This window comes from Hyperoodon ampullatus (genome assembly GCF_949752795.1).
Source record: "Hyperoodon ampullatus genome assembly, chromosome: 4".
In the NCBI taxonomy this organism is placed as follows: domain Eukaryota; kingdom Metazoa; phylum Chordata; class Mammalia; order Artiodactyla; family Ziphiidae; genus Hyperoodon; species Hyperoodon ampullatus.
The window spans coordinates 65,567,567-65,639,655 of record NC_136917.1 but is presented as its reverse complement, the minus strand read 5'-3'; the positions used below and the strand labels follow the sequence as shown (position 1 = coordinate 65,639,655).

Sequence of the window (72,089 nt, the reverse complement as noted above, 5' to 3'; positions counted from 1 at the left end):
ATGTTTGTTTATTTGTTTGTTTGTTTTGTCACCCCTTGCTACTGGGGCTAGAATTATTTTTTTGTTTTTTACTGCTGCAGTCTAGCTCCAAAAACAGTGTCTGGCACATGATAATTACTCATTAAATATTTGCTGCATGTTGAATACATGATTAAACGGAGGAGGGGTGATGAAACCATTGTCATTGTTCAAAAGATACCTCTCAATCAACCTTATCTGAGAAACAAGAAACTTAAGATAGCCAGGAAACTATCCATATATCTTAATAGGTCAGATAGCTGAGTACAAGTGCAGGAAATGTGCTGTGAACTAGGCTTCCAGGATGTAATCAGAACCCCAGGGAAGCAACAAGCAGACAGAGGGCCGGGAAGGGAGTCTGGTCATTAGCAGCTTAGCTGAAGAGGTGAGCATTCTTAGCAGAGTAACTGTCCCCTTCTCTCCCGCCCTCAAGAACCCTGGACTCACGCTCTAACTATCCACGTATCACCCATGACACGAGGGGGAATACATCGAACAGGTGACAATGGGTAAAACCCAAAACAGGACAGGGCAAAATGAGCAATTTCAAAGTAAGCGTATGAAATGTCAAATCCACACTTTTTGAGCATGAACCATCAAGGGTTAGGCTAGTAGGACAGCCTCCTAGAGTTTTATCAAGCCCTTGATCAGCTGAGATTTTAAATGGACCCTAATAATGGACAACTGGAAAAATAAATGGAAAGGAAGGCTTCCAAGCAGAAGCTATACAAAGTTTCCAAACAGAGACTATGAGGAAAGACTGAAGAGATTAGACTGACAGAGGCAGAGGGTGGGTAGAGGGAAGCAATGGGATTTAAAGCTCCAAGTGACTGGGACCACATAGAGAAGGGACAGAGGCTCCAACGTGCTGATCCATGAACTCTTCCCTCACTGCTCTCACTAGCAGAGATGAGAAGGGCTGAGGTCAGTCAGAGAAGAATGTGGGAACCAAAGCAACAATGGTTTTATCTTTTTTGGGCAGTATTAAACTTCATAGATAAAAGATTTTTTTATCATTTATTTTTGGCTGTGTTGGGTCTTCATTGCTGCATGAGGGCTTTCTCTAAGTTGTGGCGAGCAGGGGCTACTCTTCTTTGCGGTGTGCAGGCTTCTCATTGCAGTGGCTTCTCTTGTTGTGGAGCACAGGCTCTAGGCAAGCGGGCTTCAGTAGTTGTGGGTCACAGGCTCTTGAGCGCAGGCTCAGTAGTTGTGGCACATGGGCTTAGTTGCTCTGTGGCATGTGGGATCTTCCCGGACCAGGGCTCGAACCCATGTCCCCTGCATTGGCAGGCGGATTCTTAACCACTGTGCCACCAGGGAAGCCCAGTATTAAACTTTTGAATTAATGTCTTTAATAATTATAGATCTATTCATGTTTTCAGTTTTGGTAATTTACATTTTTCTAAGATACTGTCCATTTCATTTAACTTTTCAAAATTATTAGCATACAGTTTTTCATAATTTTTAAATTATTAATATTTATTAATTAAAAAATTTTAATTGTGCTAAAATACTTATAAAATTTACCATCTTAAATATTTTTAAGTGTACAGTTCAGCAGTGTTAAATATATTCACTGCTGCGCAACCAATCTCCAGAACTTTTACATCTTGCAAAACTTAAAACTCTTTACCTACTAACCAACAACTCCCCCTTTTCCCCTCTCCCGGCAGCCCCCGTCAACCACCACTCCACTTTGTTTCTATGAATTTGACTACTCTAAATACCTAATATAAATGGAACAATACAGTCTTTTTATGATTGGCTTACTTCACTTAGCATAATATCCTTAAGGTTCATCCACATTGTAGCATGTACCAGAATTTCCTTCCTCTTCAGGGTGAATGAAATTCCATTGTATGTCTATACCACATTGTGTTTACCCATTCATCTGTAGATGGACACCTGGCTTGCTTCCACTTTTTGACTGTTGTGAATAATACTGTTATAAACACAGGTGTACAAATAAGTCCTGGAGACTCTGCCTCCAATTCTTTTGGATATACACCGGAAGTAGAATTGCTAGATCATATGGTAATTCTATTTTAAATTTTCTAAGGCATCGCCATATTGTTTTCCACAGGATCAGCATCATTTTATAGTCCCACCAACAGTGCACAAGGGTTCCAATTTCTTCACATCCTTGTCAATATTTGTTATTTTCTGATTGTTTTCTGGCTTTGTTTGTTTTTTGATAGTAGCCATCATAACAGGTGTGATGTGGTATCTCACTGTGGTTTTGATTAGCATTTCCCTAATGACTTGTGATGCTGAGTGTACTTTCAGATGCGTGTTGGCCATTTGAGTATCTTTTTTGGAGAAATGTCTATTCAATTCCTCTGCCCATTTCTGAATCACATGAATCACACTGTACATTCATTTTAAACCTCATGGTATATATAGTTATATCCCAATTTTTACTTCTAATATTGTTTATTTGTATTTCTTCTTTCTTTTTTTCTTGACCATCCCAGCCAGAGGATTGATTATCTTGTTAATATTTACAAACATTACCAGCTTCTGGTTTTGATGCTTCTCTAATTTGCACCTTTTTTTTTTCTAATTTCACTAATTTCTGCTTTATCTGAATTGTTTCCTTTCTTCTACTTTCTTGGGGGTTTCCCCTGTTATTTTTCTAACTCTTTGACTGGCACACTGTGGAAACAGAAAACTGCAAGCCCCACAGTTGCTAACTCAATTTGTGTAAAAAAGTTTAAATGAAGTCAGGGGTTGGCAAGCCTCAGTTAACAACTTGAACGAACTTTGAAAGCATAGGAGACTCTTAAAGGTATTCTGAAAAGACAAGCCATGTTACAATTACAACTAGTTTGATCGATAAGGAAAAAGTTACCAAATCTTCAATGTCTATTCTTACACAGTTTAACTTACATGTATACTTATTTTTTATCTTGTCATTATATGTAATCAAGTTTGAGTCATGTTGAAAGGTTTGTTTTAATAATTCCAAAATATGTTTAATTTATAACTTTGAGACTATAAGGGTTTGCTATAGGAAAGGAAGATTTTTAAAATATTTGCTGTAGAAAGGGTATATGTTTAGAAAGGGTATAGTTTACGTCATTAAAGACGTAAACTATATTTGTCAGACATTGTCAGACATTATTCCTGACAATCAAGGCATTATGTGCTAATGAACAAAATTGTTTAAAATAATTGTAAAGATTCTCTTAACATTCAGAACATAGATGAGACACTCATCCTTGTAAAACCAATTTTACAATTAAAAAATAAAGTGATGGCAGTTTTTGAGGCTTAAAATACAATGCAGAATTTTCATTTACCTTAACAAGCTTACCTCATTAATTCCAGCCTTTCTCCCTTTGGAATTTAGGCATCTAAGGCTATAAATATCCCTCCAAGACAATCTAGATGCATCCCTCAAGATTTGATATATAATATTTTCATTATAGTCATTCCATTAAATATTTTCTAATTTCTATGATGATATCATTACCGATTCATTATATATATATTCATTATATATTTTACTTTATTATATATATATAATAAATATATATATATATTTGTTTTTTAAACATGAACTTTTAAAAGTTATTTTTGTTACTTTCTAACTTCACAGAATGGTGATTGGAAAACATGGTCTGTCTGATACCTATTCTTAAAGCTGAAGTTTATCTTATAACCTAGTGTGTAAGGAATTTTTTTGCTTATGTTCTATACATACTTGAAATGAGCATGCAAGATTCTATATGCGCTCATTATACCAAGCTTATTGACTGTATTAGTAAAAGCATCTACTACTTTAATGTGTTTTTATTTGCTTGACCTATCACGGACTGTGTATGTATGTTAAAATATCTCACAATAATTATGGCTTTATCAATTCTTCCCAGCAATTTTATAAATATTTGTTTTAGTATTTGTATACTATATTATAATACACCCAAACAAGTTCAGTATCCCTAATATCATTATTTGCCTTAAAGATCATTTTGTCTGATATTAATTTGCCATACTGGCTTTAATAATTGCCTGGAGTATATTTTACAATTCTTTTACTGTTCAACCTTTCTGTATTCTTGGGTTTTCTGTCTCTTTTGTAAACATAATATAGCTAAAATTTTTTTTACTGAATCTGAGAATGTATCAGTTAAATCGTAGCTTCCTAGCACCTCAGTCTTGCTTACCCTATTCTATTTTTCTTCTTTTTTCATAGCTCTTGTTATATTTTAACATACTATATAACATACTTATCCAGTAGATTGTATTGTCTCTTTCCCTTGGATAGAACGTTAGTTTCTGAGAATGGGAATCCTTGTCTGTTTTACTCACTGATGTCCCAAGTGTTTACAATAGGGCCTGGCATAAAGTATACACTTCATGCGTATTTGTTGAATAGTAAGTGACTATTTCTCTTTTAATTGCTAAGTTTAATGCATTTACATTTCTTGTGATTACTATTATATTCAGATTTATTTCTACAATGTTATTTTTAATGCATATTAAAAATAGTAGAGCATCTAAGGAACAAAAGGTAAATTTCTGAAAAATTTCAGCTTTTTCTTGCTAGCCAACCAGTTCTATCTTGACCAGGAAATTCAAGAATTGATGGAATCCTTCACTGATATGTTCTTTGGTCAACATATTTGCCTTGATGAAGTAAATGGGCTCTCTCATTCACCATAATTGGGGATCTTTTGTCTTATATGTAAAACTGAGTGAACTCACTTTTTAAAATAATAGCTTATTGATATAAAATTTACATACCAGAAAATTAATCTGTTTAACACGTACGACTGAGTAGTTTTCAGAATAGTCACAGAATTGTACATTACCACTAATTGCAGAACATTTTCATCTCCCCATAAAGAAACGCTATACTCATTAGAAGTCACTCCCCAATGTCCTTCCCCCTGCCCAGCCCTAGGCAACCCTAATCTAACACTCATATCTATGTATTTGCCTACTCTAAACATTTCATATAAATGGAATCATACAATATGTGGCTTTTTATGTCTGGTTGACTTCTCCAGGCAATCTTCTAGGATACCTATTCTTTCTTTAGCTGGCCTAATCTGCTATGAAACCACACAATTAAATCAAAGAGAACTCACTACAGGGAATGAAAAGACAGAAAAGGAACACTGAAATAACACAGTGATAGTAACTGCAGAAGCTGCTCCCATCCCTACAGCTAGGGGAACAAGGGAAGAGGTATAAGGAGGACCCTGGTTTAAACCTAGGGACCCTGCAGAGCTATAACACAGATTTCTGAAGAGGATGATGCTGTCTGACTATTTCTAGAGTGCAGAGGGGGGCACCAAAGGTCTGAGACTCAAGCCTTTTAAGAGCACTGACTTCATGAAACTGCTATCTATGAACACAAAATAAGACTGCTTCTAGGAGACTGGGAAACAACTGGGAACACCTACCAATGCTGAAGTTTACAACTATTCATGGATTGACATTCACAGGAACAGCAAGCAAAACAGGAAGAGTACAGGTCATTTCTTCTTCCTACTGCATTTCATTCTACCTTTAGTGCCTTCCAGTTGGCTGAAACTGACAGGAAGCCAATTAATAAAGGAGAAATGTAGTTTGCCAAGTCCTAGCTCCAGAACCAAAGCAGTATATAGAAGGGTAAGGTTGGATACAAGATGTCTCTTAGATAGCTTAATAACCAGTACATGTCATTTAACCCATCCAGTGAGCTTTCAATTTCAAGAACTGCTTTTTACTTTTAGAATATATATTTGGGGACATCCTTGGTGGCACAGTGGTTAAGAATCCTCCTGCCAATGCAGAGGACACAGGTTCAAGCCCTGGTCTGGGAAGATCCCACGTGCTGCGGAGCAACTAAGCCCATGCACCACAACTACTGAGCCTGTGCTCTAGAGCCTGTGAGCCACTACTACTGAAGCCCACGCACCTAGAGCCCGTGCTGCACAACAAGAGAAGCCACCACAATGAGAAGCCCACGCACCGTAATGAAGAGTAGTCGCCACTCGCTGCAACTAGAGAAAGCCCACGCACAGCAACAAAGACCCAACGCAGCCAAAAATAAACAAGTAAATTTATTTTTTAAAAAAAGAATATATATTTGGTTCTTTTCGAATCTGCATGGCCTTCTGATGAATTTTGTTGCTTTCTAACGTTTTCTATTTCATTTTTGTATGTTTAATTATTTTAAATATAGTTATCTTACAAGCCTCTATTATCTCAAAAGTTCTTGGGGGTCTAATTTTAATTTTGTTTTCTATTGTTTCTGCTGACACTTATAGTGAATGGGTTTTGGAATTCAGAATTGTGAACTCATGTTCAGCAGGGCCTGTGTGACCTGGATTTAAAGTGGTGTGTCCCTTCAGAGAAGATTTCCATTTACTAGGAATGGCACAGTAGGCACACTAAAGGATCATATTCATGTCAATTTCTATGTCTGGAGAGTGAGAAAAGGGCAAGGTCCTAGACTGACTGTGGGAATAATGAATTATCTTTACCTTTTCATCAGACAGTTTGGCTTCATCCAAAACAATATATTATTTCAGAGCCTGGACCAGTTGTTCTTCCACAGAAATCAAGTTAGCCATGCACCCTACAAGGGGATAGAAGAAAGGGCCCATCGGAACTGAACAAGTGGCTTCCCAGCTTGCTTCACTGGGACCAAAGCTCCAATGAAAGGCAGGTCCCCTGAGCCAGGAGAGAGTCAGCTCTTTCTGCATCACTGAGTTGAGGAGCTAAAGGAGATCTGATGGTCACAATGTTCTAGCCTTTGGCTTCAAGAAAGAGAGAAAGGCACTCCCAGTGGGATATTCAACACTTTGCCCATACAGTGAACTGTGTCATCAGGAAAGGACGTTTATCTCATCCTTTCACCCTATAGGTAATCTTATCATGTGGGACATGGAAACCCTGGAGCATAAAACCACTTCAATACATAGGAATGAACTCTGAAGTTTCAGGTGAGGAAGAAAAGAGCAGACTGGATTCTCAGGCCATACACTACCCACAATCACTGACATTCCACAAAAAGTACGTGAACATTCCTAAAGGTCCTGAGAATATCTAGACCTCACAAAAAGGATACATACCATAAACACATATTTCCCAGAAAAAACCTTTGGGCTATGTGAGGTCCAGTCCCTTAATGGCCTCCAAAATGAAAAGTATTAATTTCTGGAAACTCCTTTCTCACTGTCCCCTAGTTATAACTAAAAACATGTGGTGAGACTTTTCCACCCTGATAGAGAACAAGTGGGCCACACCTGATGCTGGGAACTAAGAATCATTTGTGGAGAATACTACCTTGCCTGGCCCATACCAAGATGTGAAGATGTCAGCCTATGTGCAGCCCAGAAAACCAAACAAGGCCACTACTAGCATGGAGGTTTGGAGTTTCTTGATTCCAGAGGTCAGCATCTACAAAGCATTTGGTAACATTCATTAGACCACTACAGTTAAAAAAAGAGTGACTAATGTGAGGAGACTAATACAAATGCGTGCACATGTGCAAACACACACAACACAAACCACAGTAATTGACTTACACTGTGAAAGCTAAAAGGAAACTATCTGATTATATGCTCTTCAGGAAACCAAGCACTAGAGGGAAGCAACCAGTTGGGAAGTAACTAAATGTAGGTCAAGGAGTTTTTTAATGCCAGGATGATCAATATAAGCTGGCTGCTGGGAACCATAAGTTAAGCATGCTATGATACTTGAAACTAAACAGTTCAGTCTAGAAATAAAATGATCAAAGCTGAGCACACAATTCATTAAAAAGCCAAGTCCAAACTATTAGCTGGTTAAAAGTCTATGGTCTTCAAAACTGGCAGAGCTCAACAAGAAAAATAAGCTCAAACAGACAAGGTATAATTCTAGACTCACAGATTACTCAGCTGTCTTTATTTAAATTTGGTCCTTAAGGTCAAAAGGAGAGGAGCATGTCCTGGAAAGTTTCAGATCCCATTGGGAGAATAAACAAGAACATAAGTGAGCACATAACAAAAAAGCTGAACATTTAGACTCAGGAAACACAGATCAATTACTCACTTTTCAAAGGACAAATTTCTTCATCAGTAAAATGGTATATCTGGATATCATGATCTTTAAGGCCACCTCTAGTTTCAAAGAGGGTCTATGATATTTATCAAATCCTGGGTATATATTGTGGTAACTCTGGTGTATGATCGTTTATCCATTTACTAGCTGTGATGTCTTGGGCAAGTTTATTTATGTTTAAAGTTCTGATTTTACTCTGTATGTGGTTAGTGTAATGAGGATTAAATAATAGATTTAATGTGACTGGCACACAGCCATCATTCCATTAAAGATAACTACAGCCATCACTGTTTCATAAACATAAAACATAAAAGTGTCTGCTTTTTTTATGTTGCTATGTTTGCCCAAACTCTGCCCTTAGTCTACTTCTCCCTCTCTATCCTTTTAATAATAATAGTAGCTAACATCTATTGAGTGGTTACCACTCTTCTACATATCATCATGTGTAAACTCATTTAACCCTCACAACAATTCTATGAGGGTAGGAACTCTTTTCACCATTTAATATTTGTGGAAATTGAGCATAATGAGATTAAATAACCTGCCCAAGGTCACATAGCTAATAAAGTGTCAAAATGAAGCATTCAAGCTTTAAAGTTCATGTTCCTTTTTAACTTTTCTTTTTGATGTGGACCATTTTTAAAGTCTTTATTGAATTTGTTGCAATATTGCTTCTGTTTTATGTTTTGTTTTTTTTGGCTGCGAGACGTGTGGGATCTTAGCTCCCCGACTGGGGATCAAACCCACACCTGCTGCACTGGAAGGCGAAGTCAACCACTGGACCGCCATGGAAGTCCCTAAAGTTAATGTTCTTAACCACCATGCCATAGCTACCTCAAATAACACACCTAAGCAGACAATTTCCAAATCTAGTATCTAGTGCTTTGGATCAAAATTTTAAAACAAGGCTGAAGCCAGGAGGGTGTCAGAACCAGCCAATGGAATTTCTGTCCCTGTGGGTTGGGTCCTATGGGTTGGGTCCCTATGGTCAAATTTGTAAAGACAATTTACAAAATACCGTTTTTATAAAATCAGTTGAGAAACTGAGTTATTTGCAGTGAGGTGGATGAACCTAGAGTCTCTCATACAGAGTGAAGTAAGTCAGAAAGAGAAAAACAAACACCGTATGCTAACACATATATATGGAGTCTAAAAAAAAAGGTTCTGAAGAACCTAGGAGCAGGACAGGAATAAAGATGCAGATGTAGAGGATGGACTTGAGGACACGGGGAGGGGGACGAAGTGAGAGAGTGGCAGGGATATATATACGCTACCATACGTAAAACAGCTAGTAGGAAGCAGCCACATAGCACAGGGAGATCAGCTCGGGGCTTTGTGACCACCTAGAGGGGTGGGATAGGAAGGGTGGGAGGGAGACACAAGAGGGAGGGGATATGGGGATATACGTATGCATATAGCTGATTCACTTTGTTAAACAGTAGAAACTAACACACCATTGTGAAGCAATTATACTCCAATAAAGATGTTAAAAAAATCAGTCAATAGTAAAAAAATAAATAAATAAATCAGTTGATAGTGATATAGCAAGGATCCAGCTAAGCAGCACTAAAAGGAGAATCCTACAACACACTGATGGCACAGCTCAAATACCAATGCCGTACATCCTTCCTATGGCAGAAGACTTCTTCTATAACTGCTTAGCCTTGTTCCCATTCTCTGATGGATAGCTAACATTTATTGAATCATTACCACGGTTTGCAATTGAGTCTAGGAAAAGATAATTACCTCACCAAGGTAACAAAGCATTCAGAATATAGGGCACAGGTCTAATGTTTTTAAAGTCTGCTATTTACTGAGTACTTTGTACCTGGTATCAGAATATATGCTTTATAAATATTATTTCATTCACTCCCCATCTCAGTAATTGGCACACCATTCAACCAAAAAGCCATGGAATCATCTTTGACTTCCTTTTTGCTTTCATAACAAACACGAGATCCATTACCATACCCTGTCATCTCTACCTTCAAAATGTATATCAAATGCAATCATTTCTCATTACTCTCATCCAAGCTACTATAACCTCTTTCCTGAATGAATGCAGTAGTCTCTTAGCAGGGCTTTCTTCTATCTTGCCACCTCTACAGCCTGTTCTTCACAGAGCAACCAGAAGTGACTGATCCTCTATGGTCTCACTCACAGTAAAATCCTGACATCCTTGCCCCAGCCTGCAAGGTCCTCCATGCTCTGGTATCTGCCTACTTCATCTGCTAAGCCTCCCCACCCTTGCTTGTCCACTCCAGCCACAGTGGCCTCACCTTTACTGTTCCTCAAAAGCACCAATCATTCTCCATCTCCAGGTAATTTATATTTATTATTCCTTCTGACTTAAATGCTCTTCTTTATTGCATTCAGGACTCTACTGAGAGAGGACTCTCCCTTATCTCCATAAATATCAGACTCCATTCCTCTCTATCCCCTTAGGCTGTTTTATTTTTCTTCATAAAAGAAGATAATCAGAAATAACTGTTGCTCCTGTCTTGTAAAAATCTAAGTGAGAACATGCTCAGAGCTTTTAACGAGAACAAGAGAAACTGAGCAACTTCTCAAAACAGAAAAAAAGGTCAGTAGAGAGGAAAAAGACAAAAGTCTAGTTAAGAGAGCTGAATACTACACTCACATGCAGCATCTCTAAGAAAGAATTAGGCCTCAGAAATGATGGTCCTATGGTACACCAAAAGGAGTACCAGGATTCTCAGCCTCCACAGATTCCTGAACCCCAATGTGGCACACAGGCAGAAAACTATCATCTTTTAAGGAAACACTGTGGATGTCAACAAACATCCATATACTATCAGCAATGACCAGGACAAAGTCAAAGTTGGAAGGCTTCCTTCTATTTTCTGTGGACCTTGTTAGGCTGCTACACTTTGATGGGAACTTTGCAAAGAACAGAACTCCCATAGTGACTGACAGTAAATTTCTCACCAGCACAGCAGGAAAGAGGCTGTACATCATATTTAATTTGAATTAATGAAAATTTTCAGCACATGCTATTTCTTGCTTACCAGGCTTTAGATTCAGACTTACTACACATAATTTGGATCAAGCTTCTTCTCTTGTTCAAATATTTAAATATTTTGGATAAAATACAAATTCCTGATCATAGTCTTCAAGACTCTATATAAGCTTGCTCTTTTTTAGCACTCTAACCTCATCTGCCCCCACAGTCTCCTGGCTCCCTATGTATCAGCCTTCTTTTTCTGTTATTCAGAACGTCAAGCTCTCTTACAACTCAGAATCTGTTCCCTTTACCTACAATGCTATTTCCCCTCCTTTCTTGACACTCTGATTCCTTCCAATCTTTAGGTCTCAGTTTATGTATCACCTTCACAAAGAGGTCTTCCCTGAACATCCTATCTGAAATCCTCCTGCCTGAAGATTCTCCATCACTTTTCATTTCTCTTAGCAAAAGACAGAGTTTTCCAGTTTGAGTAAATAAAACAAGATCTAAATACATGCTACATACAAAAACACACTTTAAATTAAAATAATCTAAGAAAATTTGAAAGTAAAGGGAGGTAAAAGATATACCATGCAAACAGCAACCATACTGATAGAACAACTACACAAAAAATCAGTAGGAATACAGAAGACTTGAATAATATTATTGGAGTGGCAGAATATGGCACCCTAATATGGCACCCTTATGTTACTTTGGCATAAGAATTATTTTGAGCTAAAGACACTAGAAAAACAGCAAGTGCAAGTAGGGCACCCTGACCTCCTCTTTTCTCCTGGAAAGCAGGAGATAAAACTTATGTGAAAAATGTCCTTTGAATACCAGGATGAAAGCAACATTCTAATCCCCAGAGATTGGGAGTAGAGGCCAAGAGAAATCTGTACAAACAGACCTTGTTAAAATAACTCAACTTCTTTTAGTATCCCCATGTATTTTAGTCAGTTTTCCACATTTGCTACTCTTTGTTCAACCTAGTATATAAGCACTTTGGCCTATCCATTTTGGGGATTTTCATTTTCCTATGGGGACTCCCATGTACATTTTAAATTCTACATGTTTTTCTCCTGTTAATCTGTCATATCAATTTAGTTCTCAGGCCCAGACCTAGGCCCTAAGAGAGTAGATATGAAGTTTTGCTTCCCCTGCAATATCAACCAACTTGACCTGACATCTACAGAATACTCCACCAAATAACATCAGAATACACATACCTTTTAAGTTCACACAAAACATTCTCCAGGATAGATCATATGCTAGGTCATAAAATAAGTTTCAATGAATTTTTAAAGATTTAAATCATACATTCTCCAATCACATGGAATAAAATTAAAAATAAAAAACTGCAAGAAATCCTAGACATCCTTAAATATTTGGAAATTGAACAACATACTTCTCAATAACCCATAGGTCAAAGAAGAATTTGCAGTGGAAATTAGAAAACATTTTGAACTGAGTAAAAACAAAACTACAATATGTAAAAATCTATGGGCTGCAGCTTAAAGCAATATTTAGAAGGAAACGTATGGCTTTAAATGCCTATATCAGAAAACAAAGGTCTCAAATCAATAACCTAAGTTTCCACCTTAAGAAACTTGTTTTGATTAAACTAATCAAAGCAAGTAGAGGAATGAAATAACAAGGATAAGAACAGAAATTAATGAAATAAAAAACATAAAAACAATAGAGAAAATAAAGGAAGCCAAATACTGTTTATTTGAAAAGATTAACAAAATTAACAAACTTTTAATTCGAATGACAAGGAAAAAAGAGAAAACTTAAAAATAAATAAATAAAGGAATAAAGTAATGAAACAGAGAACAGCAGTATCAACCCTACAGAAACTTAAAAAATTATAAGGGAATATTATAAACATCTTTATGCCAACAAACCAAACAACTTAGATGAAAGAGAAAAATTCCCAGAAAGGTACAATTACCAAAACAAACTCAAGAAGGTACAGAAAATCTAAATAGATCTATAACAACTAAAGATATTGAATTAGTAATTTAAAATATTACGACAGAGAAATATCCCGGCCCAGATGGTGAATGCTGGTGAATTCTATCAAACACTTAACTAAAAAATAATACTAATCCTTCACAAGCCCTCTCAGAAAACAGAGAGCACTTCCCAGCTAAATATATAATGTCAATACTGCCCAGATACCAAAGCCAGACAAAGACATCATATGAAAAGAAAACTACAGAAGCCTCATGGAAATCCTAAACTATTAGCAAACCAAATCCAACAACATGTAGAAAGGATTTAAACACCACGATTAAGTGAGATTTATCTTACTTAATATAAGAATATAATATATAAGAATATAAGGTTGGTTTAACATTCAATTAATGTATGATACTATCTAGGATAAAGGACAAAAAACACGATCACCTCAACAGATGCAGAAAGAGCATTTGACATAATTCAACACTCATTCATGACTTAAAAAAAAAAACCCTCAACAAAACATAAATAGAAAAGAACTTCCTTAACCTGATAAAGACATGTGTGAAACTCTCATAGCTAACATCATATTTAATGGTGAACGAGCAAATGCTTTCCTGCTAAGAACAGGGACAAAGTAAGGTTGTCTACTCTTGCCACTTCTGCTCGACACTGTACTAGAAGTTCTAGACAGAGCAATAAGATAATTTTTTAAAATTAGAAAAGACATGAAACCATCATTTACAGACTACAGGTAGAAAATCCAAGGAATTCACAAGAAAACTACTAGAACAAATGGAAAAATACAGCAAGATGACAGGGTATAAAATCAACATATCAAAATCAATTACATTTATATATCTTAACAATGAACATAAAAAAATGGAACTAAGAAAATTCCATTAACAATAGCATCAAGAATATACTATATAGAATCAAATTTAACAAAAGTATAAGACTTATAAAAAAAAAAGACTTATACATTGCAAACTACAAAACACTGCTGAGAGAAATTTTTAAAACTTTAAATATATGAAAAAAATTCCACGTTTGTGGACTGGAAGACTTAACATTAAGTTGGCAATACTCCCCAAATTGATTCAAAGATTCAATACAATCCCTACTGAAATCTCAGCTGGCATTTTTGCAGAAATTGCCAAGCTGATTCTAAAATTCATATGGAAATGCAAGGCACCCAGTGTCAACCCAAACAAACCTAGGAGGCAATAATCAAGCAAAAAGCAGCTATTTGGGATCAAAGAATTGCAATATGGGGCACACAGATTTGGGGAGCAACCCAGTGCTCCACTAGGGAGTAAAAGTCAGGGGCTTTTTTTTTTTTTTTTTTTTTTTTTGCGGTATGTGGGCCTCTCACTGTTGTGGCCTGTCCCGCCGCGGAGCACAGGCTCCGGACGCGCAGGCTCAGTGGCCATGGCTCACGGGCTCAGCCGCTCCGCGGCATGTGGGATCCTCCCGGACTGGGGCACGAACCCGTGTCCCCTGCATCGGCAGGCGGACTCTCAACCAGCGCGCCACCAGGGAAGCCCAGTCAGGGGTTTTTAAAGGCATTACAAACAAATGTAACTGGAGTTGGAGGCAGAAGTTAGTCTTGGCTAAATATGATTGAGTACTAAGGCTATCACTAGAAGCAAGTAAAAGTTCGTTACTGTGACAAGCTGCAGGTGTTCTTGCAGAGTCCTTGGAATATTGTGGTTTGGCCCAGTTCAAAAGTTCGGTTCCACCTGGTTTACCTCCTTAATGACCTCCTTTCTCCATTAAAAAATTCCTTGACATAGTGACTCCAGTTTATTTCACATTTCACACCAGAATAACCAAAAATTTCAAAAATTTTGAGAAATCTTGAAAAAGAATGAAGTTGAAAGGCTTATATTACCTGAAGGACAAGGGATATCTCCCCTAAAGGACATTTATGCTTAGCCCCCTGAAATAAATGGGAAGACCACTTATTTCCCTATTAGTAACTTGAGGTCAGGTTCATGACTGCATCCTTACCTGCCCCCAGCCCCAAGAAATACTTCAGGAAGAACATCTAACCAGGGGGTAAGTGGCTGTCTCTTTGAGGTATGCTATAATTTCATCTAGAACTCTATAGTCCTTATAACTCTCCCCCTTAAGCTGACCAATTAGGAAAACTAAATCATCTGTTTAGTTCTTTTGTTCATAAATTCTCTCAATTGTTCTACCTAAACAATAGAATACTTGCTGTAACAACAAAGTTATGGAATTGATATGTTATCCAACTTTCATAGCTAAGGAAATTAATGCACAGCATCATTAAGTTAACTTGCCTTAGGTCACGGAGTTAAGGGGTGGAGTCAGGTATCTTACTGTCTAACCAGGATATGAAGAGCTTAAAAAGTGAATATCATGTTCTAAGTATTAGTTAGTACTGATATAGCATCCAACAAACTCTATAAAGTAGATAAGACAAGATCTTTCTACTGTTTGGAAGAACCCAATGCTCTAAACATTTAAGTGGCATGTCCATGTATTGACAATTGCTGACGATTTACTGGTGGCTATCTCCAAACTTGGAACACAATACAAGAGAACAGAGAAGGTTTAACTAATTTTTACACTGACCATGATTTATAGATATATTTTTCTTTTTAGATTATATTAAAGTGATTATAAACTGTAGAACTGAGGAACTAAACTCACTTAAACTGAAAGCAGTTTCTCATTGTCATTTTACTGTTGCTGAATGATTTTAGGAAGAAGCATTGGTATTTCTCTCCCAAAAAAACAAAAAGGTCACCATTGAGAGAGAAAAAGCAAGCCACTAAAGCCAAAGAATATTTCTGCAACGCAGACTACCAATAAAAATCTTGTATCCAGAATATATAAAGTATTCCTAAAAATGAGTAAGAAAAACAACTCAATGTTAAGTGGGCTAGAGACTCAAAAAGAACTCATAAAAGGAGATATCCATATGGCCAATAAAAATATGGAAGGTGTTCAGTACCATTCATAATCAGAGAAATGCAAAATAAAACTACACGATACAACTACACACCACCAGAAGGTCTGAAATTTAAGAGTCTTACAAATACAAAATATTGGTAAGGATTGCAGCGCAATCACATGGCTGGTGAAGTGAAAATACAACTGTTTTGAGAAAGTGGCATAATCTAACAAATTTCAATGACCCAGTAATTCCATTTCCATGAAATAAACAGTAATTTCATTCCCATGAACTGAATAGAAATATGTGTAAAAGGAACAGGTACAAGAATATTCACCAGAGCCAAAGCAATCCTCAGAAAGAAAAATGGAGCTGGAGGAATCAGGCTCCCTGACTTCGGACTATACTACAAAGCTACAGTCATCAAAACAGTGTGGTACTGGCACAGAGACAGAAATAGAGGTCAATGGAACAGGATAGAAAGCCCAGAAATAAACCCACACACATACAGTCACCTAATTCATGACAAAGGAGGCAAGACTATACAATGGAGAAAGGACAGTCTCTTCAATAAGTGGTACTGGGAAAACCGGACAGCTACATGTAAAAGAATGAAATTAGAACGTTCTCTAACACCATACACAAAAATAAACTCAAAATGGATCAAGGACCTAAATGTAAGGCCGGATGCTATAAAACTCTTAGAGGAAAACATAGGAAGAATACTCTCTGACCTAAATCGCAGCAATATCTTTTTTGATCCACCTCCTAGAGTAATGAAAACAAAAACAAAAATAAACAAATGGGACCTAATTAAACTTAAAAACTTTTACACAGCAAAGGAAACCATAAACAAAAGGAAAGACAACCCACAGAATGGGAGAAAATATTTGCAAATGAAGTGATTGACAAGGGATTAACCTCCAAAATATACAGACAGCTCATGCAGCTCAATATCAAAAAAACAAACAACCCAATCAAAAAATGGACAGAAGACCTAAAGAGACATTTCTCCAAAGAAGACATACAGGTGGCCAAAAAGCACATGAGAAGATGCTCAATATCACTAATTATTAGAGAAATGCAAATTAAAACTACAATGAGGTATCACCTCACACTGGTTAGAATGGCCATCATCAAAAAGTCTATAAACAGCTACCAAATGTAAAACGGATGGCTAGTGGGAACCTGCTGCATAGCACAAGGAGATCAACTTGATGCTTTGTGATGACTTAGAGGGATGGAATAGGGAGGGTGGGAGGGAGGCTCAACAGGGAGGGGATATGGGGATATATGTATACATATAACTGATTTCACTTTGTTGTACACCAGAAACTAACACAACATTATAAAGCATTTATACTCCAATAAAGATGTGGGGGAAAAAACCTACAATCAATAAATGCTGGACAGGGTGTGGAGAAAAGGGAACCCTCCTGCACTGTTGGTGGGAATATAAATTGGTACAGCCACTATGGAGAACAGCATGGAGGTTCCTTAAAAAACTAAAAATAGAGGGACTTCCCTGTGGTCCAGTGGTTAAGACTCCACGCTTCCACTGCAGGGGGCACTGGTCCAATCCCTGGTCAGGGAACTAGGATGCTGCATGCCGTGCAGTGCAGCCATAAATAAATAAATAAATAATAAATAAATAAATAAAGTGTTACCATATGATCCAGCAATCCCACTCCTGGGCATATACCCAGGGAAAAAAACATAATTCAAAAAGATACATGCAGGACTTCCCAGGTGTCCCAGTGGATAAGACTCCACCCTCCCAGTGCAGGGGGCCCAGGTTCAATCCCTGGTCAGGGAACTAGATCCCACATACATGCTGCAACTAACAGTTCGCATGCCACAACTAAGGAGCCCACGTGCCACAACTAAGGAGCCCACCTGCCGCGACTAAGACCTGGTGCAACCAAATAAATAAATAAATAAATAAATTTAAAACAAGAAAAAATACATGCACCCCAATGTTCACTGCAGCACTATGTACAACAGCCAAGACATGGAAGCAACCTAAATGTCCACTGACAGAGAAATGGATAAAGAAGATGTGGCATATATATATGTAGAGAGAGACAGAGAGAGAATGGAATATTGCTCACCCATAAAAATAAACAATAAAATAATGCTATTTGCAACAACATGGACAGACCTAGAGACTATCATACTAAGTGAAGTCAGACAATGACAAATAACATATGATATCACTTATATGTGGAATCTGAAAATGATACAAATGAACTTCTTTACAAAACAGAAACAGACTCACAGACATCGAAAACAAACTTATGGTTACCAAAGGGGAAAGGTGGGGGGGAGGGATAAATTAGGATTTGGGGATTAACATATATGCACTACTATATATAAAAGAGATAATCAACAAGGACATACTGTTTAGCAAAGGAAACTCTACTCAATATTCTGTAATAACCTATATGGGAAATGAATCTGAAAAAGAATGGGTATATGTATATGTATAACAGAATCACTTTGCTGTACACCTGAAACTAACACAACACTGTAAATCAACTATACTCCAATATAAAGTAAACATTAAATTAAAAATAAAAAAGAACTTCCTTTAAAAAAAATAGAATATTCATACCAGAGTTCATTGTATCCCTAAAGTGGAAGAAACTCAAATGTCCATCAATAGTAGCACAGATAAAGAAACTACGGTATACCACAGTTTCTATCCAATTGAATACCACAGAGTACTTAAAAGTAATGAACTACACAAACTATACAAGATACACAAAAATAACATGGATATATCTTAAAAACGTAACACTGAATAAAATAAACTAGACCTAATAGAACAGTGTATGAGTTCATGAACATAAACTTTTAAAAAGGTAAAATTATATTGCTAAATTATAAAATTGAATTATCTCACAAGACCACTACATTTAAATATTTAGTTGTATATACAAAGAAGAGAAAAATCTTGGATTTCCCTGGTGGTGCAGTGGTTAAGAATCCGCCTGCCAATGCAGGGGACACGGGTTGGAGCCCTGGTCCGGGAAGATCCCACATGCCGTGGAGCAACTAAGCCTGTGTGCCACAACTACTGAGCCTGTGCTCTAGAGCCCACGAGCCACAACTACTGAGCCCACGTGCCACAACTACTGAAGCCCGCGCTCCTAGAGCCCATGCTCTGCAACAAGAGAAGCCAACGCAATGAGAAGCCCACACACCACAATGAAAAGTAGCCCCCGCTCGCCACAACTGGAGGAAACCCATGCACAGAAACAAAGACCCAACACAGCCATAAATAAATAAATAAATAAATAAAAATCTTCAAGACATATTACTAACAAAAGTAAACTGTAGAACAATATGTTTAATATGATTCTATTTATGTAGAACATAATTTATTTGCATGATATATACCTGAGGCATTGTTCAATAAAACTTACTGCAATAATGGAAATGTTCCATAATCTACTGTTCAATTCGGTAGCCACATGTGGCTGTTGAACACTTAAAATGTAGCTAATACAACTGAGGAACTGAATTTTTAATTTAATTTGAATTACTTTCAATTTAAACAGCCTCATGTGGCTAGTGTCTACAGTTTGGACAGTGTAGTTATAGATAAATATATAATGATTACCTCTAGAACAGTGTCTCTCAACCTCGGCACCACTGACATTTGGGACCTGATAATTCTTTATTGTTGGGGTTACACACTGCAGATATTTAGAAGCATCCCTAGCTTTTATCCTCTAGATGCTGATAGTATCCTCTCAGTAATGATAATCAAAATTATCTTCAGGCCTTGCCAAATGTTCCCTGTGGGGCAAATAGTGTCCAGTTGAAAGAGAACCCTTTTGCACTGTTAGTGGGAACGTAAATTGGTACAGCCACTATGGAGAACAGTATGGAGGTTCCTTAAAAAACTAAAAACAGAACTACCATATGACCCAGCAATCCCACTACTGGGTAAATACCCTGAGAAAACCATAATTAAAAAGGACACATGTACCCCAATGTTCATTGAGGCACTATTTACAATAGCCAGGACATGGAAACAACCTAAATGTCCAACAGATGAATGGATAAAAAAGATGTGGTATATATATATATATATATATATATATGTATATATATATATATATATATATATATATATATATACAATGGAATATTACTCAACCATAAAAAGGAATGAAATTGGGTCATTTGTAGAGATGTGGATGGACCTAGAGTCTACCATACAGAGTGAAGTAAGCCAGAAAGAGAAAAACAAATATTGTATATTAATGCATATACGTGGAATCTAGAAAAATGGTACAGATGAACCTATTTGCAGGACAGGAATAGAGACGTAGATGTAGAGAACGGATATGTGGACACAGGGGGGAAGGGGAGGGTAGGATGAATTGGGAGATTAGATTGGACATAAATACACTCCCTGTGTAAAATAGAAAGCTAGTGAGAACCTGCTTTATAGCACAGGGAGCTCAGCTCACTGCTCTGTGCCGACCAAGATGGGTGGGATGGGGGTGGAGGTGGGAGGGAGGTCCAAGAGGGAGGGGATATAGGTTTACATGTAGCTGATTCACTTCATTGTACAGCAGAAACTAACACAACGTTGTAAGGCAATTATACTCCAATAAAATAAAAAAATAAAATAACTGTAAAAAAAAAAAAGAAAAAGAAAAACAAGTTACTGTGGACAACACTGTAAGAACCCTGGGAGAGACCTCAGAGTGATCAATAGAATAAACCAATAAATAATAAAAAAACAAACAAACAAAAAACCCACTGCATTAGAGATAGGAGGAAAATGGGGGGAGGAAACATTGTAACATTTTGCTCTATTTCTGTTTTTGCCTAAATTGTTTAGCAGTAATACGTACATACATGTTCTTTATGTAATTAATAATCTAAAAACTAAGGCTATTTTCCCATGGGTAAAAATGGGAAGTACATACCTAAACTCCAAGGTTACTGTAAATACTAAAAACAAAATGGAAACAAATCATCAATTTCCTGGTGCAGTTAAAAAAAAAATGAAAGTTAGAAAGTTCACATGATTAGTTATGAAGAGCAGTGGAGAAAGAAGATGGAATCTGGGATCTCACAGGAGTTTGTAGCTAGAGAAGTGATCAGTTATTTTTGCCATTCACAGAGACAGGCAAAACAGAAATAGGAACCGCTTAAGGGAAGTATAATGAATCTGCTTTGGGATATATTAACATGGAAGAACTTGTGGGCCCTTTAAGCAGAGCTATAGCTGCTACCTGGAAAGCAATAAAAGCTAGAATTAAAGATTCAAGAGTTGTCAATACATAGGCAGTATTTGGAAATCATGAGCCTTCAGGGGAAAGCAAAAGGGCCATAAAGAAACTCTGGGCCATAACTAAGGATTGACAAGGAAGGGCCAGGGGAGAGTTGAGTAGTTGTAGTCAAAGAGATAGAAGAAATAGCAGAAGACAACTGGTTTGGCTTCCCATGGAAGCCAAGAGAACGTTTTTGTTTTTGTTTTAAAGTGGCTAATGTTTCCTTAGATCTCATCTCTATTTTTAAAAAAACATATTCAGTAGACTATTGGCACAAGAACGAAAGAGATGAAATAGATTTAATTCAGGAGAGAGTGGGGTCAGTCTCAAAGTAGCACTCACTGACCATCAAGGGAATAACTCTGGAACTGAGAAACCACTTATCACTGGCCCTATGAATCATCAAAGGAAGGTTCTGCTAAAACAACAACAACAAAGCTGAACTCTCATGCACCTCTATCATTCTCGCCTCCTTACTCAGGGCTTTTCCCAAGCACCAGGCCTCAGACCTGTACTCAGAGGAGAGGGGCAGGCTACACTCTCACTAGCAAAAGCACTTTCTGAAAGGTCTGCAGCAGACTCTGATCTCTGACCAGGCTAAGGTAGATCCCATTTGGACTGTGATACACAAAATCTACGTAATTAATCAGAAATGCTCTTCTTTGGGCTCCTGGCTTTTCATTCTTGATTCTACTTCTAAAGACCAAGTTTCTATAAATGAGTCTGATGGATTAATTTGAGTTATTGGTCAATGGAGAATGGAATACAATGTATTCTCATGGAAAAGCTCTAAATCCGATGTATATCTATGAAAACACACTTTCTCATTTTATCATCACTTGAGGAAACCCTAACTCAAAATCTGAGTTCTTGAACTGTAGCAGGTCTGAGAAGTTCTGAAACCACAGGCAAAAATTTGTGTGCACCTTTTTAGGGAGAAAGTCCTCAATTTCATAATATTCCCAAGAGGGTCTGTCACCCCAAAAGTTAATAGTCACTATAACTGTATTTTTTTTCCACCTTAGGCCCTATTTATGATGATTCACTGCATAATTTGTGACATCCATTCCAGACTTATGTGCGAGGTCCAAGTAGATATGTCCACTAGGAAGCTGGACATAAGGGTCTAGAACAGAATTCAAGAGAAAGATTTGAGCGCAGTTTAATAAATCATAAGCACATAAACGACTGTTACAGCACTGAGAGTAAATAAGATCCCTCCTCCTACAGAATAGTATTGCGAAAAGTAAACATGGACTGGGGAACATACACAGGAGAAATGTGGCCCAATGAAGAGAAGCGAGCAAGGGAGGCTGGGAAAGAAAGAAAAATCAAGAATCATGAAGCTATTTTTCCTTCACTGAAAAAAAGTCAAAAGTGTCTACTGAATTTGGCCACTAGGAGGACCCTGAACACTTCAACAGACAATTTCAGGGAATTAGTTGTGGTAGATTTACTATGCCAAAAAATAAAGAATGGGAGGTGAAAAGACAGTATAGTATATAGTTTTAAGTAGCTTGCCAATGAATCAAGAAGACAGACAAGAGGACAGCTGTGATCCCATTAGAGGTTTTGGTTATGACATCAGCGAGGCCCAGTGGCTGCAAATTCATGAAGCAAGGGAAAGAAAGAGGCTGACTTTTCAGAGAAGAGAGTATTGTCAGGGACAAGAGACCACCTGGGGGTTTGCTGATCCCCTATATTATAAAAGCACTTTCAGAAACACACCGAAAAGTTACTTTAAAACACGAAGCTTCGGGTTTGCCAAATACCCGTGGCCTTTTCCTTCCACTTATTCTCTAAACCCCCAAACACTTCACACACAAAAAAATTTCCCCGAGTTTAGAGGAATAAAAAAATCTTCACAAAAGTTTAAAAAACCTCTTCAAAGTGGCCTCAACCTCGTAAATGATGTCCCAGACAGCGCTGGGCACTCCCCAGCCCTCCCTCAGGGCGCGTACTCCACGCCACCTGCGCTGTGAGCGCCCCCTCACAGGGACACAGCCCCACAGGCCCACTCAGGACCAACCTGGCCCTGAGAGCCTGCTCCGACAGGACTGGCCTGAACAGACGGGCGGGCCAGAAGCCGTAAACCAGAGTGGCTACACAGACTGCCTTACCCTCGAGGCCCTCAGGACCAGCTCGCACCGCCTCACCTCTGGGATCACGCGCCACACGCCCAAAGCCTTTCGGGAAAACCCGGGCCCCGCCCTTCCCGCAGACTGCCACAACAAGCCCCACCCCTTCCCAAGGCTGCTCACAGGCCCCGCCCCATCCGGGTACTAAGCCCCATCCGGGTACTTATTTCCCTCCGAACGGCCGGGCTTTATCGACTCTTGGGGGAGGGCTGCAGGTAGTCCAGCGCCGTTTTGGGCGCTGGCGATAGAGAAGTGGGAAGACAAAGCTCCTTCCCTTAGGGGGTTTCTATTCGAGTTGGGTTAAAACCTAATAACACAAATAAGTTTGTCATTTAACCGTGGCGGTGTGTGCTATGAAGAAAGCAGAGCGGGGTAGGGAAATGACACAGATCTTCACGGAAGTCTTGAAAGGCCTGTCTGATGAGGCGCCTGAGAAGGTGGGACTTGGTCAGTCGGAAGGGAATGAGGACAGAAACTCTCTGACTACCTGCGGGAAGAACATTCCAGGCAGAGGGACCAGCAAGCACAAAGGCCTGAGGAGGCCAGTGTGCTGGAGCGCAGGCATAGGGGAGGGAGGGTGGTGGGAACAGAAGGTGCTCTCCGCCTTCGCCAGCCGCTCGCCCTCCGTCAGGGTGAGGGCGCGGGGGTCTCCCTACCTGGAAGGATTGGATGTGCCTACAGGCCGCTCAGCGTGACTCGAAGCCAGGCGACTGCCCCTACGAGCCCTAGTCACCTCTGCATAACCAGCGGTCAGGGTGACGAGGCGGCCTTGGTGGACCCAGAAACAGGCAGGCAGCTTTCTCGCCCATGTAAAATAATGTTTAGGGTGGGAAGATAATATACAGGATGCCCAATTAAATTTGAAGTTCAGAGACGCAACGAATAATTTTTTAATACCTCTCATGCAAAATTATTCGTTTATCTGAAATTAAAGTTTAACTGGGTGCCCTGTATTTTTGTTTGTTAAATCTGGCAATCCTCATGTTGGAGTTCAGATGCTAGGTTTGGAAACTTAAGCACGGTGCTATGCCAAGCCATATTAGAGCCTGAGACAGAAGAAATCGCGTGTCCCTCATATACATGTTTTTGTGTAGTTTTGTTAGTGTTCCCAACGTAGTAAATTAGTTGAAAATATTGCAAACTTGAAAAGATTGGTATATTAAAATTCACATTATTTTTAAGTATTTTATTTATACCAAAAATAAAAATTACTATGTTCTATTTTTGTGGTTTTAGTGGAGGCAAACTCGTCAGTAAAAATTTCAAAATTTACCTTTCTTGACCGAGTGCAATCTTAAGTCATCTTAAATTAGCTTCAGTTTACTGAAACCTTTTTTTTAGATATATATTTTTTAAATGTTTTTTTTTTTCAATTTATTTATTTTATTTATTTTTTTGGCTGCATTGGGTCGTTGAAGCTGTGTGCGGGCCTTCTCCAGTTGCGGAGAGCAGGGGGCCACTCTTGCCTGCGGTGCGTGGGCCTCCCACCGCGGTGGTCTCTCTTTTTGCGGAGCACAGACTCCAGAGCGCAGGCTCAGCAGCTGTGGCACACAGGCTCAGTCGCTCCGCGGCATGTGGTATCTCTCCCGGAACAGGGCTCGAACCCATGTCCCCTGCACTGGCAGGCGAACTCCCAACCACTGCGCCGCCAGGGAAGCCCTGAAACTTCTTTTGTAGGATGCCACTGACTGGTATTTAGAATAAAATTCCCTAGACCACTTCCAAGTTTGTATAAAATTGCACTAAGAAAAATTTGTGAATCAGTTTTAGAGTATCCAAACACAATGCTGATTTGATATTACAAATCATTAAAACTACTTCAGGTGAAATGTCCATAGTATTTAAATTATCAGACTATTTAACAGGCTGCTTTTTGTAAATCAGATGTATTCATAGAAAGTAACTTTTCTCCAGGTAAAAATTCAGAATATCTGAAGACACTTCACTTGGTAAGTCCACATCTAGGATATCTATAATCTCTTTAATTTCTATTTGATAAACACTTTTTTTATAATAATTGATAGACTCATTCAATAATTTTTACATTCCCAATTTCTTTTCGTTTTCAAATTCAGGAAGTATATTCATACCTATTGCTAAAGTTTAACATTAATCAAACATACTTTGAGTTCCTTGCTCTCATTTGTTATAAGCAAAGGGATAGGACTTCTATTAAGCATGAAGCTTTGTGTATAGTCGTGATTTTTTAAAACTTTTTCTTAGTTCAAAATATCATCCCAAACATATAAGTTGCATAAAAATTTGTAATCTATTTGCACAATGAGGCTTTATGTTTCAGCATGTTGTATTTTGTCGTTTGATGTTGTATCTTTTAACATTTGACAAATATCTTTAATTTGTGTGAAGTGCCTTGATTGCATTTGATCTTGATGCCCCTCAGGATTAGCATTTGTGTTTTAATGTAGTTTTTAGAACAGGCATAATATTCTAACTGCTTAATGAATTTTATATATGTATCTATCAGTATATCTATATCTTCTGTACAGTACTGAAAAGGTTATATTTGAAGTCACTGAAAGCAGTCTTTTTGCACATTAAATTATGAGCTGAGCAAGGCACAAATTTGGCATAATCATTTTTGGGGGAAATAATGGCTTGTATACCCTATATACACACCTGCAATATTTGTTTCATTAACATAACTCTGGCCTCAAAGATACTTTATTAAAAGTTTCATTTCATAAGATAGCTCATATCCCTTAATCTCTTTATCTCTTCAGTAAAATCAAAATTTCTTCTGTTATATTCTTTCTTATTAATATTTATTTATTTATTTATTTGGCTGCGTCGGGTCTTAATTGTGGCACGCAGGATCATCGTTGTGGCATGCGGCATCTTTCGTTGTGGTACACGGGCTTCTCTCTAGTTGTGGCGCACGGGCTCCAGAGCACGTGCGGGCTTAGTAGTTGCAGCGCACGGGCTCTCTAGTTGTGGTGCATAGACTCTGGAGTGTGCGGGCTTGGTTGCCCTGGCTCATGTGGGATCTTAGTTCCCTGATCAGGGATGGAACCTGCATCCCCTGCATTGGAAGTCAGATTCCTAACCACTGGACCACCAGGGAAGTCCCTGTTATGATACTCTTAATGCAGACATACTGGAAAATCTGACACATTTGTTCATGATGGGCTACATCTGATATACAAAAAGTAAGGGAAAGTATTTTGCCTCTTTTATTCCCAATAATGTTGCAAATCTAATATGATTTCCTAGCAGCATTATGTACCTCCCCGAAATTCATACGTTCAAGTCCTGACACCCTAGTACCTTGAAATGCAACTGTATATGGAATAGGGCCTTAAAGAGGTAATTAAGGTAAAATGAGGTCATATGGGTGGGCCCTAATCCAATATAACTGGTGTCCTTATAAGAGGAGATTTGGACACAGACACATCGAGGGGTGACCATGTGAAGACACAGTGAGAAAGTGACTATCTGCAAGCCAAGGAGAAAGGCCTCAGAAGAAACCAAACTTCCTGACACCTTCATCTTGGACTTCTAGCCTCCAGAACTGTGAGAAAATAAATGTTTTAAACCACCCAGTCTGTGATATTTTGTTTTGACAGCCCCAGCAAACTAACACATATTGTAAATTTGTTTTGAATTTTATTAGACAAATAAGGCACAAATTCCTTTTTACGATAGCTACATCAACATCATAATGACTATAAGTTCAATTAAACTAAGATACATACATAGTTTTTGGTTTTCCAACTTTTAAACTCAACTTATCCTGGATATTAAAAGTGTCCAAAGTATAACTGACAGAAGTTGGGAGGTCAAAAGGCATGTGAAAGCTAATTTTATATGTTAACTTGGCTAGACTATGGTGACCAGTTGTTTGGTCAAACGCTAGTCTAGATCTTCAGCTCACATACTAAAATGTCAGAGATGTTACCTTAGGCTTACAGAACAAAAAAGACGTTTGTGTTACCAGGCAAAGAAAAAAGGACTATAGCTATCAAAAAGTGACAAAGGGAGGGGAAACATGTAATGTAGGATAGTGAATAAAGCTAGATGATCATCTCTCAAATTTCTAAAGTGGAAAAATCAAGAGACAGCACTTTGTAAATATATGCTTTAGAGGCAGAACAATTAAAGACAATTGAAAAAGTTCCTCTAAGAAGGGGGACTAGAGGAGGAGAGAGTAGGGTGGGAAAGCATTATTCATGGTAAGCTCTTCTGTTCCTTATTTTTTAAGCCATGTGCATGTATTTTAAACTGGGATAGCAGAGGAAAAAAATTTCTATTTATACTTCAAGACCCAGATCTAATGTGGTGCCAACTCCCTCCTTAAATGAGACCTCACTCTCCTGTGCTACTCAAGCACTAGGTTCTCTGTTATCAAACCTCTCAAACTTTACACATCTATTTATGAATCTCTTCCATTACCCCAAATTATTTAAAGGTAAAGGCAGTATTTATCTTTGCTGCCACATCAAATCTTTAATAACTGTTGAATGAATAAAAATGTAAATTACTTTTTTTAGGTCAAAAGCTTTGGGAAGCTGCCAGATCAGGGTCTGATTTCCAAGCCTTTCACTAACCAGCAATGAGACCTCATGTGACCTCAGATACATTATCTAACCTTTCTGACCTTCAGCTTCTTCTGTATCTGTTCTAAAGAGTTGTGAGTTTGAAATAACAGACTGCAACATTCCTAGCGCACTACCAAACGCACACTGAAATGTTCAACTCTTTGGTGCCATAGTGAACATGTTAATACTTAGCTAAGTAGGTTAATAAAGATTACTGAAAACCATGCCATATCTCTAAGGTTATCTTCTGTTTGTTTCCAGGACCATACAGGGGTTGACAGGAAGGCAACAACACATAACAGATTCCATGCTTAATGCAGGAAATGTTTAAGATGAATGTCGAACATCTTATTATACCAGATAACGAAGATATCAAAGGCAAATGATATCTGTATTTCATTTCACATGAAAATTAATTTCAAAAACTCAAATGAATAAGAGAATTCTACTCCTAGCTAAGATGGAATAGCTTGTGGTAGATCAACTTTCATGTCAAAAACAACCGTGAAAGTTGGATAAATCTCTTAAAAATCTGAAGACATCAGCAGACTGCTGAAGCAAAAAGGGCTTGAGCATCAAGATCCTGGGGAAGAATGAATCTCAGGTGGGTGAGCCAAAAGTCCGGCCTCTTTTATCCTTTGATCATTTACTGATTCTAGGCATAGCATAAGAGACTGAGGATCCAGATAAAGGACCCAAGCAATGGGCAACTGCTAAGAGACAGAGAAACCAGCAGAGGTCTTGGTGGTCTCAAAGGGCACTGAAAGACAGAAATAAGACTAATTTTTTTAGCATATTGAATACGAGGGAGGGGTGTGGAACTTAGTAAACCACTCAGACTGTTTACCCATTAGGACATTTTCTGAAATCTGAAGCCATGCACAATGGAAGATTAAAAAGCTAAGCAGAAAACATCTGGGGAAAAAATGGATTTGGGGAGCAGTGTCTAGATACTGAGGATATAAGGATTAGAAGTGTAGAACTGCCAGTGAGATCCAGGGAACACTCTAGGCTGTCAACTAAAAAATCCCTGGTGGACTATATCCCGTAAGGGGGTATTGAGGCCCAGGGTAGGCCACCCCAAAATGTACCTCAATGGCATATTGATTATTTTGAATCAAAGTTACTTAAGAAATAGACATCACAAGGGGGACACTCTGACCCTCCTTTCTATCTCCCTGAAAGCAGGAAATAAATCTCTCATGTGAAAGGTGCCCTCCTTGCATCTGGAGGTAGAAGGACACCCTTATCACCAGAGTTAGGGAATTCAGACTGAGGAGCCTGCATAAATCTTGTTACTTATTTAATTTACCACCCTAAGTCCAAATTCTGTTTAGATTTTTTATTAATTGAGCACCCAAAACCTAAGTTTCTTTGTCCTGCCAATGCTTCACAACTTTATTGTTTGTCTAAAAGGTATAAAAACTGCCTGCTTTGGCCACTTCTTAGATCCCATTTCTATGAGACCTCTGTATGCATAATTTAAAATGTTTTTTTCTCCTGTTAATCTGTCTTGTATCAATTTTATTATTATACCAGCCACAAGAACTCAAGAGGAGCAGAAGGGGAAAATTTCCCCTCCCTGACGGGATAACAAGGGTAAACCAGAGGTAGTGTCTGAAGAAAACTGCAACCCAGCCTTAATTAAGTCAGCCCAGGCCCTGACTGGATTAAGGTGATCAATCCTCACTCTGCCTAGTAGGAGAGTGATGTAAGAGGTTATCACCATCCAGAGCCTCTATAATTTGTCATACACAGTGTCCAGCATTCAATCAAAAATTATCAGGCATACCAATAGAATGGACCAAATGACCAGAAACCACAGAAAAAAAAAGACAATAGAAAGCGATACATAGAAAATATAAATCATGGAGTTATCAGACAAGAACTTTAAAATAACTGATTCATTAGTTAAAAACATGGAGAAAACAAAAGGTAAATTCCCCAGAGAATTAGAGTCTATCAAAAAACCTGAAAAGACATTCTAGAACTGAAAAATACATGAATTAGAAGACAGATTAATAGAAAATATCTAGTCTGAAGCACAAGGGGGAAAAAGAATGGAAGATACAGAAAAGGAGACATGATGAAACACAATGAAAATCCAGATACTGGGACCCCAGAAAGAGGAGATACAAAATGAGACAGAAACAATATTTGAATAATGTCTGAGAAACTTTCAAAACTGATCAAAGACATCAACCCACAAATTCCAGAAGCTCTGTAAATGCCAGGCCAGAAAATAAAAAGAGAAACTCACACTAGGTACATCATAGTAGAACTAGTGAACACCAAAACAAAGAAAAAATTTAAAAATCAGATAGTAGGGAGGGGGTGGGGGGGAAATTACTTTCAAAAGAGCAACAAAATGACAAGATTGCTGAATTTTCAACAGAAATAGTATAAAGACAGAAAAGAATGGAATTACATCTTTAAAGTGGTTAAAAAAGAAAAAACCTCCTAGATACATTTAATAGAAATGAATTAGTATATAAGAAGACAGTTGTGGAGGGGTGGGATGGGGAGGGTGGGAGGGAGGGAGATGCATGAGGGAAGGGGTGTGGGAACAGATGTATATGTATGACTGATTCACTTTGTTATAAAGCAGAAACTAATAAATAATAATAATTAAAAAAAGAAGACAGTTGTAAAAATTACCCAAAAACATAGCATAGATATTAAAAATATGAAAGACAGCTTAAGAGATAAGAATAGTACAATATACTCTAATTTACATTTAACCAGAGTTCCAGAGGAATGCAGAAAACATTGAAAGAGAAAAGGATTGAATAATTATCCCAAACTGATTAAATATACTACTGCACAGATTCAAGAAGCCCAAAGAATCTCAAACAGGACCAAAAACAAACCCACCTAGCTTGCCAGTAATTTTTGTTGTTTCTCAGCTCTAAACTCATTTTTCTATACTCTGCTGTTATACTGGAGTTGCAACTCTCTATATTTCTCAGATTCCCTTACTAGCTGGATTCCTGTTAGGTTCTGATGGTGGAAGGCACTAGAGGGAGACTGCATGGCAGAAGATAGGTAGCAGTTGCCCTAGAGCCAGTGATTTTTTGCATGAGAGAGAGTTTTATACATTAAGCCACTGATATTTAGGGATTATTTTATTACTCTAGCATTAGCCTAGCCTAGCCTAATAAAATATGTAAAAAGAATCTTTTTAAGTAGACCCTTGCACCTCATATACAAAAATAAAACCTAGGTGTATTAAAGATATAAATATAAAAGATATGACTATAATGATTTTAGAAAAGAATATAAGAAATATCTTCATAATCTTGGGATACAGAAGAATTTCTTAAACGACATAAAAACCATAAATCAAAAAGGAAAAGCTTGATAAATTTGACATAGAAATTAAGAACTTTTGTTCATCAAAAGACAGAACTAGGAGTGAAAAGACAAACTAGAAAAAAGATATTTGCAAAACATGTAACCAACAAAGAGCTTGTGTCCCTAATATATTAAAAATTCCTGTAAATTAGTAAGAAAAAGACTTTAATAGACAAAGATGAAACCTAAAGACTAATAAACATACAAAAAGGTGTTCAATGTCAATAATCATGTTAAAGTAGATAACACTATACACATAACAAGCTAGCTAAAATGCAAAAGTATGATAATGCCAGATATTGGAGAAGGCTGGGATAACAAGAACTCTTATTTACTCCTGGTGACAATGTGCATAACCACTCTGGAATACATTATATGGTAAAGTTGAAGACACACCTACTGAGACTCAGCATTTTCACTTCTAGAAATATATTCTACAGAAATGTGTTTATTTGCACCAGAAATCACGTATAAAAATGCAATGGCAGGGCTTCCCTGGTGGCGCAGTGGTTGAGAGTCTGCCTGCCGATGCAGGGGACATGGGTTTGTGCCCTGGTCCGGGAAGATCCCACATGCCGCGGAGCGGCTGGGCCCGTGAGCCATGCCCGCTGAGCCTGCGTGTCCGGAGCCTGTGCTCCGCAACGGGAGAGGCCGCAACAGTGAGAGGCCCGCGTACCACAAAAAAAAAAAAAAAAAAAAAAAAAAAAAAAAAGCAATGGCAGCCTTATTCATAATATAAAAGGCTGAAACCAACTCAAATGTCTATCAACAGTATATCAGCTATAATATGGTGCTGTCCTACCAAATATACTAACAGAACTGAACTACATGAGTTAACATAAACTACAGCTGCACAGTAACATGAATGAATCCTAGAAACAACTGTCAAATAAACGAAGCCAAACACCCCCCAAAATATACTCTGATTCCATTACAAAAAGTTCAAAATAAGGGAAAACAAAATTTTTATTTATTTTTTATTACTATTTATTTAGTAATAAAATTTTTATATTTAAATAAATTTTCAAAATAAAATTTTTATTTATTATTTTTTATTACTATTTATTTAGGGATATGGACACATATAGTAAAACTACAAAGAAAAGCAAAAGCATGACTACCACAAATCAATAGACAATGGTTACCACTGAGGTACTGGGGGAAGGTCAGAAATGTGATCATGGAGGAACTCACAGCAGGTCCTGAGGTGTAAATTTGAAAATAATCTCTTCTCTAACCCAGGTGATGGTGACATGGGTGCTCGTGCTCACCTTCATATTCTTTAAACTGTACATCTATGTATCAAAAACAATTGTGTGTATATCTCAAAATTTTAAAGTTAGAAATTTCAAATTATAACAGCATCACAATCATGTGTATACATGATCTCTATGTTCTCTGAGATGCAAGAAGGGACTGTCTCCCTTACTTTGCAGAAAGGACACTGAAGCTTAGAGAAAAAATAAGTGTTGAAACCTGGTCTAGAACCTAACATCAGGTTTGCCACTCAAGTATTCATTACCTAGATTCTGCCTGTACAGAGAAGATGCATAGGAAATGGTGAACTTGGTAAAAGCTCCCCGTCTTAAAAAAAATACTCCAAATAAGGCTCTTTAAGGCTTCTGGCAGGGACATTTTATTTTTTGGTTAAAGCCACATTAATAGAAATTCCATAAAAACAAGCATGTAAACAAGGTATCAGAACTTTGGTTCACTGAAACATCTCACACCTAAAGCTCTGAGGTACAAAAGCACCTTGCTAGGTGCTAGACCACCTGACTCTGCTCCAACCCTACCCTTGTGCCCAGAGATAACTGACTGGTGAGGCTGGGACCCAGGTCACCCAAGTCACCCAGGACCTTCCCCAGGACCTTCTCTGCTCCAGACAAACATTCACTCCTCCAAAGACCCGCCTGACAAAGGCTGGAAAGTAGAGGGGGGTCTGTCACGTTGAACTTGAAGACAACATGGGCTGTGGGGACAGGGAGGTGAAGGGCAGAAAAGGATGTCAGTCAACTTCTGTTGATCCACATGGCCTCAAGAACTCCTGTCCTCGTTCATGGAACCACTTATTGGAGACTGTGAACAGATAGAAAGTATGTTACAATCCTGTTGGTTCAGCAGCCAAAATTAATGATTCCTTCTTGATGACTCCTACACTGGGCCTGGGAATCAGACATGAGTAAGACTTGGTTTCGGGCATCAAGTTGCTTATGAGCTGGTGAGGAAGAGAGATAACTGTACAAAACTCTGTCAGTGACACACGATACATGTGTGTAGGTTGCCATGGAAACAGAGCCAAAGGGCATCTAACCATGTGGGGGAAGAGGAAACCCCAGGGCTGGGACATAGAGCTGAATGGGAGTTATCCAGGGAAGAAGATGGACAGAACAGGTGGTTCCTATACCAACGGGGTCTAGGAAGTGGGAACAGGATGAGAAAGACATCAAGGCATGATCCACACTGGTATGTGTCAGGGACCCCAACAAGCTTGATATTACTGTGGTGGGTGGGAACTCAGAGGTAAGAGACGAGGAAGCCTGTCAGGATTGTGGAGGGCCTGGATGTCAACCTCAGGAGCTCTGGGCCGGCAGATCAATTTTGTGTTCTGTGGGTAGCAGAGAAGAAGAGCTGATGCTAGCACTATCGCCTAAAGTTGTGTCTTAAATGCTCACAAACCACAATTTCACTTCTCAATATAGACTCTTTCGTAATGAATGAAAAAACAAATTGCTTTTAATGTACTAATGAAGTCATAGTACTTTTAAAATACAATTTATAATAGCTAATTTTTGTAAGTAATACACGTACTGATTTGGAAAAATCAAATTGTTCTACAAGGCTTATAATGATAAATAGCAATCTCCTACCTACTCCTTCCCACCACCAATCCCCACTTCCTCTAACATTCAGCTCTTGTTTCTTCTGATATTTATCCTCATTTTTCTAAAACATAATGTTATTTCTTGACTTCCAACTTTAGATCTTATATGTTGACAGTCTACCATGGAAGATGGAGATTTGGAATTTTTTACACCACTCTTAAAATACATAGATCCTCCTCCCATCCCCCAATATAGTTAAATCACAAGTTCTAGTTAACTTAATATTCAGTATTTACATTATTATGTCATGTAAATATTACTCACACTCGAACTACCGAATAGATGATACAGCTCACCCTTGAACAACACGTTTGAACTGAGCAAGTCCACTTATATGTGGATTTTTTCATTAGTAAATACTACAGTACAACATGATCCGCAGTTGGCTGAACTTGCAAATGCAGAACCTCGGATATGGAGGAACTGTGCATATGGAGGGCCAACTATAAATGAGACACAGATTTTCAGCTGTGCAGAGGGTCAGCACCCCTAACCCCTGCTTTGTTTTTGGGTTTTTTTAACATCTTTATTCGAGTATAACTGCTTTACAATGGTGTGTTAGTTTCTGCTTTATAACAAACTGAATCAGCTATACATATATCCCCATATCTCTCCCCTCTTGCATCTCCCTCCCTCCCACCTTCCCTATCCCACACCCTAGGTGGTCACAAAGCACCGAGCTGTTCTCCCTGTGCAATGTGGCTGCTTCCTACCAGCTATCAGTTTTACATTTGGTAGTGTATATATGTCCATGCCACACTCTCACTTTGTCCCAGCTTACCATTCCCCCTCCCCGTGGTCTCAAGTCCATTCACCAGTAGGTCTGCGTCATTGCCATCCTGCTCCTAGGTTCCTCATGACCTTATTTTTTATTTTATTTTTTTAGATTCCATATATATGTGTTAGCATACAGTGCTTGTTTTTCTCTTTCTGATTTACTTCACTCTGCATGACAGACTCTAGGTCCATCCACCTCACTACAAATAACTCAATTTCGTTTCTTTTTGTGGCAGAGTAATATTCCATTGTATATATGTGCCACATCTTCTTTATCCATTCATCTGTCAATGAACACTTAGGTTGCTTCCATGTCCTGGCTATTGTAAATAAAGCTGCAATGAACATTGTGATACATGACTCTTTTTGAATTATGGTTTTCTCAGGGTATATGCCCAGTAGTGGGATTGCTGGGTCGTATGGTAGTTCTATTTTTAGTTTTTTAAGGAACCTCCACACTGTTCTCCATAGTGGCTGTATCAATTTACATTCCCACCAACAGTGCAAGAGGTTTCCCTTTTCTCCAGCATTTATTCTTTGTAGATTTTTTGATGATGGCCATGCTGACTGGTATGACCTGATATCTCACTGTAGTTTTGATTTCGATTTCTCTAATGATTAATGATGTTGAGCATTCTTTCATGTGTTTGTTGGCAATCTGTATATCTTCTTTGGAGAAATGTCTATTTAGGTCTTCTGCCCATTTTTGGATTGGGTTGTTCATTTTTTTTAATATTGAGCTGCATGCGCTGCTTGTAAATTTTGGAGATTAATCCTTTGTCAGTTGCTTCATTTGCAAATATTTTCTCCCATGCTGCAGGTTGTGTTTTCATCTTGTTTATGGGTTCCTTTGCTGTGCAAAAGCTTTTAAGTTTCATTAGGTCTCATTTATTTTTGTTTTTATTTTCATTTCTCTAGGAGGTGGGTTGAAAAGGATCTTGCTGTGATTTATGTAAAAGAGTGTTCTATGTTGTGCATTTTGGAAGGGCATTTCTAAGAATTTGTCCATTTCTTCCAGGTTGTCCATTTTATTGGCATAGAGTTGCTTGTAGTAATCTCTCATGATCCTTTGTATTTCTGCAGTATCAGTTGTTACTTCTTCTTTTTCATTTCTAATTCTATTGATTTGAGTCTTCTCCCTTTTTCTCTTGATGAGTCTGGCTAATGGTTTATCAATTTCATTTATATTCTCAAAGAACCAGCTTTTAGTTTTATTGATCTTTGCTACTGTTTCCTTCATTTCTTTTTCATTTATTTCTGATCTGATCTTTATGATTTCTTTCCTTATGCTAACTTCGGGGGGTTTTTGTTCTTCTTTCTCTAATTGCTTTAGGTGTAAGGTTAGGTTGTTTGAGATGTTTCTTGTTTCTTAAGGTAGGATTGTATTACTATAAACTTCCCTCTTAGAACTGCTTTTGCTGCATCCCACAGGTTTTGGGTCGTCATGTTTTCATTGTCATTTGTTTCTAGGTATTTTTTGATTTCCCCTTTGATTTCTTCAGTGATCTCTTGGTTAAGTAGTGTACTGTTCAGCCTCCATGTGTTTGTAATTTTGACAGATTTTTTCCTGTAAATGATATCTAGTCTCAGAGCGTGGTGGTTGGAAAAGATACTTGATACGATTTCAATTTTCTTATATTTACCAAGGCTTGATTTGTGACCCAAGATATGATCTATACTGGAGAATGTTCCATGAGCACTTGAGAAGAAAGTGTATTCTGTTGGTTTTGGATGGAATGTCCTATAAATATCAATTAAGTCCAACTTGTTTAATGTATCATTTAAAGCTTGTGTTTCCTTATTTATTTTCATTTTGGATGATCTGTCCATTGGTGAAAGTGGGGTGTTAAAGTCCCCTACTATGATTGTGTTACTGTCGATTTCCCCTTTTATGGCTGTTAGTATTTGTCTTATGTATTGAGATGCTCCTATGTTGGGTGCATAAATATTTACAATTGTTGTATCTTCTTCTTGGATTGATCCCTTGATCATTATGTAGTGTCCTTCTTTGTCTCCTTGGTTTTTTTTGTTTGTTTGTTTTTGGTGGTACGCAGGCCTCTCACTGCTGTGGCCTCTCCCGTTGCGGAGCACAGGCTCCGGACGCGCAAGCTCAGCAGCCATGGCTCACGGGCCTAGCCGCTCCGCGGCATGTGGGATCCTCCCGGACCGGGGCACAAACCCGTGTCCCCTGCATCAGCAGGCAGACTCTCAACCACTGGGCCACCAGGGAAGCCCTGTCTCCTTGTTTTAAAGTCTATTTTTCCTGATATGAGAATTGCTACCCCAGCTTTCTTTTGATTTCCATTTGCATGGAATATCTTTTTCCATCCCCTCATTTTCAGTCTGTATGTGTCCCTAGGTCTGAAGTGCGTCTCTTGTAGACAGCACATATATGGGTCTTGTTTTTGTATCTATTCAGCCAGTCTATGTCTTTTGGTTGGGGCATTTAACCCATTTACATTTAAGGTAATTATCAATATGTATGTTCCTATTACCATTTTCTTAATTGTTTTGGGTTTGTTATTGTAGGTCTTTTCCTCCTCTTGTGTTTCCTGCCTAGAGAAGTTCCTTTAGCATTTGTTGTAAAGCTGCTTTGGTGGTGCTGAATGCTCTTAGCTTTTGCTTGTCTGTAAAGGTTTTAATTTCTCCATCAAATCTGATGAGATCCTTGCTGGGTAGAGTAATCTTGGTTGTAGGTTTTTCCCTTTCATCACTTTAAATATGTCCTGCCACTCCCTTCTGGCTTGCAGAGTTTCTGCTGAAAGATCAGCTGTTAACCTTATGGGTTTTCCCTTGTATGTTATTTGTTGTTTTTCCCTTGCTGCTTTTTTTTTTTTTTTTTTTGCGGTACGCGGGCCTCTCACTGTCGCGGCCTCTCCGGTTGCGGCGCACAGGCTCCGGACGCTCAGGCTCCAGACGCGCAGGCTCAGCGGCCATGGCTCACGGGCCCAGCCGCTCCGTGGCACGTGGGATCTTCCCAGGCCGGGGCACGAACCCGTGTCCCCTGCATCGGCAGGCAGACTCTCAACCACTGCGCCACCAGGGAAGCCCTCCCTTGCTGCTTTTAATGTTTTCTTTGTATTTAATTTTTGACAGTTTGATTAATATGTGACTTGGCGTGTTTCTCCTTGGACTTACCCTGTATGGGACTCTGTGCTTCCTGGACTTGATTAACCATTTCCTTTCCCATATTCGGGAAGTTTTCAACTATAATCTCTTCAAATATTTTCTCAATCCCTTTCTTCTTCTCTTCTTCTTCTGGGACCCCTATAATTCGAATGTCAGTGCACTTAATGTTGTCCCAGAGGTCTCAGAGGTCTCTGAGACGGTCCTCAATTGTTTTCATTCTTTTTTTAAATTCTGCTCTGCAGTAGTTATTTCCACTATTTTATCTTCCAGGTCACTTATCCATTCTTCTGCCTCAGTTATTCTGCTATTGCTTCCTTCTAGAGAGTTTTTAATTACATTTATTGTGTCATTCATCATTTGTTTACTCTTTAGTTCTTCTAGGTCCTTGTTAAACGTTTCTTGTATTTTCTCCATTCTACTTCCAAGATTTTGGGTCATCTTTACTCTCATTATTCTGAATTCTTTTTGAGGTAGACTGCCAATTTCCTCTTCATTTGTTTGGTCTGGTGGGGTTTTACCTTGCTTCTTCATCTGCTGTGTGTTTCTCTGTCTTCTCATTTTGCTTAACTTACTGTGTTTAGGGTCTCCTTTTTGCAGGCTGCAGGTTCGTAGTTCCCACTGTTTTTGGTGTCTGCCCTCAGTGGCTAAGGTTGGTTCAGTGGGTTGTGTAGGCTTCCTGGTGGAGGAGACTAGTGCTTCTGTGCTGGTGGATGAGGCTGGATCTTGTCTTTCTGGTGGGCAGGTCTGCGTCTGGTGGTGTGTTTTGCGTTTTGTCTGTGACCTTATTATGATTTTAAGCAGTGTCTCTGCTAATGGGTGGGGTGGTGTTCCTGTCTTGCTGGTTGTTTGGCATAGGGTGTCTAGCACTGTAGCTTGCTGGTCGTTGAGTGGAGCTGGGTCTTGGCGTTGAGATGGAGATTTCTAGGAGATTTTCACCGTTTGATATTACGTGGAACTGGGAGGTCTCTGGTCGACCAATGTCCTGAACTCGGCTCTCCCACCTCAGAGGCACAGGCCTGATGCCCAGCTGGAGCACGAAGGCCCTGTCATCCACACGGCTCAGAATAAAGGGGAGAAAAAAAGAAAGAAAGGAAATAATAATAATAATAAAATAGAATAAAATTATTAAACTAAAAAATAATTATTAAAAAATTTTTTAAATTTAAAAATAAAAAAGAGAGCAACCAAACCAAAAAACAAATCCACCAATAACAAGCGCTAAAAGCTATACTAAAAAAAAAAAACCCGACAGACAGAACCCTAGGACAAGTGGTAAAAGCAAAGCTATACAGACAAAATCACACACAAAAGCATACACATACACACTCAGAAAAAGAGAAAAAGGAAAAAAATATATATATATCGTTGCTCCCAAAGTCCACCGCCTCAATTTGGGATGATTTGTTGTCTATTCAGGTATTCCACAGATGCAGGGTACATCAAGTTGATTGTGGAGATTTAATCCACTGCTCCTGAGGCTGCTGGGAGAGATTTCCCTTTCTCTTCATCGTTCGCACAGCTCCTGGGGTTCAGCTTTGGATTGGGCGCTGCCTTTGCGTGTAGGTCACCTGAGGGCATCTGTTCCCCACTCAGACAGGATGGGATTAAAATATCAGCTGATTAGGGTGCTCCGGCTCACCCAGGCTGGGGGGAGGGAGGGGTACGGAATGCGGGGCAAGCCTGAGGTGGCAGAGGCCAGCATGACGTTGCACCAGCGTGAGGCATGCCATGTGTTCTCCCAGGGATGTTGTCCCTGGATCACGGGACCCTGGCAGTGGTGGGCTGCACAGGCTCTCGGGAGGGGAGGTGTGGATAGTGACCTGTGCTTGCACACAGGCTTCTTGGTGGCTGCAGCAGTGGGCTTAGTGTCTCATGCCCGTCTCTGGGGTCTGCACTGATAGCTGCGGCTCATGCCCATCTCTGGAGCTCCTTTAAGCAGCGCTCTTAATCCCCTTTCCTCGTGCACCGCGAAACAAAGAGGCAAGAAAAAGTCTCTTGCCTCTTCGGCACCTCCAGACCTTTTCCCGGACTCCCTCCTGGCTAGCTGCAGTGCACTAACCCCCTTCAGGCTGTGTTCACACAGCCAACCCCAGTCCTCTCCCTGGGGTCTGACCCCCGAAGCCCGAGCCTCAGCTCCCAGCCCCCACCCCCCGGCGGGTGAGCAGACATGCCTCTCGGGCTGGTGAGTGCTGGCCGGCATCAATCCTCCGTGCGGGAATCTCTCTGCTTTGCCCTCCGCACCCCTGTTGCTGCACTCTCCTCCGTGGCTCCGAAGCTTCTCCCCTCCACCACCCATGAAGGGGCTTCCTACTGTGTGGAAACCTTTCCTCCTTCACAGTTCCCTCCCACTGGTGCAGGTCCCATCTCTTTTCTTTTGTCTCTGTTTTTTCTTTTTTCTTTTGACCTACCCAGGTACGTGGGGAGTTTCTTGCCTTTTGGGAGGTCTGAGTTCTTCTGCCAGTGTTCAGTAGGTGTTCTATAGGGGTTGTTCCACATGTAGATGTATTTCTGATGTATTTGTGGGGAGGAAGGTGATCTTCACATCTTACTCTTCCGCCATCTTTTTTTTTTTTTTTTTTTTGCGGTACGCAGGCCTCTCACTGTTGTGGCCTCTCCCGTTGCGGAGCACAGGCTCCGGACTCGCAAGCTCAGCGGCCATGGCTCACGGGCCAGCCACTCCGCGGCATGTGGGATCTTCCCAGACCAGGGCACGAACCCGTATCCCCTGCATGGGCAGGCGGACTCTCAACCACTGCGCCACCAGGGAAGCCCCCGCCATCTTTTTTTTTAATTTATTTTATTTATTTTATTTTTGGCTGCGTTGGGTCTTCGTTGCTGTGTGCGGGCTTTTCTCTAGTTGCGGCGAGCAGGGGCTACTCTTCATTGCAGCGTGTGGGTTTCTCATTGCGGTGGCTTCTCTTGTTACAGAACACAGGCTCTAAGCGCACGGGCTTAAGTAGTTGTGGCTCACGGGCTCTAGAGCGCAAGCTCAGTAGTCGTGGCGCACGGGCTTAGGTGCTCCGCGACACGTGGGATCTTCCCGGACCAGGGCCCGAACCCGTGTTCCCTGCATTGGCAGGCGGATTCTTAACTACTGCGCCACCATGGAAGTTCTCTTCTGCCATCTTGAGGCTCCTCCCCTGCTTTGTTCAAGGGTCAACTGTACTTATATTTGCTTTCTTGTACAGCTTTTTCTTTTCTCATTTTCTTTTTCATTTGCTTAATTTTCTCTGAACCTATCACTCTTTATCCCCATAACTCTCCAAGAGGGCTATAAACTTATCTCTTTGTGATCACTTCCTGTCACATCCTGCTTCAAGCCTCTCCATGACTCACCACAGCTGCTTCCAGAACAAAGCTCAACTTCAGCCTCCACAGTTTGGTCCCAGCCTTGAGCCTCATCTCTTGGCCCCTGTGCCATGGGCCTCCCCTTGCACGAGACAAAGGCAGCCAGCCCCCACACCTATGATGCTGGTTTTAGCCTGTGCCTTGTTCCACGTGGGTTTTGCTTGCCTGGGACACCCTTTCCTCTCTGTTTCCAGTTCTCCCCCACTGCAACCTCAGAACCCTTGCCAGAGTCCACTTTTCTGGGGAGCCATCCTGGACCTACGATGCTTATGTAGCTATTCTTCCTTGGGGCTTCTTTAGCTCTCTAGGCATCTCTGAGAGTGTTCCCCACCAGCTGTCTTGGCACATAACTAGCTGAGTGGACAGCAACATGGCTGGGTGGGACTACCAGTTAGCAAGAAAAAACAAAAACAAAAAACAAAATCTCAAAAAGGGAGACAGTCTTGGCTTTGTGAAAATTTAGCAGCAACTGTCTCCCAGCTCAGAGTCTCAGGCTAACCACTAGAGCCCAGAGGCCAACACCACACCTTAAGTCACTCACCCCACTTGCAGCCCACAAGCACGGGGCAGGCAGCATGTCTCGTTCGGTAGTCACCTTCCCCGCTCCGCAGGAGGTTGTACCAGAATACAGCCGTGCCCTGGAAAGAGAAGGCCTGTCATACAACACCCTTAGATATTGGGCTCAAGGATCTGACCCCAAGTACCAAAGAGCCCTCCCTGAGTAGAAACACCCTCACTTTCCCATGTCCAGGGGCACAGGGCTTTGGGACTCCAGTATAGAGAAGCTCCCCAGAAAGCACAGTAGCGTGCTTCACGGTAGTGTGGATGTTTGGAATCCCACCTGGCCCTGAAGGGACTTCCCTCTCCATCCCATCTCCCCAGATGGAAGCTGAGACCACAGGTCAGGGTTCAGGCAGGAAGGGGCTAAGGCCCCTCAAAGTGATAGTCAAGCAGGCCAGAGAATGGGACTAGGAGACATGGATGAAGTCTGAGTCCTGCACTTCAACTTTTGACTCAAAAGAACCAGAACTTACCTTCTTAGGCCAAAGTGCAGCCCCCAGATCAGGAAAGACAGTGGCACCACCAGCTTCCACATCGCTCATCTGGGAATACAAGGCATAGAGCTTGGCCCTTCTACTCAATGCTCTCAGAGCAACTGAGCCACCAAGGACATGACAAAGTATGCAGATCGCCCTCCTCTGAGCATGAGCAACTCCACCACCAGCCCTTTGGCCAAGAAAGGCTCTTCCCACACCCTGCCCCTCCCTAAACCCTGCTTAATCTGTGTGGTTCATCAGGACAGTCTCCATGCCATGGAGAGATGTAGGCCTGCAGGATACCCATATCCTGGCTGTCCTCAAGTGGGAAAAATCTGAGTCTGTACTGGTAAAATGCCTGACTGACCCCCACCCCCTTTATCCTCATCCAGGCTGGCCTGCCTAAGCCACTGTGCCCTGTGAGCTGCCCTGACCAGGAGCCCCCTGCAGCTTCTAACACCATCTGTGGTCCCAACTATGGATTCTGTTTCTCTGGCTTGAGTAACGTGCAGCTCTAGTCAGAACTTCACCTTCCCAGAACAGCTACCTTCCCCAGGGCCAGCTAGGGCACTGTGTCTCCAGAGGGCCTGCTTTCTCCCACAGTAAAACCTCAAACTAAATGGAACACAATATCCACAGTAGCAAGGCTGCACTCATGCCCACAGAGCGTGCCTCAGCTCATGCCCAAAGTGCCACTTCTTTCTCATCTGTCTCTTACTTCAAGTTTTTTGCCTGTAATGTAATCAAATGTGGAGCTAAAATATTTCCACAGGACACATACCAGACAGACTGAAAGGCACCCAACAGACATATGGTAAATGAATAAGATGAAAACCCCTGATGGCTTCCCACCAGAGTGGGGATCAAATCCAGGCTCTTTTCTAGAACCTGAAGGTCCTGGCAGTCTCACCAGCCTCTCCCTCTAGCCACCCCAGATTAATGCACTATCTCTGAGACCCACAAGCCTTTATCTCTTTTTCCAACATCCCAATCTCCTTCCCTCTTCCAGGTCTCCACACATTCTCTTCTCTACCAGAAATCATGTTCCACCAACTAATTTCCACTCAATCTTCAAGTCTCAACCGACATGTTACTTCCCAAGGTAGGCCTTCTCTGAACCCCAACTCTGCACTACTTCTTCAAAGCACTTATCACTATGGTAACTAAACAATTACCTCTCCTATGTTTAAAAGTAAGTCTTTCATATTAGGACCGTAAGCCCAAGAGAGACCACAAATGTCCTGCTCACCAGGATGTTCACGGCAGTCCCCAGCACATAATAACCACATGATAAAAACTTAAACGAGACACCAAAGGGAAAAGTGGACACAGGCTTCTGTCTCTAAGTTACTTGACAGCTTCTATGCCTCTCTAGACCTGGCTCTCTCAGCAGAGGGGAGAGGAAACTTGTTCCTTGTGTGAGAGGTAAACCCAACAGCCTGTGGCTGGAGTACAGGCAGCAGGTGGCAGGCAGGCAGGCAGGCCACTGAGCTCTGGGGAAACGAAGGCAGCTTCATCTAAGAGCACTTCCAAGCTACCTCCTCACTCTGCTGCCAAGCAGGGAACCCTCCAGGACACCCATCCCAGAAGTCCAGACTAGCTCTGGGCCATCAAATAGGAGCCAGGGATGTAAAAGTCACAGGGGTTGGGGGAAGCACACAAATGGGAACAAAGGGCAACTCTCTACTCCAGCCAAGAAGGGCGCTGAGGGCCAGAAGGGCCCAGTCATCAAGCAACAGCTTGTGGTATCAGCTCTGACAGGAGTGGATATAAGAGAGCACTCTGGACCCAGGCTCCCCTTAAGGCCCATACGCTGCACGCGTCATACTCACGTAGTTTAAGAATGTGGCCACACGATTCCCCGTCCCTAAACGCTTGAAAGCATCTTGCTCATCCTTCTATAAAATTAAGTGAGAGTAAACAGTGGGCCTGTACCCAATACTTACATAGTTAAGAAACGTCGCTAACCTATTTCCCTCCGTTTTGAGGCCGCTGTCAAAAGGTCGCTGCAATAGACAACAACTTTCACCCGAGTTTGCAACTGACTTCACCCGCCACCCACAGGACTGGGGCCAAAAAGGTCAAGGGAAAGTACTAAGTATGTGTTCCATATATTGGCCTGGACCAGGGGCCAAGGCTGCAAAGGAAACCCTGGCTAGGCATGGGGGAGAGGGGGCAGGAACAGCTTTCACAGAGACCTAGTGAGGTCCTCTGCTTTAGAGTCAGGGCAAAGAATGGCAGGCTTGGGCCAGGGGGACCACTCCTGACCTCAAAGGGGAAACAGCCAGGCTGCACTTGGCTCTGTACTTGGGCTTCTCCAGCAACAAAGAGGGGGCCCTGGTGAGGCAGGGGGGCCTGATGTGAAGGCCACAGTGCTCCTAAAAAAAAGCTCCAGCCTTCTCAAACCAGCTACAGCAGAGCCCTTGAAAGCACCTGTGATTTGGGCCTTACCCTAGAGAAGTCAAAGTGTGGCTCGTACTGTCCTCCCATTCCATAATTAGCAACCTGGTGGGAAATAACAGCATTGGACTTTGTTAGCAGCATGAACCACCCTGAAGCAGCCCATCTCCCTAGGTAACAACCAGATCCCCAAGAGCAACCTCTCTAAGGAAGGTAACTATCCCCTGCCAGTATGGGCAGAACAAATGCTGCAAACAGGTCTACAGCTGTGTCCAAGAGGAAGGGTGCAGCATAAATGTGGTTTCCCAAAAAGGAAAAGATGGGCAAGCTGCAGATGGCCACTGTGGAGAAGCTCCAGCCCTTCAGGGACACTTGGACAGCAGCAGAGGGAGCCCTCCTTGAGGCAGGCCCTGGCCTGGGCCCTGATTATTTGGAAGATAATGAGATGGTAATCCAGAAGAATGCCAACAACAAACTCAGGATTGGGGTGTTTTTTTTAATGCTAGTTTGGAAGCTACTCAGTGCCTGGCAGTGCTCCTGCGACCTCTGTCGCCATGCCCCAGAAGCTCTTCTTGGTCAGGCTGAATAGGACAAACAAATCCCACACCATCTCACAGTGGTACACTGCACAGAATAATTCTGCATCCAAGTGAAGTAGCAGGGAATGGGCGGCTGGCTGCAGGGGGACCAAAACTGCTGCTCTACCTCAGTGCCGCCAGTGGGAGCCTGGACCTGGAATAGGGCCTGAGCCACCTCAGGTGCCACTAATTGGATTAGAAATCATAAATGCCTTTATGAACAGTTTATCAGCACAACAGAAGTCCTAAATCACAATGGTTATTTTAGCTTCAGTAGCTAGATGAGAGATGAAGTTCAAGACAAAATACAGAATCTGACATGAAAGCTGATGTACCAAATGGTACCACCAATGTCCATCTGGGAACACTTGGCTACTATATCTTAATGAAACCATACACACCTTTGGAGTTCAACTATTAGTCCTCAGAAAATTGATTTTGTATATCCGTCTTGGTGATTCTAACAGTTGAAAGATGCTGCAAAACTGGCAATAATGGCGACCCGTGGACACGAGGGAGAGAGAGGAAGGGTGAGCTTTACAAGAAAGAAAATCCTCCTCTTGGAGTAGAAAACAGTATTTAGTGAATGTGATGAAATGTGGATTTTCGGCAGCATGATTTTTCAGTGTCCAAAAAAATAAAAATGTTGATATGAAGCATCAGAATCAGTGAGAAAATATGCTGTCATATACTGCTTTAGCCTTCAAGATTCCCACACCAGGGGCTTCCCTGGTGGTGCAGTGGTTAAGAATCCGCCTGCCGATGCAGGGGCCACAGGTTTGAGCCCTGGTCGGGGAAGATCCCACATGCCATGGAGCAACTAAGCCCGTGAGCCACAACTACTGAGCCCGCGCGCCTAGAGCCCATGCTCCGCAACAAGAGAAGCCACCACAATGCGAAACCCACGCACCGCAACGAAGAGTAGCCCCTGCTCGCAGCAACTAGAGAAAAAGCCCGTGCCCAGCAACGAAGACCCAATGAGACCAAAAATACATAAATAAATTAATTTTTTTTAATTAAAAAAAAAAGATTCCCACACCAAAAATAGCTAGAAATCCTATCAACAGTGCAAGGAGGCCTAGTGCAAGGAGGTCAGCAGGTGACCCTAAGCCTGGAGGTTCATCTAAGGAGGGAAGTTCTAGAGCAGTTGATGAAGTGACATTACAAATGCTTTTTCTTTGGATCCACTATAGTCGATAACTTGAAGAAAATTTTAAACATGACTGTGATCAATTTGCCAGTGCACTCAGGAAAACTCAGTTGCTGCTTGTTGCTGGAGCAGCAGGGTATGACTGCATTTTCCAACACTCCCACTTGTTGGATGAAGTGCTTAAACTTTCACTACTTGGAGATAATGAAAGAAGCTGTATTGTTAACAGCTGGCTCATCTTTTAACAGTTTTGGGAATCACATTTGATCATGGTGCTAAAGCTATTGTACCTATACTATTTTAATACTGTCCCCAAATAGTACAAGTGTCACAGGAACTTCCGGATGTGCAGCCATCAGAATCACCATCTGGGAAAACTCCAGGCCACAGACCCATACCTTTAATAACAATTAAAACTGATTCCTGGGAGGAGGTATTCATTTGTTACAAAAGTAGAAGAATCAGTCCTTTGAAAAATGTGGGTATCTATGATACTGAGGTCAGAATGAAGGGGGAAAATGGTTAGAAATCACTTATTTGGTGAGGCTGAGACATCTAGTCGGAGGTGTCTTCTATCTTCAAGAATTCTGGCAATGTAGCATCTCTTCCACTCTTAGGCCCTCATCCAATTCAAAAGAAAGTCTCTTTTGCCCTTTCTTCCAAATAATCTATAGCAAACACATCAACTACAGATGAAAGAGTGTCAATAGATAGCATAAAAACCAGTTCCTTTCCAGAAGCCTGTAGGAACCCTGGTGAGAAGGCTGTTGCTGGTGCCTAGGCATGTATCACACTGCGTGGAATGTAGAATGAGCAGAGAGACAGGTACTGAAACCCAGGTTCCTATCCTCAGACCATGTAGGATCAAAGCTTTCAACAATGCTGGCTGGCAAAGAAAATGCCAAGACAGTTCCTAGAGAATGAAAGCAAACAAAAATGGTGTCTCAACCTCCTGGCAGCTGTGGTCTTCTTCCAGAAGAGCCCTAGCCATAAAAGCCCCTCCACTGGGGCTTCCCTGGTGGCGCAGTGGTTGAGAGTCCGCCTGCCGATGCAGGGGACACGGGTTCATGCCCCGGTCTGGTAGGATCCCACATGCCGCAGAGCGGCTGGGCCCGTGAGCCATGGCCGCTGAGCCTGCACGTCCGGAGCCTGTGCTCCGCGATGGGAGAGGCCACGACAGTGAGAGGCCCATGTGTCAAAAAAAAATAAAAATAAATAAAAATAAAATAAGATAAAAGCCCCTCCACTGGAGTTGTGGCATTCAGATCCCATTCATCAATTGAGTTACAACATGACAAGATGTCAGTTAAGATGAAGCCAGGGTTGTGGCAGAGAAGCCAGTCCAAGCACGAAGCTGCTGTCTTCTGGGGTTGCATGTGAGATAGGGTTCAGAGGGTGCAGCCAGGAGAGCAACAGGCACAGGTCCTGTACACTTTTTTCAGCCTCTTGGTCCAGGGTGCGGAATCAGCAACCAAGAAGAACATCATCCTCAGTAAGGGCCACAACAGTCCTAACACTGGCTCTGATATGCAGTGGTAGATGTCTTAACAACAACAACAAAGCTGCTCCAGGAAGATATGAATCACAATACGCCAACAGGGATGCACCCAGGGCATGGAGAGCCCCCATCGCTCTTGAAATGGTGGTGTTCTCACACATAAGAGGAAAGTGGGAGATGTGGCAGAAGTCCTCTCTTGATGTGCTTGTCTGCAGAACTTACCTAAAAATTAGGCTTACAAACTCAACACTAAGTTGAGTTGAAATGAAAAAATTATATTAAAATTTCACAGGACTGTAAGATAATCAGCATGTTTTTAAAAACTCTGGTGGACTTCACATAAATTCGTAAGGATGACCTTCAATATTAGTTTTGGTTGCTGACATAGCTATGGGGGGGGGGGTGGAAATGAGTGCTGATTTGCTTGGATGTGTCCAGGCAAAAGTTCGAGAATCTTTTCCAAGTGATCTCAGTTCAATATTCTACTGAAGAGCCATGGGTGATCAGGTAAAGTGTGATATCCTTAAATACACGGAAACTCTGGCCAAACAGACAGATCCAGGGGACTCAAGAAAAATGCCAGTGAAACTTCTAGCAGTGTCTCAGATCGTCATTTAACAGCAGAACCCAGAAGTTGGGATGTTCAGAAGGGAGTGTGGCCAGTACTGATTTGAACTCAACAGAACAGACAACACATTAGTAGGAGCTTTACCCAAAATTTTCAGCATGGTGCTACCATGTTTCTTCACAATCACCTCTGAAATAAAAAGCAGGAAGCCAGGGTCCCACGGGGGTACTTAGAAAGGAGCATTCCACCTTCACCGGCCAACCAGTCCAGGCCTCTCAATGCTACCAATGTATTACAGAACACTTTACCTCCAAGTGCATTTGACTATGACTCAGAATCATGACCTATGAAGATATTTATAGCTCTTAGAGGTGTCCCTGAAACAACTCAGGATTTCAGCTTCTGTAGTCAAGAAGACATAAATAGGCCTGCCATGCCCACCAATGACCCCTAGCTCCTAGTATGATACTTGGGCCCACAAAAGACATTCAGTTGACATTTGTTGAATGCTAATTGTTGAATGCCAGTGGGCATACTTAATTCTGGCTTCCCAACACGAGGTCACTCCATACTCATAGCATCCTGCGGCCCTACAGTTTATTGCGCAAGCCTCCCTATGTCTGGCCCTGAGCACCCTGGAAGACCATCTAGCTAGAAATACTCCCTTCCCAACTCCAGGGTCCCAGGAACAAGCCGTACCTGCAACAATTCTGCAGTCTTTACTGTTAGGCCTGTGATGTGCTGCATCCGAAGATTCACCCGAGCCACAACAGGGTCATCCTCCTCCTCCAGCCAGGAGCTAAGCCAAAACAAGAGGGAGAGAAAGGAAGGTGGGGAAGGCAGATTTAGATGAGGTCCTGCACTCTCTCCCCAGCGTCAGGGCCAGCACTAACAGGCAGCACAGGGTGAGTGCTCCATGTAGGGGAGGTGCCAGCAGGGAGGACAAGCCAAGCCACCCTCCCTTCAGTAGGAACTGGGAGGCCCAGGAGTTGGGGCTTGAGCAGCCACCCCGCCACCACCATCACCTTTGCTAACCTTTTGGAAACTCTGTAGCTGGCTACAGTGAGAACACCTGTCTTGGGATCACGAACAGTGGCTCGTGCAAGCTGGAAGGCAGGAAGAAAGGACAGACTTATTCTTTGCCTTGAATATTTTCTTGGAGAGGCTGGGACCTGATCTGCCAATCAGGCCACTGCGGGAAGGAGCTCTGCAGTCAGTGGCTCTAGCCAAGGCCCCATGATCCTGCAAGCCAGGCCAGGGCAGTGGTCTGGGGCCTCCAAATTCCTGCTCTATCAGACCCTGGCCACTACCCTGCTTGGCTGCTGCCTGCCCCTGCTCCCTCCCAGGTCCGTGCTGTCTGCAGAATTATGCCTATGGAGTCTGCTTTGTCCATCTGCCCATCTGCCTGGACAGCCCCTTTCTCACCAGGCCCACCCACCACACCTTCCTGCACCTGGCTGCTCCTACCACATTCAGACTGTGCTGCCATCCCTGAGCCTCAATCTTGCATGCTCCTCTCAACGTGGTCAACTACACTGTCCTTCTGAACCTCAGCGGCCTTCTCTGCCCAGAAACCTACCCAAACACTCTCCTACTGCACCAGCCCACGCTGGCCTCCCACTGCTGCCAAGGAACCAAAAAAGAAGGCACAGTTTTCACTACCTTGGGAGGCCTGCAAGGTCAGATGATAGAATAGGAAAGGAATCTACAAGGTGCAATAAGTAAACTGCTGCCTGGAAGCCACCTCCACATACTCGCTCATACATACACACACACACACACACTCACACACCCTCACCTACCTCATATCCCCCCAGTCTCCACAGACTGGTGCAGTGATACTCCCAGGAAGGACCTGCTGCCTGGAGCCAGCCCCCAGTGCTTCGGCTGTGGACTGTCCTAATGAGTGCTTACTATGTGCCTGGCACTGCTGGGTGACCAAGACATGACCCCTGCCCTCATACAACTCAGTCAAGTGGGGAAGGCAGAAAACTAGCTAGGTAATCACAGCACAGCATGGTAGGTGCTGGGAGAGGGGAAGCTCAACGTCTGTAGGAGCTCAGTCTACAGGGTCCAGAATGGTTTCCTACACGGGGGACCACCTAGCTGAGATTTGAAGGGTAAGTAGGAGTTCGCCAGGTGGGAGAACATTACAGGAACAGGGAAAGAACAGTGATGCAGAGGCCCAGAGGTGAAAATGGATGTGGCACTATGACTGTGGGTTAGAACTCAGAGCAAAGAGATGAGAATAGGCTGAGGAAGCAAGTGGGGGTTGGGCTGGATGCAACCTATGACCAATGAGAAGCAGGGAAGGCTTTTTGCAGGGAAGGGACACCACAATCTGAATGTAAGAAGGATCACTGTGGAGACATCATGGAGGGTTGGCTAAGGAGGCGTCAAAGCAGGAAGAAGGAGGCCAGTGAGGATGTAAGGGAGAGGTCAGGGCAAGAGGTGGCAGAAGAGATGGAGGGGGTTGATGGACAAGAAGACTGGCCAGGAGGTGAGATCAACCAACCTGGACACGAGCTGCTGCAGCGCATTCTGGTAAGATGGCACTGCACCCAGAGCAGAGAGCTTCCCTGAGATCGTATCTATGGTTCTTTCCTGATGACAACTGCAGCTGCAGCTAGACCCCATCCAAACATGTGAGCTGCAGCACTGGCCGGACACCCACAGGGAGGCTCTGGGCAGCTGGGGCTCTGCTCCCAGGGATAGACAGGGCTATTTTGAAAGCAGACCAGAGACCCACAGGCAGCTGCCAGGCATTCCCCACAGGACAAGTTAAGCTCATGGGCCCTACTTCAAAGCCAGCATAGCATCTGTCCCTCACAGGCTCCGGAAAGGAGAGGTCAGCTTGTAATAGCCAACATGTTTGGCTCTTCACATGGCTTCTGTTCAAAGACAAGTTTTCCCAACACGCTCCTCCCTGCCCACACTGCCCAGCCACACCCATGTGCACACATGCACCCAACATCAACACACACACACACAGAGAGGTTTTAGTGCTTTGGTCAGAGAGACAAGGGAGAACTCTCTCAGGAGGTCATGGCACAACAGTGCCTCTCTCACCTGACAGCCAAGAAAGCAGTTTTCGTTCCTGGAGGAATCTGGAGCTGGTCCAGGGAATGGAAGCAGGGGGGCAGGGGGGGGTCTCTGGTCCCCATTCTCCACACACACTGGCTAGACCCTCCCTCAGTGACATCAATGACACTAAGAACTGACTCTGAGCCGGAGATGTCCTAGTATCTCAAGCCAAGGTTGTTCCAAGATACAGTCCAGGGCCTAGGATAGGACCCTATTTTAGATCTCTCCAGGAGTGCTGGGCCTCCTGGCCTCTGCAGTTCTATTAGGAGCAGAGCAATAGAGGATCCTCCCTTCTAATCACCAGTGATCGAAGAAGGATGGGGATATGGCAGAAAGTAGTTCTCTTTGAAAGATGTCAAAAAGGAGAAAATCTTTTATGAACTAGAAATAGAAGAATAATTTTGTAACATGATGAATATATACAAAACCAACAGCCAACTGCATACTTAGCAATGAAATACCAAAAGAATTTCCATGAAATTCAGGAACAAGACAAAGATTCCTATTGTAAAAATGCTCTAGAAGCTCTGGGCAGTTCAAGAAGACAACAAAAACAAAAGAACTATAACTATTAGGATAGAGAAAACAAAATTTTTCTTATTTGCAGATGCTAATACTATCTGGACAACCCAAGATAATTAGCTAAAAACCAAATGAAGAATAAGTGAGTTCAACAAGTAGCTGTGGTCTGCACCACGTCTGTTTCCTTGCAGGTAAAATGAAGATGATGACAGAGCCTGCTAAGTAGACATAGCAGTTAACATACGTTAAGGACTTAGAACAGGGCCTGCCGGGACTTCCCTGGTGGTGCAGTGGTTAAGAATCCGCCTGCCAATGCAGGGGACACGGGTTTGAGCCCTGGTCCAGGAAGATCCCACATGCCGTGAAGCAACTAAGCCTGTGCACCACAACTACTGAGCCTGTGCTCTAGAGCCCGTGAGCCACAACTACTGAGCCTGCGTGCCACAACTACTGAGCCCACTTGCCTAGAGCCCGTGCTCCACAGCAAGAGAAGCCACTGCAATGAGAAGACCGTGCACCGCAAAAGAGTAGACCCCGCTCACCACAACCAGAGAAAGCCCACACACAGCAACGAAGACCCAACACAGCAAAAATAAAATAAATAAATTTACCAAAAAACAAAAAACAACCCAGGGCCTGCCACACTTCACAACTCAGTAAACATTAGCTATTACTATGAAATATATTTTTACAATCAATAGTTTAGTATATAATAGTAAACTAATTTAATAATGTAACCAGTAAAAACATAATGATGAAAGAAACAGTTTTTTGTGAAGTTACAATAACAAAAAAAAAAACACTGCCTAGGAATAAATTTAACAAGAAAAGTGCAGGGCTTAGGTGAAGAAAAATTTTAAAGATATGAATAAATAGAGAGACCCAGAGTGCTCTTGGATGAGAAGACTCAATACTGTAGAGATGTTCGTGCTCCTCCAAGTCAATCACTTCTTTGCAATCCTGATCAGGAGACCCACAGGACCCAGCCTGGCAGTGCCCCAAGGCATAACTTCCTAAAAACTAGCCAACACACCAGCCCCCAACACGGTGAGGTGACACCTCTCACTGTGGGCTTGCCCTGCTTCCAGTGTGCCCTTCTATCACAGCCCTTGTCTGTCCATACTGGTTCCTCAATTTTCTTTCCCCACTGGACTATGAACCCTCAAGGTCAAATTGAGTCTGTAGTACCTTAGTACCCGACAGTGGACTCATGCAAGACATAAGCAAAGGCCAGCCGGGTAAGCAACTAAACTGCCCCATGGTACCAGGAGTGAGTGGCCCAAGAAGGAACTGCAGAGACACCTACTTTGGGTTTTGCAATTTCCTTGATCCTCTCGATTTCCTCGTCAGACATGACATCGTAGTACCTGACGATGTGTGGACTGTCCCACTCATCCTCCTCTTTGAAAGGGGCGATGAGCAGCTGTGGCGTCCCGTTGCCATGGTGGTACCTACAGAAAAGCCTCTTCTGCCTTCGGGGTGTCTGGGGAGCACAGAGCAACAAGCCCTGAACTGAGTGAGTCCTAACCCTCAGTCCCAGGCTAGCTGGCTGCAGACACTGGCCTCACACCCCATGTCCAGCAGCCGCTCCCTCCCGCCTCACCAGAGAAGAAAACAAAAGCCCCTCAGTTTGACTGGCATGAAATGATACCCCACAAATCATGCAATGTTTCTTCCCTCCCAAGAATACCTTATGTTGACAAGTCCTGTAGCAGGGTGTAATCCCTGGCCCCTCTCACAGAGATGTGAGTAGGTCAGGAGGGCTAGGGCCAGGGAGAAGTCTTTCCAGACAGAGGAGCCAGTGGGAGCCAAGCAGACATGGGCATGGAGAAGACTGAGAGACTGTCTCACACCTGAGCCTCCTTGAGGAAGCACTGGGGTCCAAGGGCTCTCAAAGGCCAGTGGTACCCCATACCAAGCTCTAGCAACTGCCTTGTCTTTGCTAGAGATCATGACTTCTGTGGGGGCCCAAGGCACATCCACACTCATGGCTTTCTTCAGAATAGTGAGTCAAGCAGAAGCTGCCCTGTTGGGGTGGGGAGGGGAGCTCAGTTATAACTCAGAGGATTGAAACTCTGCCTGGGACCTCAGGGAAGACAAGTCTCCTGTCCTATACCTCAGAGCACACCCACATGTCAGCCTCAGCAGATGATACCAAGAACTGAGAAAACTACCTACAGACAGAGGAACATCTTCCTCAGATCTGCCTGTCCAGAGCCAAAGTCTAGGCCCACAGCCTGGGCCCTGACCCATCCATGTGTCTCACCAGTTTGACACCCTCCCCACGACAGAGGCTCTCATAGATATCCCTCTCGGGCAGGTAGTCCACAGGCCTCTCATATATGCCTTCCTGGGGTGCTAGCTCAGCTTCTGTGTGATTTAATAACATCTTTTCTCTTTCTTCCTCCAACAACCGTTCAAAGTAGCGCAGATTCCCTCCAGCTCGTTCATGGCTCGGGTCTAGAAAAAGCAAAGAAGAAGAAGCAAAAAGAAACCACAAACATCTGTTAGGTCATTTAGAGAAGTTATTCTGTAAGTGGTTTTCTCTCCCAGCAGCTCACTCGCACGCAGCATTCTGCCTTCCACAGCACCTAAGCAGGGTTTGCTGGTCGTAGAGGAAAGGCCAACAGAGGTTCTCCCTACTCTGGTCAGAGATGAGAAAGGAGCAACAAGAGGGGGGCGCGGGGGACGCTTAGCCACCGATGCGGCTCTCCTCCGGAACTCCCTGGAAGTCCCAAGGACACAGGTCCAGAGAAGCAGGCCAGAGTTCTGCCTCCTCCTCCCCACTTGGCTGTGTGGTAGTTACAGCCGTCCCCTAGAGTACATCCACTACTGGTGACCACATCACATGCTGGCCACAGCTAGAAGGCAGGCTGAAACACTGGTGGCAAGAAGGGCCACATGACACTCCCACAGCTTTGTCCTGTGGGCCTCAAAACAAGAAGGAGCAAGCTCGGCAGGATTACTGTGCTACCCCTCAGATGAGGAAACTGTGGCCCAAAGATGTTAGAGATTAAGGTTAGGTTATTCAGAAAAGGAATCCAGGTGTCCTGACTCCCTGTACAAGGCTCTTACTCACACGACAGAGTCCAAAAAAGCTCTCTTCCCACATCCATCTTACAGACATTCACACTAGCTGGTCTCAGACCCAAAGCCCATGAAAAGGAGCAGCGAAAGGAAGTCTTTGCTGGTCTGTGAAATCTCAGACTATGATAGCCCATATATTAGTAAGAGGTGGAACAAATGGGTTCTTAAGACACAGCGCTTTTGATCCCCTTCAGTCTAACCCCACAGGACAACTGAAATCACCAAAGCCATGGCAAGTCCACCAGTTAGACCTCAGGCCTCTAACACGTCAGGTCACTGTCACTGCAGCAACCCTGAAATACAGCTTGCCTCTCGAGCTATTCCTGACGTAGTATAGGCTCCACCCTATATAGCAGCAGATGCACTACAGCACTGGATTCCTATTTAGAAATGGACTAGGAATCCATGTGTAGGGCCACGGGTGCCATAGGCCTGAGTGTATCCTTCAGTGACTGGGCAAGGGCTAAGGCCAGAACTACAGTGGGCGAAGAGCTAGCTGGCAGCTGGACTGGGCCTGAAAGCAGCAAAGCATTAGTCAGTGGCTAGGCGGCAGGTCAGACTGGCTCAGTTCCTGGAGAGCAGTCAGGTAGTGGCCAGCAGGGTGACCAGTTCCCCTGCTACCTCCCCCTCTGCATCTGACCTTCCCCTAGAACCTCCTTACCAAGGGAGAGCAGTCGACGGGTGAGCTCCAGGGCACGGTGCAGGTCACCCAACTGGAAGACGGCATAGCTCAGATAGTCCAGCACCTGGGCCTTGGATGTGGTGGCCTCCTCCCCTGCATCGAGCTGCTTCAGCACCTGTTCCATCCAGAGCACTGTGTGGTAATAGTCTCCTTCATTGTAGGCCGAGCGGCCCATCCCAAAGCAGTCGTCCACACTCAGCACAGCCTGGTACTTGGTTCCTGCAGCAGGTGAGGCAAATAGTCAGGCTCAAAGAGCCTCTGGGTTAGGGAGAAAGACTCCCCCATTGAGGGAGCCTGGGTCCCTGGGTGGGAGGCATCATCCCAGCAGAGCCCCACCAGGATTTCAGACCACACACCTCCAAGGGCCATTAGTACGGAAAGCACAGCCAGGCTGGCCCTGCCTCGGGCTGGGGTGCACAGCCTATCTCCTAACCTCAGACTCCCCAAGTGGGAAGGGTCCTTTGTTACGGAAGAGCCGAGGAAGCCCAAGGAATAGTGTTCAGGAGAGTATAAAGGTCCTCTGAGCCACACGGCAGATGTCTATGAGGCAGCTGGCCATTTGAGACTGGAAGTCAGAAAAATAAGTTAAATATATAAAAAAAAGAACTTAGGTGGCAGGTAAAGCCATGGATGAAGATAATCGCTTCCAGAAATAGTGTCAGGAAAGAGTAGAGAAGGTGGCTGAGGCCAGGGCCCCAGAGACCACCTATACAGAAAGGACAGAGTGAATAACACTGAGAAAGAAACAGAAGGAGCAGGAGTGATGTGACAGATGCCAGGGGAGACCAAGAGATAACACTGCAGTGCCAGCTTTGACCACTAGGTGGTGGGGCCCTTGGTGAAGATCAATTAAGCAGGTCCTGTGACCACAGGTCATCTGCTGTTGACTCAGCGCTGGAAAGTGACCATGAAGAGAGTTTCAAGTCAAAAAGGAGATGTGGTGTGTAAGCTATGGGGAGATGCAGGGTTTAGGCTGTGACCCTCCCTGGAAAGCAAGGGAGTTTCCCTACAACCCCATCAAGAGCAGTCTAGGCATGGCTGACAAGGAAGAGTTGCCTCAGAGCAGGCTCTTGCTGCCTGATGTCCAAGATGTACAGGATGAAACCCCTGCTGCAATGTGTTGGCTGCTTCAGAGACCAAGCGTTGCTCGCCATGATGGCTCAGGAACAGACAATGTGGGACAGGAAAATGGGGAGAGTAAACACAAGACAGAGTTAGTAGGCAGACCACAGATTGGGGTAGGGAGGTCCTTGAGTGCCTGTTCACTCTCCACATACCTCCACAGATCTCTGGCTCTGTAGGCCAAGGAACTGAACACTGATGGAGGCAGTATAACACAGCTGAGTGAGCTGGACAAAACAGGGTCTGTGTGGGCCTAACTATGGCACCCCACAACTGTGTGACTATGGACAAGTTACGTAGCCCCTCTGATTCTTAGTCCCTTATCTCTAAATAGAGATAATACCATCAGTTTTAGAGGACTTGCGCCAAGAATTCAACAAGGCGACATATGAAAATGTCTCCTATGATTCCCCAGAGTGGTAATAATCAGTAGCTATTATCAACATGTCTCACAGATACCAAGAATGTCAAGAATGGCTCCCAGACACTCAGCATCCTTCCCAGAAGCCAACTGGAAAGTCTGCTCCCTAGACAGTGCTCCCTGGAGAATGCCAGCAGAGCTGAGGGCTGAAGGGCAATCACACGTGATGAAACCCAGCTGAAGGGGGTAAAGGTATTCCTGCAGAGGTTGTGGGATGAACAAAGAAGCTGAGCAGTGGCAAATCTTAGTACAACAGACAAGGAAGCCAGGGAGATGGTGCCACACAGGACCACAAAGACCACACATTAAGAGGAATTTGGTTTAGCCCTAAAAGTTAAGCATTGTGATCAGGAACACATGTAAAATGATATGTGCTTAAGACGACATGGAGGATGATTTTAAGGAGTGAGCTGGAGGTATACAATAAATTAGAATAATATTTTAATAATCCAGTTGAGAAAGAAGTGACCATGAGGCTGGAGTCAGGGCCTCCAAGTACAAAAGACATTGTAGGGAGGTAGAATCCAGAGCAGCCAGTGGATGGAGTGCTTTTTGCTGACATAAGGAGGAAGGACAGTAGATGATTCAAAAAGGGATGAGGATTTCAGTTTGGGACACGTGAATTTTAAGGAGCCCATGGAACATCCAAGTAGAGATGTCCCACAGCCATTTGCCTGCACTGGTTGAAAGCTCAGGAGACAAGCCTTGATAGGGAACACAGATCCGCATGTCATCCATGTACAGGAGATACCTCAAGTGATGGAAATGGTTGGGCTCACTTGGAGAAGGTGCTTAGGGAGACACCAGGTAGGGATCGCATCCTGGGGAACAACTGCTGTCCACCCCTCATTTCCCCTCCAGGATATGCACGGGTCTGTTAACTGAATATAAAAGGTCAATGCCTGGCTCTCTCTTCCCAACAACCATTCTCACAGCTACAGGGTGAAAAGATCCTGCAGGTGCCCCAAGCCATCTTCTCTCTCTGGCCTCACGGCCTGGCTTGGTCCAAAACCTGACTGAGTGAGGATTAAGGAGAAGTCTACACTCCTTCCTGTTGGCTCACTGGACTCCTCAGTACCAAGGCTCCAGGCCCTGACCAGCCGGCAACACAGTGCATCCCTCCCCCTCACCGTGATTCCCTCTGCTGTGCCTCCTACAGGGTCCCCACGGGTGAGGTGGCATCCAAGGTCTAATGGAGTCTAACTGAATCCCTGGGTTTACTGGCCTTTAAGAGCCACCAAACCCCAACACGTCTTCTTATAAACATACTGAGGCAGACAACCGAATTGAAAAGGGGCCTATAAAAAAATGAGAGAGAGAGGAGCCAAAAGAGAAACAGCCAAGATCAGTGCCCCAGAATTCAAAGGAGGGGAGACTATCAGGAAGAATGGGGCAATCAGTGTGCCAAATGCTGCTGAAAAGCTAAAGAACATTCTGCCTGAAACCTGTCTACTGGCTTTACCAGCCAAGTGGCCACTGGTGACCTTGCAGGGGCAGGATTGGCCAATGGGGGGGGGGGAAGACACCAGACTTTGTGTGTTCAGGAGGACATAGGAACCAAGGAAGTAGAGAAAGAGTGTGGATGACTCTCCAGCTGCCTAGCCAGGAGGGAGAAGAGATCAGTCAGCAGCAGAGACTCAAAAGGCCCTTGGATCCTGAGGGAGGGGTTTGTTAGATGAGCGAGAACAGAGCATGTGTGTGAGCTCAGGGGGGAGAGTCCAGAGAGGTGGACACAGAATGAACAGGGGCAGAGACTGTAACTGAGGGCACACAGGACATGGGGCAATGAATCCAGAGATCAGTCTTAGGCAAGATGAAATCGGAGGGTGGGGAATAGAAGTGGGTGTGGATGCAGACCTGAGTGGTGCCCTGGGGACAGAGACCAAGGAGGTCCTGAGCAACAACCTCGGCATTCTCTGAGCTGAGAGAGGACAGGCCTGGGCTAATACTGGAGGGAGGTGGTGGGGCAGGGGGTGAGGGGAGACAGCTGTCATGGGAATAGAGGACTGACAACAACTGGAAACCCAAGAAAGAACTACAGCCAGAGGTCGTGGTGAGCCTGAGCATAGAGACCATGAGTCAGCAGTGGCTCCATCCTTGTCCATACACCACAGCAGACACACAGGCTGGACAGGCTTTGCATGGAGTGGTGAGTTACCTGGAAGCTCCCCTTTGGAAATTGTGTCTGGGTCCAGTTTGTATGTGTCCTGAAGTCTCATCAAGGCCTTGGCGGCTCCTGTTTCATCTTCATCAGTGGGAAAGAACTGTCGCTGCACTGACAGGTTGGCAATAAAGCCTTCCAAAGGAGAGAGTGAGAACAAAAGGTTACCCTGATCCAGGGATAGAATTCCACCTGGAACCAGACAGGCACCCACCGGAGGGTCTCTGGCTAGTGCAATCTCCCTGCCCCTTCCCTCAAAGGCTGTTTCCCCTTCCTCCAGGAAGCCCTCCTTGATGGCTCCAGTCCAGGGAGACCTCCCCTTTCTCACTCCTCACTGTACCAAGTGCCTGTGCTGCTCATTTGGAACTGAAGAGAAAGGCCCCCTAACACTAATTAACACGTGGGAATCTGAGGGTCTTGGCGTGGAGATAGAAGGAAAAGAGGACAGTGAGGGTAACTGACAGGGACACAGGAAAGGACTCAGGGAGGACTTGCTGACCACTCAGTGGAAAACAAATCACATGGAAAACCTTGATCCAGGATTATTAGCCTGGCCAGGTAATCACAGACTCCTAGCCTACATCTCAGGTTGAACAGCCCAAGGGACAGAAGTGGTCAACTCAGAGAGCCCAGCTGGCCACTCATTACTGACCACTGGCCCTTATCATCCAGAAAGGTAATGATGACAGTCCTGGAGGTGTCTGGTGCTGTCCCCACGCCAAGATTAGGGACTGGATAATCATCTGACCAAGGTCAGTATTGAGGTGGGGCTGCACAAGCCCGGCATGGTTCCCCTGAGAGACCACACTGGGCCTTGCTCTGCTTACTAGGGCACTCCGACCACTCAGACCCACAATGAGCTCAGGGCATGAGTTCCCCAATTGTGGTGCTCAAGACCACAGCCTGGAGCCTGGGAGAGCCCCTGAGCACAGAAGCACCCAAGGAAGCTGTTTGGGGACTCCAAGCCCTAGTTGTAAAGCAAGATATACACCTCCTGCAATCTCAGGACTCCAGGTGGAGGCCAGGCCCTCCCATGCTGATTCAGAGGCTTCAGTTGTGCTCCTAAGATGAGAATTAGTAGGGGAAGTCCAAGGCCATTTCTTCTCTGGCCTCTTCCCCAGAGCAGCAGGACCCATAGCCACCTACTCTCACAACCTCAGGCTCAAACACCCACTTCTAGCCCTGCCCGGGAACTCAGGGACCAAGATGCTGCAACCCTGTCTTCCTCATGGCTGCATGGTCAGGGACTCTATGAGTTTAAAATCCAGGGGAAAAAAATGCTTCCAGAAAAAGCCACATTGTTAGCATGTCTCCCTGCCTCCCCCTCTCCCCATTTCATGGGAAAGAACTCTGAAAGAAAGAGGTGAAAACAACGTATTGCTGTCTGGGGCTGTCCTGTCTCCCTCCGGGTAATTATAAGGTTTTCCAGAGGAACCAGATGTTGACGGTGGGGGATGGGTATGAAGAACAAGGCTTGAGAACAGAAGATCATATGGGCAGGCTTATTCTCCGGCACTGCAGGCAGGCCAGCCAGTTCTGAGCTACAGGCTCAGGCTGGGAGGCAGGGTCTGGGAAAGGCAGCCGTGGCTTCTGGAGGCAGTGAGCTCACTGGGCACAGCTCCGCCCGGCTGAGCTCACCAATCCCTGCCCTGAGGCCACCCTGCTCCCAGCCCAGCCCAGCCCAGTCTGGCCATAAGGGCTAAAAGGCCTCAGCCCCAAGAGACAACGATAAGTCTGAAGTTAATCAGCACTTCCAACTCAGGGAGAAGAGAAAGTGGGTCCGGGGGGCTGGGCTCAAGGCTGGAATCAGAAGGGCCCACCTCCAGGCCTGCCCCACCATCTCCTGCTAAGAGGAAAATATAAGAGCACAGAAAGTACTACCATAGTAAAAGGCTAAGCACAGTTAAAGCTTTAAATAAGTTCATACTGTAACCTGCAAATCCCACTTATAGGAATTTATCATAAGAAAATAATCAGAGATGGGCATAAAGATATGTGTAAGATTGCTGATAATCTGGAAACGATTCCACATCCACTGACCTGACCAGTTTTACACTACACCAGTATGACATATTACTGTCCAGCCATTAAAACCATGTTGCAGAAGGACATTTAAAGGACATATAGAGAAGCTGAAAAATTCAGGAAAACAGTATATGCTTATGTCACAAATCTGCCAACAGATAATGTTTTCTTTCTAAAAGATATGAATGGGAATGAATTTAGATGAGGCCCGTGCTCCCCAGCTTGCACTGGTCCCACCACTTAGCCCACTTGTCTTACTTTTGTTAATTCATTTGGTCCCTCGAAGCAAATAAGTTTGCATTCCACGATATATACGTATGATTCCATTTTTTTAAATGTATATACATGTGTAAAAAGACTAGAATTTTTTTTTTTTTTTTTTTTTGCGGTAGGCGGGCCTCTCACTGTTGTGGCCTCTCCCCTTGCGGAGCACAGGCTCCGGACGCGCAGGCTCAGCGCCATGGCTCACGGGCCCAGCCGCTCTGCAGCATGTGGGATCTTCCCAGACCGGGGCACGAACCCGTGTCCCCTGCATCGGCAGGCGGACTCTTAACCACTGCGCCACCAGGGAAGCCCAAAAGACTAGAATTTTAACAGTGATTATCACTAAGCAATTGGATTAAGAACTGTAATTTTCTTATACGATTGTTTTTGTGTTTTCCAACGTTTCTATAAATATGTATTACTAAAGCGTAATTAGAAAAGAGCCACTACCAAAAAAAAAAGGGACCCAAAAACACTAGGAAAAGGCAAGAACTGATTTTTTTTTTTTTTTTTTTTTTTTGACCACGTAGCACAGCATGCAGGATCTTAGTTCCTGACCAGGGATCAAACCCGTGCCCCCTGCAGTGGAAGCTCGGAGTTCTAACCACTGGACCACTAGGGAATCCCCAAGAACTGATGATTATAACATATTAAAAGCAAGGACAGACAACGGCCAGGTCCCCACAGAGATGACAGCCACCGGACTGGCAGGCTGCATGTTCACACACTGCACGTGCACACCAACACCCCGACCCAGGCCAGTCTCAGAACCACACTCCCCAGGTGCCAGCACACAGACATACTGGCTCACCCAACCACCTGCTCACTGTTCCTCACCTGCAGCTGAGTTCTGCAGGACAAGGTCCTCCAGCGCAGGCCAGTCTGTGTTTAGTCGCTTCACCAGTTTATAGGCATTCACAGGGTGGGACAGGTAGCCTTCAGGGTCAGCAGCTGACTTGCTGGTCAGGGCTTCCATTTTGTTGGCCCAGCTGTGGAACCAGAGAAAAAGGAAGGTTAACACACGGATCTTGACCTATGGTAATTTTCCTGGTAAGATTCAGGGGGTCTCTATTTAAAAAGGAAAAAGCAGTGAGTCCTTAGCCCACATACTTAGCTACTCTGGGGGACTGGCATGAAGTAACCTCCAGGCCAGCCCCACATCGCCCCCTCAAGGGCTTCCTCTTATGGGCACCCAGGATGGGTTCCAGGGGCGGGGGGGCAGGGGAGGACGGCTGGCTCAGGGTGGGTGTGGGGATTTAGGACATTAGACACCTCTTAATCTTAGAGAGCTTGGCTTCCTCCACCAAGATGTACTCCTTCAGGGACAGCACCAGGTCCTTCTCTGCATAAATCAGGTCTGTCATGTGCCCTGCAAGGGAGAGAAAAAAGGGCCAGTAAGAAATGGATGAGGGACATCCAGCTCCCAAATTTGAGGCACAAAACATCAGCACAGAGGCAAGCCCCCTGGGCCAAGTGCATATCAACTCTCTTGGGATCATGGGGACCTAGAGTTAAAGGAGGCCTAGACATTCGTATGGTCCTGGCCCCCAGCTTCAGGAAGAGAGAGGCAGAGTCTCCACGGGAATGTTAAGTGCACTGAGGACACCTTAAGGAAGAAACCCCAAATCTCATTCTCCCACTGCCACCCAGTTGGGTCATGTTACTGGGACATAGACATCCTGGGGGCTTCTCTGCTCAGAACTACTCTCTAGTCCAGGAGAAAGTTGGTCAGAAATGCCAGGCAGCCCAGGAGCAGCCTGCACTACCCAAGGTGGAGGCTCAGCTGAGACAGCTGGCTCCCAGGAAGGACATCCAGGTCATCAGGGCTCAGAGAGGGAAACAGCAGCTCTCCCCAGATCTGGTCAAAACCAGTGGATGAGGCCATCCCACCCTGAATGAGAACAGGCCTCAGGCAGTGACATCCCCTGGCACATGAGCCAAGGATTGCTCAGGTAGACAACAGTCCTGTTGGCACATACCAATAGAAGTAAAGAATTCAGCCTGCACACGGCCCAGGACACCAAACCAGGCCACCAGCAACATGGATACCCAGAGTTTCATGGTCACAGAGGGCAGTGTCTGCAAGGCATTCAGTGATAGTAGTCATTAGATCAACAATGGTAAAAAGCAACTTAGGTAAGGATACACATACACATATGCACATATATACACACATTCAAACATGCCAAAATCTTGACCTAACACACAGAAGCCAGGGAAGATATTCAGGACCACCAGTGGAAAGATGCCAGGGTATAGAACCAGAGATGTATGCTTAATTCTGTCCCCTGCTCTGGGAGGCCAAGTGCCCTTGGGAGAGGTTCTGCCTCTCGACTTCTGGTAACCACTGACAACACGGGAAGGCTGAATGGAGGTGGGGGCCATGGACGACAGTCACCTCTGGGTCTAACAGTCTGTCAGTTCAAGATTCTGGCCCAGACCTCTTCTCTGTTTCTGTCTTTCCTTCCAACACAGGTGTGAGGACAGTGCCAGGTGCTGAGGACCCAGATGTAACACACAGTCCCTGCCCACAAGAAGACTGAAAGTACAGGAGAGACAATGACAGAAAGAGAACTTGACACAATATGCCCCAGGGGACCCACACCCAAAATAAGGTGTACAACAGATGGTGAGCCAGAAGAGAAATCAGATTGCTCCCTGCTGGTCTGCACCTGGCCACAGTTAGAGCAGACTGGGCAGACACTGCTCTTCCTGTAGTGAGCTCCTTGGAAGACACTGTCATCATGGAGAATCACCATTCACAAATATTTACTAAAGACTCACATATGCCAGGCACTGAGCTACGCACTCGGGATACAAAAAAGAATCAGCCACACAGGGCCAAAACCTTAGGCCAGGCTGGGTTGCTGACATGAGTAAGAGGCCAGCTGCTGTCTTCTCATCAGCCTAGAAATAGCGAGACCCACCTCTGAAGGCAGCAGGCACACCATGGGGCAAGCCCCACTGGCAGTGGACCCAAGTACACAATGGAGGCTTTGGACATCATCTCCAAGCTCAGCCATGCAGCCTGGAGCACGCTGAAGGAACAGCACCCACGTAAGCCCCAGCTCTGTCAGTCCCTCCTCTTCCTGCTCTACTTCAGCCAAGCCCCACTGGAAATTTACTGACAGAAAACAAGGAATATAAAGGAAATACAAATGCTTTCTCTCCAAAATGTAAGCCTTATCTGACAGAATTCTAAGTCTGAGCTGACTAACGCCAGCTCAGCAGTTTTTTGCCTGCGATGATTAGATGCACAGTCACTCCCACCATTCCTCACCTCACCCTTTCAGAAGAAATTCCAATCCACTGTGGTTCCAGATTAGGCTCAGAGAAGCCCAACCACGACCCCCACCCTCAAACGGGTTCCTATATGAGGAAGAGGAGAGAATAAGTGAGTGTCCCCATTTGTTCATCCCTTGCCAAATGTCTGCAGAGCTGACATCATGCCCATCAATACCCTAGGTGTCAGGGCCCCAAAGATACACAGAACAAGATTCTTCAGCCCACAGCCTACTGCAGGGTAGGGAGTATGGGCTAAGGGATCCATTATAAAGTTAGGGCAGCAGATGAAAGCAAGTCACCGAGAAGAGGTGAGACGGCCCAGCCTAGCCCCAAGGTAAAGCCCAGATCCCCCTTTTGCCAGCCACAAATCTGCTCCCAGGCCTCAGCATACCACATCTCCACCCTGGGATTCCAAAAGGCCTCTCTTCTTGCTTACATAAGACCCATTCACAGGGTTAGGGTCTGCTCCTTGTACTTCAAGAGGCTTCATCAGCTCAGGAGAACACCTTCTGTATGTGTGTAGGGAGGGAACAGTAAAAACCCAGAGCCAGGAGGCTGTATCTGTGGACAATGAGGATTCAGCCAACTACCCATCAGGCTGGGATGATGGGAGAGCAGTGCCCAGGCAGGAGACCAGACCAAACACAGTTGGAAGTTGGGGGGCACCAGCGTTTGTCCCCTGTTCCATCACCAGTTGCAGTGGCATGCCCATTCAGAGATCAGGTAACAAATTTAAGGGAGGGAGAAGCCTCTCTGTTCCTTTCAAGTCACCCTGGTGATACTGCCCATGGTTCATGCCTTACAGCACTCAGGAAAAAGCAGCCAAGTTCCTTCATTACATGAATACCAGCTGTCATTTCTCTGGAATGTGCTATCTGGCTGAGACTGAGGCTATCAACGAATCCCAGCCTGGAGGCAGAGCCCAAAGAATCACAGATGGGATTCTGGGCTGACCAAGAGCCTACGAAGTCCTGCTCTGATGGATGAGGGGGATGACAGCCCTGCTGGTCCAGAGAGCTAGGCGCTCCCACGCAGCCCCCAGACCGCCACAATCAACACTGCCACCCCAGGCAAAGGTACACTAGAGTCCCAGCCTATTTCTCCTGATCCTGAGCCCCCGAACACTAATTTGTACTGGGTGTACAAAAGGCCATCTAATCAGGGTCAGGCTGGGAGGAGGCAGTCTCCAGGAAAGACTGTGTGCCACAGAATGGGAAAAGCCAACCACCTACATGCCCCCCATCCCATCTCGTACCTATACCCAGAGCTTGCTTATGACAGAATAAGTGGGAGCATGTATGCCTGCCCAGTGCCCCCACCAGTGTCCAGTGCTGTCAAAAGCCCTCCAGGAACCCTCAGAAATCCATGCTGAATAGGCCTAGAAATGGGCAACATTGAGGCCCCTTTTATGAAAATAAAGTATCACCAAGTCTGAACAGAAAACCAATACTGAGTTTTTTCTGAGCTGCATCCCAAGTTTAGAACAAAGTCTGGCCCAACAACAACGGCAAAAAAAAAAAAAACCCTCACCACAGACTTGTTCATTCCAGGAAACTGTAACAACAGAAGATGTTACAATTCTTCCAAACAGTGGATTGTTATGGATTGTGTAAAAATGGACACTGTGTGCACATTAACATTGAGAGAAGATCAAAGCATTCTGTTAAGTGAGAAAAGCAGGCTCCCAAACAATATATACTCTATGATTTCATTTTTATAAGGAAAAATTTTTATATATGGAAATTTACATACCTGCATATATATGCAAGCAGAGAGTCAGAAATCTAGTTGTATCTTGGTGAAATCATTTTATTTTTCTCTTTATGTTTACTTGTATTTCCTAATCTTTCCACAAGGAGTTCTATGGGATATTTAAAATATATTTCATATTTAAAATGAAAAGAAAACAAAGCAGGCCCTCTCAAACAGACTCCAAAGCGGCCCAGCAGCCTGAGTTTGGACCCCCACAGGGAGGTCCTCCAAAGCCTGCCAACACCCCAGTGACAATAAATCACCCACCAGGCGACCGGCACTATTTCTAAGCACAGGACAATTCCAAGACATACAATCACAGGCCTTAGCACGCCCGCTCTTTGGAAAGGACGTTTACAACCTGGCCAAATAACCATGAAAAGATGTTTCCAACTGCAAAACCAGCAGTGTCCTTAGCTTCTCCCCTTACCTCATCAGGCAGGAACCTCTGCCAAGCTCCCAGCTGCAACCCAAATGCAACAGCTTGAGTTTTAACAATGTATTTGTCTGGCTTAGCTCTGAACAAGAGGCTGCCTGCCTTCTGTGAAGGGGCAAAATGAGCCTGAACAGGGCTCCCTGCAGCGGCCTTACCTCCCAGTAGTGTGGCCAACTCTGAATGGCAGAGCCAAGAGGACCTGCGTGCTCAACCTAGGAAGAGTTCAACAGAGGCTCCAGGAGACCCCACCTACCTATGTACATGGATGTCCATTTGGGCCCATAAGCTGCTCTCACTGGCACCCCAGGGAAGGATGGGAGGCACCCTACTCTCCCTACCTGATGTCATGCCTCAATCATCACCCTGATCTGAGCCACCCCTAAGTCCCTCTTGCAGCTATATACTGGCCCCTACCTGCACTGGTCTCTCATCTTACGTGGCCTCCCTCCCACCTCTGCTCTACAAAATAGCCATCACAGCTTACTACAGTCCCTCATTTGGTCTCTTTCTCCCTAAGAACCCTCCAAAGGCTCTCCACTACTCTCAGGACAAAGTCCAAATTACTTAGCACTAAGGGCCTTTTTGACTCTGCGTGACCTGGCCCTACTGCCCTCTCCAGCCCCATCTCATGACTCCAGGTTTCATACCTTCAACTACCACATCACGTGAAAAACATTCTCCTTCACTGAGAACCTAACAAAGCCTAGATGTTCATGCATACCTATCCTTACGCAGTTGTCCCTCAGTATCCACAAGGGATTGGTGCCAGGAGGCCCCACAGATACCAACATCCACAGATGCTCAAGTCCCTTATATAATAGGGGTAGTACGGTCAGCCTTCTGTATCCACAGGTTTTGCATCTGTGGATATGGAGGGCTGACTGTAGTTTCTCTATCCAGTACCTGGACATGTTGACTTGTACTTCCCACGTGGGTACCATCAAAACCCCAAAGTCTCCTGCTTCAGTAACTAGACAATTAAGTAGTAGAAAAGGCTGTACAAACCAACATGCAAAAGCCAGTTGGGTTTTCAATCAGTCTTGGCAAAGACTTGGCAGTACAGGTAAGACTACCTTATAAGGAACTACAGGAAAGAATAAAATCCACACACCACTATACTGGATGCATCTGACATACCACCTTGTACTCTCTTGGCCTCACCTGCCTCCTGGGCCCTGGGCCACTTGCTCTGCCTCAGACCCAGTGAAGGAGACTGTGCAGGCCCCAAATCTCTGACTCTTCCTGCTATTTCCAGACTCCAGTGAAGCACCACGCTGACCTCCCCAGGGGCTGCTGGAGGACCCTGGGAGTGCAACTGAGGAGTGAGCATGGGGGAATTAACTCCTCCTGGGGCAACTGTGACCAATGAAGGACAGAAACAAGAGGACGTCAGCAGATAAATTCCCTCTCCAGGCCTTCACTGAGAAACTGTTCTGCAGCACAGGGCTTCTGAAGAGCTCACGCAGAGATGCCCTGCATGGCTGAGCAACTAGTGTATCTCTGTGCAGACTGGCCAGCTTGCTAATGCACCAACTTGTATATGCTTCGTCTCCTTCTCGACCTCACTTTTATTTTCCCTTACCCTTGCTACTCAGCAACTGTACCTTCTAACAAAGCGTTAAGTACTTAAGCTCTGCCTTGGGCTCTGTTTTCTAGGCTAAGATAACCACTATTCATGTTTCCAAAAATCTTTCAGTTCTACCATCTAATCCTCACCAACACCTTGTAAACTAGATAATCATCTCCATTTCAGATATAGATATATAAGATACATAACTGAGGCTGAGAGTTTCCTGCGCACCTCACACGCTACAGGAAATTAATGGCAGAGCCCAGACTCAAATCCAAAACATACTTTCTACTATATATTGCTGCCTTCAATTCTACTCAGTAACATCTGTTGTCTTATAGCACAAGGACTTCCCAAAAGGAGGAGCCACCCTTTGGCCTAGCAGAACAGGCCTGCCCAGGTCAAGGACTTTATTGTGGTTCACAAAGCAGCCTCATGACGTCCGTGGCTGGATCCCACCAGAAGGCAGACAGCAACATGGACCCAGGAGACAAAAACATGGTGCCTCGAGTCCAAGTGAGCAGTCACTCCTGCCCAGACATCACAGCACTCACAAATGACTGAATGGCCCAGCTCAGGGCAAGACAGTACAGTCTAGTAGGCAGGCACACCCATCCTGGGGTCAGAGACGCCCAGAATTAAAGCTAAGCTCCACAATCACTTCCAGGCTTTGGGACCTTAGACAAGTTACAGGGTCTCTTTGAGCCTCAGTTTTCCCATCTATTTAACAGTGAAAATGTTAGAATCTGCATATCATAGGGCTGTTTTCAAGATTGAATAAGATGACAGATGTCAGTGGGCAGCCTAGCACCAGGCACAATTTATACCAGTCAAGAGCACCAAGGGTACTAGAGGAACGGCAATAGACCTGAAGCAGCCAGCTTCCCAGCTCATCCCTGGAGAGAAAGAAGGTCCAGTCTAGGGGACAGTGAAGATGAAAACAAGAGAGAAATTGAATCTCTTAACACTCCATGTCCCAGTAGTGTTAAGAGATTCAGCAGAGGGTGGAGTCAGGCGTAATGCAACATATTGACCATCAGGGAATAACTCTGGAAACTGGTCTATCACTGGCTCTAACTCTCACCAAGGAAGGAAAGTTCTCTGGCAAAAACAGGTGACTGCACCAATACTCTAGAATCTCACGTATTTCTGTGTCTCTGACCTGCTCACTCCGAGTTCCTACAAGTACCAGGCCTCAGGATCGCGGCCACACCCTGGGCCCTCAGGAGTGCCAGGTACAGAGCAGGCTATGTTTTAGCAAGCACTTCATGAAAGGTCTAGAGCAGATGCTGGTCTGTGATCAGGCTGACATCCTATTTGAGCTGGGGAACTCACTACCCAAACACTTAATCCTCTGCCCTGCAATGACACCACTTGAACAAACACTCTCTCCTAGGTCTCCAAGACCTAGGTCTCCTCGGTCTCTAATCCAGCCTTTTCATGCTCCTCTGCTCCTCCTGAGAATAAAAACTATATCCCTCGTTCCACATCTCCAGCTCAAACCCCAGAGACCACAGGAGCCACCAGCCCTCTCTAATCAAGAACAGACTGATGTCCCATCCTAGTGCACTTCAAAAGTTCAAATTGCTAGATTCAAGCAACGTTTTCAAAGCTTAACTCTCACTCCAGCACCCTGTCTGGGCTTGCAGGTGCCTGCATCACAACATCTCCTGCCAACTTCCATCTGCATAGAATTAAACTCTTGAGAGATCCCAGGAGCCAGGGACACACCAGCCAGCCCAATGCACACTACAGCCAGCGTGGCCACACACTGGCCAAGGTCTTCCATCCAGTCTCAGACCCTCCCAAGGATGTGGGAGGGCAGAGTCAAAAAGGGAGGTTCTCTCAGGAAATGAGCAGACCCCCGATTCTCTCACCCCACTCATTCCTCAGGGCTGCACCCATGCGGTCTCTCCTTCTCATGAGCACTCACACTCTGAGCTCCTCCCTGGCACATGACCACCTGCCAGCGTGAAGCGGCAATCTCAGAGAGACTGTGAGCCATCCATGGGCAAGGACAGTGCCACCGCCACTACCTCCTTTCCCTCCTCCCTCATTCCAGCCCCAGGTACACTTTAAGCAGAAGCCCAGCACACAGGAGGTACTCCAGGAATGAACAGAGATTGGCTGTGGCCAGGCTAAACCAGTGACAAAGTAGGCACTCTCCTGGGCACACCCATTTCAGAGCATTGGACAGGGTAGAAGCGCCTATCACAAGCCACAGACAATGCTCAGTCGCCACCATGTCTGCCTGCTGACCTCTCAGAGAACTAGGGTGGCCCAGTATGACAGCATCTCTGGGATGAGGCCCCCAGCCAACACACTCCAACTCTGCTACGTGGCTTCCTTGGCTGGGCCACACAGTGCGTGGGCTTGGCCGTCTACAAATGAGACCCAAGGATAAAAGGATTCAAAGCCCAAACATTTTATAAGTAGGGAGAACTGAACAGAGAGGCTGGCCCTTGAGGCCCAGAATAAAATGAGAGACTGCACCCTGGAAGCTTCAGGGGCTGTTTAAGCACAAGCCAAAGGAAACCATTGTTCATTTAACGGAGAACTAAATCATGGAACCTGCTATCCCAGATGTGATACGGGCAGCAGCTTGCAAAACCATTCTATAAATTCTTAGGTGGACAGTGGACCTCTGCAAAACCAGGAACATTTGAGAATGCCCTAAGCTACAAAGCAATGTTCCCCAACTCCTGCTCTCAGGGTCAGGGTCTCTTGCAAAAGCACTGAGGTTGCTAAGCTTCAGATGGTTTACATCAAGCAGCACAAGCCTTAGGTGTCACTCCACAGCAGAAGACACCAGTCTCAGCCTTGGGAGGGACTCTGATGTTCTTCTACACCACCTTAAAGGTGTCAGATTAGAAAACAGAGGCCAGGGGCCTCTGCCCTGAAGAAGGAGGGTTTATGCTGATCCATGTTTATACTGCAAGGGTTCACTGAGCATCCTCCACATACAGGGCACAATACCAGGCACTGTCCTCTCACTTGAAGCTCTTTGGACAGGATCCATGGGTAGCTATTCCCTAAAGTGTCCCTTCCC

At 43.7% G+C, this 72,089-nt stretch overlaps 1 protein-coding gene across 3 annotated transcripts; it reads right to left on the bottom strand.

Annotated features, from left to right (window-relative positions):
* Positions 1 to 32,887: 32,887 nt before the first annotated feature.
* Positions 32,888 to 64,073, bottom strand: P4HA2 (prolyl 4-hydroxylase subunit alpha 2; the record flags this gene model as incomplete). 3 transcript variants are annotated; one of them, XM_079702305.1, is made up of 14 exons in its annotated part: positions 32,888 to 33,338; positions 41,940 to 42,036; positions 42,433 to 42,501; positions 44,268 to 44,333; positions 44,887 to 44,940; positions 49,329 to 49,428; positions 49,665 to 49,735; positions 53,542 to 53,718; positions 54,502 to 54,695; positions 55,984 to 56,223; positions 59,706 to 59,843; positions 62,835 to 62,986; positions 63,270 to 63,366; positions 63,977 to 64,073. In XM_079702305.1, 14 exons carry the CDS (start codon positions 64,056 to 64,058, stop codon positions 33,268 to 33,270), a joined length of 1,608 nt encoding a protein of 535 aa, XP_079558431.1. In that variant the 3' UTR covers positions 32,888 to 33,267. The 3 variants fall into 3 exon arrangements, with proteins under 3 accessions (XP_079558431.1, XP_079558432.1, XP_079558433.1); XM_079702306.1 differs by lacking the exon at positions 44,268 to 44,333 and adding an exon at positions 44,382 to 44,441 and having other exon boundaries at positions 63,977 to 64,058; XM_079702307.1 differs by lacking the exons at positions 44,268 to 44,333; positions 53,542 to 53,718 and adding an exon at positions 44,382 to 44,441 and having other exon boundaries at positions 63,977 to 64,058.
* Positions 64,074 to 72,089: the final 8,016 nt, after the last annotated feature.